Source organism: Struthio camelus, chromosome 9, assembly GCF_040807025.1.
Source record: "Struthio camelus isolate bStrCam1 chromosome 9, bStrCam1.hap1, whole genome shotgun sequence".
Classification (NCBI taxonomy): Eukaryota; Metazoa; Chordata; class Aves; order Struthioniformes; family Struthionidae; genus Struthio; species Struthio camelus.
The window spans coordinates 1,093,778-1,158,427 of NC_090950.1; positions in this window are offsets into that span (position 1 = coordinate 1,093,778).

Below are 64,650 nucleotides of genomic sequence, written 5' to 3' on the forward strand. Positions count from 1 at the left end.
GTGCCTTTCGAGGTGGCTGGGGAGTCTCCGAGTGCCTTTGTGGGCGGTCGTGGAGGCTCCGAGTGCCTTTCGGGGAGGCTGAGCAGGCTCCAAGTTCCTTTTGGGGTGGCCAGGGAGGCTCCGAGTGCCTTTCGGGGTGGCCGGGGAGGCTCCGAGTGCCTTTCGGGATGGCCAGACTACCTCTGAGTGCCTTTCGGGGCGGCCGGGGAGGCTCCGAGTGCCTTTGGGTGCGGCCGGGGAGGCTCCGAGTGCCTTTGTGGGTGGCCGGGGAGACTCCGAGTGCCTTTCGGGGCGGACGGGGAGGCTCCGAGTGCCTTTCGGGGAGGCTGGGGAGGCTCCGAGTGCCTTTCGGGGCAGCCGGGCAGCGTCCGAGTGCCATTTGGGGTGGCCGGGCCCACCCCGAGTGCCTTTGTGGGCGGCCGGGGGGACTCGGAGTGCTTTTCAGGGCGGCCGGGCCCACTCCGAGTACCTTTTGGGGAGACCGGGCCGCCTCCGAGTGCCTTTCGGGGCAGCCGGTGAGGCTCCGAGTGCCTTTGTGGGCGGCCGGGGAGGCTCTGAGTGCCTTTCAGGGAGGCCCCGCAAGCTCCAAGTGCCTTTTGGTGCGACCCGGCCACCTCCGAGTGCCTTTCGGGGCGGCCAGGGAGGCTCCGATGCCTTTGTGAGAGAACGGGAAGGCTCCGAGTGCCTTTCGTGGCGGCCGGGGATGCTCCGAGTGCCTTTCGGGGTGGCCGGGGAGGCTCCGAGTGCCTTTTGGGGAGGCCGGGGAGGCTCCGAGTGCCTTTTGGGGTAGCCGGGCTGCCTCCGACTGCCTCTGGGGGCGGCCGGGCCGCCTCCGAGTGCCTTTGTCGGCGGCCGGGCAGGCTCCGAGTGCCTTTGGCGTCGACTGGGCAAGCTCTGAGTGCCTTTGGGGGCGGTCGGGGAGGCTCCGAGTGCCTTTGGGGGCGGCCGGGTCGCCTCCGAGTGCCTTTCGGGGTGGCCGGGGAGGCTCCGAGAGCCTTTCAGGGAGGCTGGGGAGGCTTCGAGTGCCTTTCGTGGAGGCCGGGCCGCTTCCGAGTGCCTTTCGGGGCGGCCGGGCAGGCTCCGAGTGCGTTTGGGGGCAGTCGGGGAGGCTCTGAGTGCCTTTCGGGGAGGCTGGGTGGCCTCCGAGTGCCTTTGTGGGCGGCCGGGCCCGCTCCGAGTGCCTTTCGAGGTGGCTGGGGAGTCTCCGAGTGCCTTTCGGGGTGGTCGGGGAGGCTCCGAGTGCCTTTCGGTGCGACTGGGAAGTCTCCAAGTGCCTTTTGGGATGGCCGGGCCGTCTCCGAGTACCTTTCGGGGAGGCCGAGCAGGCTTCGAGTTCCTTTTGGGGTGGCCGGGGAGGCTCCGAGTGCCTTTCGGGGCAGCCGGTGAGGCTCCGAGTGCCTTTCGGGGTGGCCGAGCCGGCTCCGAGTGCCTTTGTGGGTGGCCGGGGAGGCTCCGAGTGCCTTTCGGGGCGGCCGGGCCTCCTCCGAGTGCCTTTTGGGGCGGCCGGGGAGGCTCCGAGTGCCTTTCGGGGTGGCCGGGGAGGCTCCGAGTGCCTTTCGGGGTGGCCGGGGAGGCTCCGAGTGCCTTTCCGGGGCGGCCGGGCCGGCTCGAAGTGCCTTTCGGGGCGGCCGGCGAGGCTCTGAGTGCCTTTCGGGGAGGCCGGGGAGGCTCCGAGTGCCTTTCGGGGTGGCCAGGCAGGCTTCGAGTGCCTTTTGGGGAGGCCGGGCCGCCTCCGAGTGCCTTTGTGGGTGGCTGGGGAGGCTCTGAGTGCCTTTGTGGGCGGTCGCGGAGGCTCCGAGTGCCTTTCGGGGAGGCTGAGCAGGCTCCAAGTTCCTTTTGGGGTGGCCGGGCAGGCTCCGAGTGCCTTTCGGGGTGGCCGGGGAGGCTCCGAGTGCCTTTCGGGATGGCCAGACTACCTCTGAGTGCCTTTCGGGGCGGCCGGGGAGGCTCCGAGTGCCTTTAGGTGCGGCCGGGCCGCCTCCGAGTGCCTTTGTGGGAGGCCGGGGAGGCTCTGAGTGCCTTTCGGGGTGCCCGGGGAGGCTCCGAGTGCCTTTCGGGGCTACCGGGGAGGCTCCGAGTGCCTTTCGGTGCGGCCGGGCAGGCTCCGAGTGGCTTTCGGGGCGGCTGGGGAGGCTCCGAGTGCGTTTCGGGGAGGCCGCGGAGGCTCCGAGTGCCTTTCGGGGAGGCCGGGGAGGCTCCGAGTGCCTTTTGGGGCAGCCGGCGAGGCTCTGAGTGCCTTTCGGGGAGGCCGGGGAGGCTCCAAGTGCCTTTCGGGGTGGCCAGGCAGGCTCCGAGTGCCTTTGTGGGTGGCCGGGGATGCTCCGAGTGCCTTTCGGGGCGGCCGGGGAGGCTCCGAGTGCCTTTCGGGGCAGCCGGGGAGGCTCTGAGTGCCTTTTGGGGCGGCTGGGGAGGCTCCGAGTGCCTTTCGGGGCGGCCGGGCCACCTCTGAGTGCCTTTCGGGGAGGCCGGGGAGGCTCCAAGTGGCTTTCGGGGCGTCTGCGGAGGCTCCGAGTGCCTTTCGGGGAGTCCGGGCCACCTCCAAGTGCCTTTCGGGGCGGCCGGGCCGGATCCGAGTGCCTTTCGGGGTGGCCGGGCCAGCTCCGAATGCCTTTTGGGGTGGCCGGGGAGGCTCCGAGTGCCTTTCGGGGGGGCCGGGCTCGCTCCGAGTGCCTTTGTGGGTGGCTGGGGAGGCTCCGAGTGCCTTTGTGGGCGGTCGTGGAGGCTCCTAGTGCCTTTCGGGGAGGCTGAGCAGGCTCCAAGTTCCTTTTGGGGTGGCCAGGGAGGCTCCGAGTGCTTTTCGGGGTGGCCGGGGAGGCTCCGAGTGCCTTTCGGGATGGCCAGACTACCTCCGAGTGCCTTTCGGGGCGGCCGGGGAGGCTCCGAGTGCCTTTGGGTGCGGCCGGGGAGGCTCCGAGTGCCTTTGTGGGTGGCCGGGGAGACTCCGAGTGTCTTTTGGGGCAGCCGGGCAGGCTCCGAGTGCCTTTCGGGGAGGCTGGGCGGCCTCCGAGTGCCTTTGTGGGCGGTCGCGGAGGCTCCGAGTGCCTTTCGGGGAGACTGGGCGGCCTCCGAGTGCCTTTGTGGGCGGCCGGGCCGGCTTCGAATGCCTTTCGAGGTGGTTGAGGAGTCTCCGAGTGCCTTTCGGGGCGGCCGGGCCACCTCTGAGTGCCTTTGTGGGCGACCGGGGAGGCTCCGAGTGCCTTTCGGGGCGGCCGGGCCGCCTCCGAGTGGCTTTCGGGGCGGCCGGGGAGGCTCCGAGTGCGTTTCGGGGTGGCCGGGGAGGCTCCGAGTGCCTTTTGGGGCAGCCGGGGAGGCTCCGAGTGCCTTTCGGGGCGGCCGGGCCGGCTCCGAGTGCCTTTCGGGGCAGCCGGCGAAGCTCTGAGTGCCTTTCGGGGAGGCCGGGGAGGCTCCAAGTGCCTTTCGGGGTAGCCAGGCAGGCTCCGAGTGCCTTTGTGGGTGGCCGGGGATGCTCCGAGTGCCTTTCGGGGCGGCCGGGGAGGCTCCGAGTGCCTTTCGGGGCAGCCGGGGAGGCTCTGAGTGCCTTTTGGGGCGACTGGGGCACTCCGAGTGCCTTTCGGGGTGGCCGGGCCACCTCTGAGTGCCTTTGGGGGCGACCGGGGAGGCTCCGAGTGCCTTTCGGGGTGGCCGGGGAGGCTCCGAGTGCCTTTCGGGGAGTCCGGGCCACCTCCAAGTGCCTTTCGGGGCGGCCGGGCCGGATCCGAGTGCCTTTCGGGGTGGCCGGGGAGGCTCCGAGTGCCTTTGTGTGTGGCCGGGCCGCCTCCGAGTGCCTTTGGGTGCGGCCGGGCCGCCTCCGAGTGACTTTTGGAGCGGCCCGGCCCACTCCGAGTGCGTTTCGGGGCGGCCGTGGAGGCTCCGAGTGCCTTTCGGGGCGGCCGTGGAGGCTCCGAGTGCCTTTCGGGGCGGCCCAGTCGCCTCCGAGTGCCTTTCGGGGCGGCCAGGGAGGCTCCGAGTGCCTTTGTGGGCGGTCGCGGAGGCTCCGAGTGCCTTTCGTGGCGGCCAGGGAGGCTCCGAGTGCCTTTCGGGGTGGCCGGGCCGCCTCCGAGTGCCTTTGTGGGTGGCTGGGGAGGCTCCGAGTGCGTTTGTGGGCGACCGGGGAGGCTCCGAGTGCCTTTCGGGGAGGCTGAGCAGGCTCCAAGTTCCTTTTGGGGTGGCCAGGGAGGCTCCGAGTGCCTTTCGGGGTGGCCGGGGAGCCTCCGCGTGCCTTTCGGGATGTCCAGACTACCTCTGAGTGCCTTTCGGGGCAGCCGGGGAGGCTCCGAGTGCCTTTGGGTGCGGCCGGGCCGCCTCCGAGTGCCTTTGTGGGAGGCCGGGGAGGCTCTGAGTGCCTTTTGGGGTGGCCGGGGAGGCTCCAAGTGCCTTTCGGGGCTACCGGGGAGGCTCCGAGTGCCTTTCGGTGCGGCCGGGCAGGCTCCGAGTGCCTTTCGGGGAGTCCGGGCCACCTCCAAGTGCCTTTCGGGGCGGCCGGGCCAGATCCGAGTGCCTTTCGGGGTGGCCGGGCCAGCTCCGAATGCCTTTTGGGGTGGCCGGGGAGGCTCCGAGTGCCTTTGTGTGCGGCCGGGGAGGCTCCGAGTGCCTTTCGGGGCGGCCGGGCAGGCTCTGAGTGCCTTTGGGTGCGGCCGGGGAGGCTCCGAGTGCCTTTCGGGGCGGACGGGGAGGCTCTGAGTGCCTTTCGGGGAGGCTGGGCGGCCTCCGAGTGCCTTTGTGGGTGGTCGCAGAGGCTCCGAGTGCCTTTCGGGGCAGACGGGGAGGCTCTGAGTGCCTTTCGGGGAGGCTGGGCGGCCTCCGAGTGCCTTTGTGGGCGGTTGCGGAGGCTCCGAGTGCCTTTCGGGGCGGACAGGGAGGCTCTGAGTGCCTTTCGGGGAGGCTGGGTGGCCTCCGAGTGCCTTTGTGGGCGGCCGGGGAGGCTCCGAGTGCCTTTCGAGGTGGCTGGGGAGTCTCCGAGTGCCTTTGTGGGCGGTCGTGGAGGCTCCGAGTGCCTTTCGGGGAGGCTGAGCAGGCTCCAAGTTCCTTTTGGGGTGGCCAGGGAGGCTCCGAGTGCCTTTCGGGGTGGCCGGGGAGGCTCCGAGTGCCTTTCGGGATGGCCAGACTACCTCTGAGTGCCTTTCGGGGCGGCCGGGGAGGCTCCGAGTGCCTTTGGGTGCGGCCGGGGAGGCTCCGAGTGCCTTTGTGGGTGGCCGGGGAGACTCCGAGTGCCTTTCGGGGCGGACGGGGAGGCTCCGAGTGCCTTTTGGGGAGGCTGGGGAGGCTCCGAGTGCCTTTCGGGGCAGCCGGGCAGCCTCCGAGTGCCATTTGGGGTGGCCGGGCCCACCCCGAGTGCCTTTGTGGGCGGCCGGGGGGACTCGGAGTGCTTTTCAGGGCGGCCGGGCCCACTCCGAGTACCTTTTGGGGAGACCGGGCCGCCTCCGAGTGCCTTTCGGGGCAGCCGGTGAGGCTCCGAGTGCCTTTGTGGGCGGCCGGGGAGGCTCTGAGTGCCTTTCAGGGAGGCCCCGCAAGCTCCAAGTGCCTTTTGGTGCGACCCGGCCACCTCCGAGTGCCTTTCGGGGCGGCCAGGGAGGCTCCGATGCCTTTGTGAGAGAACGGGAAGGCTCCGAGTGCCTTTCGTGGCGGCCGGGGATGCTCCGAGTGCCTTTCGGCGTGGCCGGGGAGGCTCCGAGTGCCTTTTGGGGAGGCCGGGGAGGCTCCGAGTGCCTTTTGGGGTAGCCGGGCTGCCTCCGACTGCCTCTGGGGGCGGCCGGGCCGCCTCCGAGTGCCTTTGTCGGCGGCCGGGCAGGCTCCGAGTGCCTTTGGCGTCGACTGGGCAAGCTCTGAGTGCCTTTGGGGGCGGTCGGGGAGGCTCCGAGTGCCTTTGGGGGCGGCCGGGTCGCCTCCGAGTGCCTTTCGGGGCGGCCGGCGAGGCACCGAGTGCCTTTCGGGGCGTCCGGGCAGGCTCCGAGTGCCTTTGTGGGCAGCCGGGCCGCCTCCGAGTGCCTTTCGGGGTGGCCGGGGAGGCTCCGAGAGCCTTTCAGGGAGGCTGGGGAGGCTTCGAGTGCCTTTCGTGGAGGCCGGGCCGCTTCCGAGTGCCTTTCGGGGCGGCCGGGCAGGCTCCGAGTGCGTTTGGGGGCAGTCGGGGAGGCTCCGAGTGCCTTTGGGGCGGCCGGGGAGGCTCCGAGTGCCTTTCGGGGCGTCCGGGGAGGCTCCGAGTGCCTTTGTGGGCGGCCGGGGAGGCTCTGATTGCCTTTCGGGGTGCCCGGGGAGGCTCCGAGTGCCTTTCAGGGAGGCTGGGCCGGCTCCGAGTGCCTGTCGGGGCAGTCGGGGAGGTTCCGAGTGCCTTTCGGGGTGGCCGGGAGGCTCTGAGTGCCTTTTGGGGTGCCCGGGGAGGCTCCGAGTGCCTTTCGGGGAGGCCGGGGAGGCTCCGAGTGCCTTTTTTGGGCGGCCGGAGAGGCTCCGAGTGCCTTTTGGGGTGGCCGGGGAGGCTCCGAGTGCCTTTGTGGGCGGCCGGGGGGACTCTGAGTGCCTTTCGGGGGGGCCGGGTCGCCTATGAGTGCCTTTCGGGGCGTCTGCGGAGGCTCCGAGTGCCTTTCGGGGAGCCGGGGAGGCTCCAAGTGCCTTTGGGGGCAGCCTGGGAGGCTCCGAGTGCCTTTGTGGGCAGCCGGGGAGGCTCCGAGTGCCTTTTGGGGCAGCCAGGCTAGCTCCGAATGCCTTTCAGGGAGGCCGGGCCGGCTCCGAGTGCCTTTCAGGGTGGCCGGGTCACCTCCGAGTGCCTTTCGGGGCAGCCGGGGAGGCTCCGAGTTCCTTTGTCGGTGGCCGGGGAGGCTCCGAGTGCCTTTTGGGGCGGCCAGGGACGCTCCGAGTGGCTTTCGGGGAGGCCAAGCCGCCCCCGAGTGCCTTTCGGGGTGGCCGGGCAGGCTCCGAGTGCCATTCGGGGTGGCCGGGGAGGTTCCGAGTGCCTTTGTGGGCGGTTGGGACGCCTCCGAGTGCCTTTTGGAGCGGCCGCGGAGCGTCCGAGTGCCTTTTGGGGCGGTCGGTGAGGCTCCGAGTGCCTTTGTGGGCGGCCGGGCCGCGTCCGAGTGCCTTTGTGGGCGGTCAGGGAGGCTCTGAGTGCCTTTTGGGGTGCCCGGGGAGGCTCCCAGTGCCTTTCGGGGTGGCCGGGGAGGCTCCGAGTGCCTTTGGGGGTGGCCAGGGAGGCTCTGAGTGCCTTTCGGGGGGGCCGGGTCGCCTATGAGTGCCTTTCAGGGCGGCCGGGGAGGCTCCGAGTGCCTTTCGGGACGGCCGGGGAGGCTCCGAGTGCCTTTGTGGGCGGCCAGGGAGGCTCCGAGTGCCTTTGGGGGCGGCCGGTGAGGCTCCGAGTGCCTTTCGGGGCGGCCGGGGAGGCTCCGAGTGCCTTTTGGGGTGGCCGGGGAGGCTCCGAATGTCTTTCGGGGTGGCCGGGGAGTTTCCGAGTGTCTTTCGGGGCGGCCAGGGAGGTTCCGAATGCCTTTCGGGGCGGCCGGGCCCGCTCCGAGTGCCTTTTGGGGTGGCCGGGCCGCCTCCGAGTGCCTTTCGGGGCGGCCAGGGAGGCTCCGAGTGCCTTTCGGGGCGGCTGGGGAGGCTCCGAGTGCCTTTCGGGGTGGCCGGGGATGCTCCGAGTGCCTTTCAGGGCGGCCGGGCCGCCTCCGAGTGCCTTTCGTGGCGGGGACGCTCGGCCGCCTCCGAGTGCCTTTGGGGGCGGCCGGGGAGGCTCCGAGTGCCTTTCGGGGCGGCCGGGCAGGCTCTGAGTGCCTTTCGGGGCGGCCGGGCAGGCTGCGACTGCCTTTCGGGGCGGCCGGGGAGGCTCCGAGTTCCTTTCGGGGTGCCCGGGCAGTCTCCGAGTGCCTTTGGGGGCGGCCGGGCCGGCTCTGAGTGCCTTTAGGGGCGGCCGGTGAGGCTCCGAGTGCCTTTCGGGGTTGCCGGGGAGGCTCCGAGTGCCTTTCGGGGCGGCCGGGGAGGCTCCGAGTGCCTTTCGGGGTGGCCGGGCAGGCTCCGAGTGCCTTTAGGGGCATCTGGGGAGGCTCCGAGTGCCTTTGTGGGCGGCCGTGGAGCCTCCGAGTGCCTTTGTGGGCGGCCGGGAAGGCTCCGAGTGCCTTTGGGGGCGTCCGGACCGCCTCTGAGTGCCTTTGTGGGCGGCCGGGCAGGCTCCGAGTGCCTTTGGGGGTGGCCGGGGAGGCTCCGAGTGCCTTTCGGGGCGGCCGTGGAGGCTCCGAGTGCCTTTCGGGACGGCCGGGGAGGCTCCGAGTGCCTTTGTGGGCGGCCGGGGAGGCTTCGAGTGCCTTTGTGGGCGGCCGGGGAGGCTCCGAGTGCCTTTCGGGGTGGCCGGGGAGGCTCCGAGTGCCTTTTGGGGCAGCCGGGCAGGCTCCGAGTGCCTTTGTGGGCGGTCGCGGAGGCTCCGAGTGCCTTTCGGGGCAGACGGGGAGGCTCTGAGTGCCTTTCGGGGAGGCTGGGCGGCCTCCGAGTGCCTTTGTGGGCGGTCGCGGAGGCTCTGAGTGCCTTTCGGGGCGGACAGGGAGGCTCTGAGTGCCTTTTGGGGAGGCTGGGCGGCCTCCGAGTGCCTTTGTGGGCAGCCGGGCCGGCTCCGAGTGCCTTTCGAGGTGGCTGGGGAGTCTCCGAGTGCCTTTCGGGGTGGTCGGGGAGGCTCTGAGTGCCTTTCGGTGCGACTGGGAAGTCTCCAAGTGCCTTTTGGGATGGCTGGGCCGTCTCCGAGTACCTTTCGGGGAGGCCGAGCAGGCTTTGAGTTCCTTTTGGGGTGGCCGGGGAGGCTCCGAGTGCCTTTTGGGGCAGCCGGTGAGGCTCCGAGTGCCTTTCGGGGTGGCCGAGCCGGCTCCGAGTGCCTTTGTGGGTGGCCGGGGAGGCTCCGAGTGCCTTTCGGGGCGGCCGGGCCTCCTCCGAGTGCCTTTTGGGGCGGCCGGGGAGGCTCCGAGTGCCTTTCGGGGTGGCCGGGGAGGCTCCGAGTGCCTTTCGGGGTGGCCGGGGAGGCTCCGAGTGCCTTTCCGGGGCGGCCGGGCCGGCTCGAAGTGCCTTTCGGGGCGGCCGGCGAGGCTCTGAGTGCCTTTCGGGGAGGCCGGGGAGGCTCCGAGTGCCTTTCGGGGCGGCCAGGGAGGCTCCGAGTGCCTTTGTGGGCGGCCGGCGAGGCTCCGAGTGCCTTTCGTGGCGGCCAGGGAGGCTCCGAGTGCCTTTCGGGGTGGCCGGGCCGCCTCCGAGTGCCTTTGTGGGTGGCTGGGGAGGCTCCGAGTGCGTTTGTGGGCGACCGGGGAGGCTCCGAGTGCCTTTCGGGGAGGCTGAGCAGGCTCCAAGTTCCTTTTGGGGTGGCCAGGGAGGCTCCGAGTGCCTTTCGGGGTGGCCGGGGAGGCTCCGAGTGCCTTTCGGGATGGCCATCCTACCTCTGAGTGCCTTTCGGGGCAGCCGGGGAGGCTCCGAGTGCCTTTGGGTGCGGCCGGGCCGCCTCCGAGTGCCTTTGTGGGAGGCCGGGGAGGCTCTGAGTGCCTTTTGGGGTGGCCGGGGAGGCTCCAAGTGCCTTTCGGGGCTACCGGGGAGGCTCCGAGTGCCTTTCGGTGCGGCCGGGCAGGCTCCGAGTGCCTTTCGGGGAGTCCGGGCCACCTCCAAGTGCCTTTCGGGGCGGCCGGGCCAGATCCGAGTGCCTTTCGGGGTGGCCGGGCCAGCTCCGAATGCCTTTTGGGGTGGCCGGGGAGGCTCCGAGTGCCTTTGTGTGCGGCCGGGGAGGCTCCGAGTGCCTTTCGGGGCGGCCGGGCCGCCTCCGAGTGCCTTTGGGTGCGGCCGGGGAGGCTCCGAGTGCCTTTCGGGGCGGACGGGGAGGCTCTGAGTGCCTTTCGGGGAGGCTGGGCGGCCTCCGAGTGCCTTTGTGGGTGGTCGCAGAGGCTCCGAGTGCCTTTCGGGGCAGACGGGGAGGCTCTGAGTGCCTTTCGGGGAGGCTGGGCGGCCTCCGAGTGCCTTTGTGGGCGGTTGCGGAGGCTCCGAGTGCCTTTCGGGGCGGAGAGGGAGGCTCTGAGTGCCTTTCGGGGAGGCTGGGCGGCCTCCGAGTGCCTTTGTGGGCGGCCGGGCCGGCTCCGAGTGCCTTTCGAGGTGGCTGGGGAGTCTCCGAGTGCCTTTGTGGGCGGTCGTGGAGGCTCCGAGTGCCTTTCGGGGAGGCTGAGAAGGCTCCAAGTTCCTTTTGGGGTGGCCAGGGAGGCTCCGAGTGCCTTTCGGGGTGGCCGGGGAGGCTCCGAGTGCCTTTCGGGATGGCCAGACTACCTCTGAGTGCCTTTTGGGGCGGCCGGGGAGACTCCGAGTGCCTTTGGGTGCGGCCGGGGAGGCTCCGAGTGCCTTTGTGGGTGGCCGGGGAGACTCCGAGTGCCTTTCGGGGCGGACGGGGAGGCTCTGAGTGCCTTTCGGGGAGGCTGGGCGGCCTCCGAGTGCCTTTGTGGGCGGTCGCGGAGGCTCCGAGTGCCTTTCGGGGCGGCCGGGGAGGCTCCGAGTGCCTTTCGGGGCAGCCGGGCAGGCTCTGAGTGCCTTTTGGGGCCGCCGGGGCACTCCTAGTGCCTTTCGGGGCGGCCGGGCCACCTCTGAGTGCCTTTGTGGGCGACCGGGGAGGCTCCGAGTGCCTTTCGGGGCGTCTGCGGAGGCTCCGAGTGCCTTTCGGGGAGTCCGGGCCACCTCCAAGTGCCTTTCGGGGCGGCCGGGCCGGATCCGAGTGCCTTTCGGGGTGTCCGGGGAGGCTCCGAGTGCCTTTGTGTGCGGCCGGGCCGCCTCCGAGTGCCTTTGGGTGCGGCCGGGCCACCTCCGAGTGCCTTTGTGTGCGGCCGGGGAGGCTCCGAGTGCCTTTCGGTGCGGCCGGGCCACCTCCGAGTGCCTTTCGGGGAGGCCGGGCAGGTTCCGAGTGCCTTTCGGGGTGGCCGGGGAGGCTCCAAGTGCCTTTCAGGGTGGCCGGGGAGGCTCTGAGTGCCTTTGTGTGCGGCCGGGGAGGCTCCGAGTGCCTTTCGGGGCGGACGGGGAGGCTCTGAGTGCCTTTCGGGGAGGCTGGGTGGCCTCCGAGTGCCTTTGTGGGCGGCCGGGCCCGCTCGGAGTGCCTTTCGAGGTGGCTGGGGAGTCTCCGAGTGCCTTTCGGGGTGGTCGGGGAGGCTCTGAGTGCCTTTCGGTGCGACTGGGAAGTCTCCAAGTGCCTTTTGGGATGGCTGGGCCGTCTCCGAGTACCTTTCGGGGAGGCCGAGCAGGCTTCGAGTTCCTTTTGGGGTGGCCGGGGAGGCTCCGAGTGCCTTTCGGGGTGGCCGAGCCGGCTCCGAGTGCCTTTCGGGGCGGCCGGGGAGGCTCCGAGTGCCTTTCGGGGCGGCCGGGGAGGCTCCGAGAGCCTTTCGGGGAGGCCGGGCAGGCTCCGAGTGCCTTTGTGGGAGGGCGGGCAGGCTCCGAGTGCCTTTCGGGGCAGCCGGGGAGGCTCCGAGTGCCCTTCGGGGTGGCCGGGGAGGCTCCGAGTGCCTTTCGGGGAGGCTGGGGAGGCTTCGAGTGCCTTTCGGGGAGGCCGGGGAGGCTCCGAGTGCCTTTGGGGGCGGCCGCGCAAGCTCCGAGTGCCTTTCGGGGCGGCCAGCCCGCTGCGAGTGCCTTTCGGGGTGTCTGGGGAGGCTCCGAGTGCCTTTCGGGGCGGCCGGGCAGGCTCCGAGTGCCTTTGTGGGCGGCCGGGGAGGCTCCGAGTGCCTTTCGGGGCAGCCGGGGAGGCTCCGAGTGCCCTTCGGGGTGGCCGGGGAGGCTCCGAGAGCCTTTCGGGGAGGCTGGGGAGGCTTCGAGTGCCTTCGTGGAGGCCGGGGAGGCTCTGAGTGCCTTTCAGGGCGGCCGGGGAGGCTCCGAGTGCCTTTCGGGGAGGCCGGTCACGCTCCGAGTGCCTTTCGGGGAGGCCAGTCACGCTCCGAGTGCCCTTTGGGGCAGCCGGGCCGCCTCCGAGTGCCTTTCGGGGCGGCCGGGGAGGCTCCGAGTGCCTTTCGGGGAGGCTGGGGAGGCTCCGAGTGCCTTTCGGGGCAGCCGGGCAGCCTCCGAGTGCCATTTGGGGCGGCCGGGCCCACCCCGAGTGCCTTTGTGGGCGGCCGGGGGGACTCGGAGTGCTTTTCAGGGCGGCCGGGCCCACTCCGAGTACCTTTTGGGGAGACCGGGCCGCCTCCGAGTGCCTTTCGGGGCGGCCGGTGAGGCTCCGAGTGCCTTTGTGGGCGGCCGGGGAGGCTCTGAGTGCCTTTCAGGGAGGCCCCGCAAGCTCCAAGTGCCTTTTGGTGCGACCCGGCCACCTCCGAGTGCCTTTCGGGGCGGCCAGGGAGGCTCCGATGCCTTTGTGAGAGAACGGGAAGGCTCCGAGTGCCTTTCGTGGCGGCCGGGGATGCTCCGAGTGCCTTTGTGGGTGGCCGGGGAGGCTCCGAGTGCCTTTGTGGGTGGCCGGGGAGGCTCCGAGTGCCTTTTGGGGAGGCCGGGGAGGCTCCGAGTGCCTTTTGGGGTAGCCGGGCCGCCTCCGACTGCCTCTGGGGGCGGCCGGGCCGCCTCCGAGTGCCTTTGGCGTCGACTGGGCAAGCTCTGAGTGCCTTTGGGGGCGGTCGGGGAGGCTCCGAGTGCCTTTGGGGGCGGCCGGGTCGCCTCCGAGTGCCTTTCGGGGCGGCCGGCGAGGCACCGAGTGCCTTTTGGGGCGGCCGGGCAGGCTCCGAGTGCCTTTGTGGGCAGCCGGGCCGCCTCCGAGTGCCTTTCGGGGTGGCCGGGGAGGCTCCGAGAGCCTTTCAGGGAGGCTGGGGAGGCTTCGAGTGCCTTTCGTGGAGGCCGGGCCGCTTCCGAGTGCCTTTCGGGGCGGCCGGGCAGGCTCCGAGTGCGTTTGGGGGCGGTCGGGGAGGCTCCGAGTGCCTTTGGGGGCGGCCGGGGAGGCTCCGAGTGCCTTTCGGGGCGTCCGGGGAGGCTCCGAGTGCCTTTGTGGGCGGCCGGGGAGGCTCCGAGTGCCTTTCGGGGCGGCTGGGGAGGCTCCGAGTGCCTTTCGGGGTGGCCGGGGATGCTCCGAGTGCCTTTCAGGGCGGCCGGGCCGCCTCCGAGTGCCTTTCGTGGCGGGGACGCTCGGCCGCCTCCGAGTGCCTTTGGGGGCGGCCGGGGAGGCTCCGAGTGCCTTTCGGGGCGGCCGGGCAGGCTCTGAGTGCCTTTCGGGGCGGCCGGGCAGGCTGCGACTGCCTTTCGGGGCGGCCGGGGAGGCTCCGAGTTCCTTTCGGGGTGCCCGGGCAGTCTCCGAGTGCCTTTGGGGGCGGCCGGGCCGGCTCTGAGTGCCTTTAGGGGCGGCCGGTGAGGCTCCGAGTGCCTTTCGGGGTTGCCGGGGAGGCTCCGAGTGCCTTTCGGGGCGGCCGGGGAGGCTCCGAGTGCCTTTCGGGGTGGCCGGGCAGGCTCCGAGTGCCTTTAGGGGCATCTGGGGAGGCTCCGAGTGCCTTTGTGGGCGGCCGTGGAGCCTCCGAGTGCCTTTGTGGGCGGCCGGGAAGGCTCCGAGTGCCTTTGGGGGCGTCCGGACCGCCTCTGAGTGCCTTTGTGGGCGGCCGGGCAGGCTCCGAGTGCCTTTGGGGGTGGCCGGGGAGGCTCCGAGTGCCTTTCGGGGCGGCCGTGGAGGCTCCGAGTGCCTTTCGGGACGGCCGGGGAGGCTCCGAGTGCCTTTGTGGGCGGCCGGGGAGGCTTCGAGTGCCTTTGTGGGCGGCCGGGGAGGCTCCGAGTGCCTTTCGGGGTGGCCGGGGAGGCTCCGAGTGCCTTTTGGGGCAGCCGGGCAGGCTCCGAGTGCCTTTGTGGGCGGTCGCGGAGGCTCCGAGTGCCTTTCGGGGCAGACGGGGAGGCTCTGAGTGCCTTTCGGGGAGGCTGGGCGGCCTCCGAGTGCCTTTGTGGGCGGTCGCGGAGGCTCTGAGTGCCTTTCGGGGCGGACAGGGAGGCTCTGAGTGCCTTTTGGGGAGGCTGGGCGGCCTCCGAGTGCCTTTGTGGGCAGCCGGGCCGGCTCCGAGTGCCTTTCGAGGTGGCTGGGGAGTCTCCGAGTGCCTTTCGGGGTGGTCGGGGAGGCTCTGAGTGCCTTTCGGTGCGACTGGGAAGTCTCCAAGTGCCTTTTGGGATGGCTGGGCCGTCTCCGAGTACCTTTCGGGGAGGCCGAGCAGGCTTTGAGTTCCTTTTGGGGTGGCCGGGGAGGCTCCGAGTGCCTTTTGGGGCAGCCGGTGAGGCTCCGAGTGCCTTTCGGGGTGGCCGAGCCGGCTCCGAGTGCCTTTGTGGGTGGCCGGGGAGGCTCCGAGTGCCTTTCGGGGCGGCCGGGCCTCCTCCGAGTGCCTTTTGGGGCGGCCGGGGAGGCTCCGAGTGCCTTTCGGGGTGGCCGGGGAGGCTCCGAGTGCCTTTCGGGGTGGCCGGGGAGGCTCCGAGTGCCTTTCCGGGGCGGCCGGGCCGGCTCGAAGTGCCTTTCGGGGCGGCCGGCGAGGCTCTGAGTGCCTTTCGGGGAGGCCGGGGAGGCTCCGAGTGCCTTTCGGGGCGGCCAGGGAGGCTCCGAGTGCCTTTGTGGGCGGCCGGCGAGGCTCCGAGTGCCTTTCGTGGCGGCCAGGGAGGCTCCGAGTGCCTTTCGGGGTGGCCGGGCCGCCTCCGAGTGCCTTTGTGGGTGGCTGGGGAGGCTCCGAGTGCGTTTGTGGGCGACCGGGGAGGCTCCGAGTGCCTTTCGGGGAGGCTGAGCAGGCTCCAAGTTCCTTTTGGGGTGGCCAGGGAGGCTCCGAGTGCCTTTCGGGGTGGCCGGGGAGGCTCCGAGTGCCTTTCGGGATGGCCATCCTACCTCTGAGTGCCTTTCGGGGCAGCCGGGGAGGCTCCGAGTGCCTTTGGGTGCGGCCGGGCCGCCTCCGAGTGCCTTTGTGGGAGGCCGGGGAGGCTCTGAGTGCCTTTTGGGGTGGCCGGGGAGGCTCCAAGTGCCTTTCGGGGCTACCGGGGAGGCTCCGAGTGCCTTTCGGTGCGGCCGGGCAGGCTCCGAGTGCCTTTCGGGGAGTCCGGGCCACCTCCAAGTGCCTTTCGGGGCGGCCGGGCCAGATCCGAGTGCCTTTCGGGGTGGCCGGGCCAGCTCCGAATGCCTTTTGGGGTGGCCGGGGAGGCTCCGAGTGCCTTTGTGTGCGGCCGGGGAGGCTCCGAGTGCCTTTCGGGGCGGCCGGGCCGCCTCCGAGTGCCTTTGGGTGCGGCCGGGGAGGCTCCGAGTGCCTTTCGGGGCGGACGGGGAGGCTCTGAGTGCCTTTCGGGGAGGCTGGGCGGCCTCCGAGTGCCTTTGTGGGTGGTCGCAGAGGCTCCGAGTGCCTTTCGGGGCAGACGGGGAGGCTCTGAGTGCCTTTCGGGGAGGCTGGGCGGCCTCCGAGTGCCTTTGTGGGCGGTTGCGGAGGCTCCGAGTGCCTTTCGGGGCGGAGAGGGAGGCTCTGAGTGCCTTTCGGGGAGGCTGGGCGGCCTCCGAGTGCCTTTGTGGGCGGCCGGGCCGGCTCCGAGTGCCTTTCGAGGTGGCTGGGGAGTCTCCGAGTGCCTTTGTGGGCGGTCGTGGAGGCTCCGAGTGCCTTTCGGGGAGGCTGAGAAGGCTCCAAGTTCCTTTTGGGGTGGCCAGGGAGGCTCCGAGTGCCTTTCGGGGTGGCCGGGGAGGCTCCGAGTGCCTTTCGGGATGGCCAGACTACCTCTGAGTGCCTTTTGGGGCGGCCGGGGAGACTCCGAGTGCCTTTGGGTGCGGCCGGGGAGGCTCCGAGTGCCTTTGTGGGTGGCCGGGGAGACTCCGAGTGCCTTTCGGGGCGGACGGGGAGGCTCTGAGTGCCTTTCGGGGAGGCTGGGCGGCCTCCGAGTGCCTTTGTGGGCGGTCGCGGAGGCTCCGAGTGCCTTTCGGGGCGGCCGGGGAGGCTCCGAGTGCCTTTCGGGGCAGCCGGGCAGGCTCTGAGTGCCTTTTGGGGCCGCCGGGGCACTCCTAGTGCCTTTCGGGGCGGCCGGGCCACCTCTGAGTGCCTTTGTGGGCGACCGGGGAGGCTCCGAGTGCCTTTCGGGGCGTCTGCGGAGGCTCCGAGTGCCTTTCGGGGAGTCCGGGCCACCTCCAAGTGCCTTTCGGGGCGGCCGGGCCGGATCCGAGTGCCTTTCGGGGTGTCCGGGGAGGCTCCGAGTGCCTTTGTGTGCGGCCGGGCCGCCTCCGAGTGCCTTTGGGTGCGGCCGGGCCACCTCCGAGTGCCTTTGTGTGCGGCCGGGGAGGCTCCGAGTGCCTTTCGGTGCGGCCGGGCCACCTCCGAGTGCCTTTCGGGGAGGCCGGGCAGGTTCCGAGTGCCTTTCGGGGTGGCCGGGGAGGCTCCAAGTGCCTTTCAGGGTGGCCGGGGAGGCTCTGAGTGCCTTTGTGTGCGGCCGGGGAGGCTCCGAGTGCCTTTCGGGGCGGACGGGGAGGCTCTGAGTGCCTTTCGGGGAGGCTGGGTGGCCTCCGAGTGCCTTTGTGGGCGGCCGGGCCCGCTCGGAGTGCCTTTCGAGGTGGCTGGGGAGTCTCCGAGTGCCTTTCGGGGTGGTCGGGGAGGCTCTGAGTGCCTTTCGGTGCGACTGGGAAGTCTCCAAGTGCCTTTTGGGATGGCTGGGCCGTCTCCGAGTACCTTTCGGGGAGGCCGAGCAGGCTTCGAGTTCCTTTTGGGGTGGCCGGGGAGGCTCCGAGTGCCTTTCGGGGTGGCCGAGCCGGCTCCGAGTGCCTTTCGGGGCGGCCGGGGAGGCTCCGAGTGCCTTTCGGGGCGGCCGGGGAGGCTCCGAGAGCCTTTCGGGGAGGCCGGGCAGGCTCCGAGTGCCTTTGTGGGAGGGCGGGCAGGCTCCGAGTGCCTTTCGGGGCAGCCGGGGAGGCTCCGAGTGCCCTTCGGGGTGGCCGGGGAGGCTCCGAGTGCCTTTCGGGGAGGCTGGGGAGGCTTCGAGTGCCTTTCGGGGAGGCCGGGGAGGCTCCGAGTGCCTTTGGGGGCGGCCGCGCAAGCTCCGAGTGCCTTTCGGGGCGGCCAGCCCGCTGCGAGTGCCTTTCGGGGTGTCTGGGGAGGCTCCGAGTGCCTTTCGGGGCGGCCGGGCAGGCTCCGAGTGCCTTTGTGGGCGGCCGGGGAGGCTCCGAGTGCCTTTCGGGGCAGCCGGGGAGGCTCCGAGTGCCCTTCGGGGTGGCCGGGGAGGCTCCGAGAGCCTTTCGGGGAGGCTGGGGAGGCTTCGAGTGCCTTCGTGGAGGCCGGGGAGGCTCTGAGTGCCTTTCAGGGCGGCCGGGGAGGCTCCGAGTGCCTTTCGGGGAGGCCGGTCACGCTCCGAGTGCCTTTCGGGGAGGCCAGTCACGCTCCGAGTGCCCTTTGGGGCAGCCGGGCCGCCTCCGAGTGCCTTTCGGGGCGGCCGGGGAGGCTCCGAGTGCCTTTCGGGGAGGCTGGGGAGGCTCCGAGTGCCTTTCGGGGCAGCCGGGCAGCCTCCGAGTGCCATTTGGGGCGGCCGGGCCCACCCCGAGTGCCTTTGTGGGCGGCCGGGGGGACTCGGAGTGCTTTTCAGGGCGGCCGGGCCCACTCCGAGTACCTTTTGGGGAGACCGGGCCGCCTCCGAGTGCCTTTCGGGGCGGCCGGTGAGGCTCCGAGTGCCTTTGTGGGCGGCCGGGGAGGCTCTGAGTGCCTTTCAGGGAGGCCCCGCAAGCTCCAAGTGCCTTTTGGTGCGACCCGGCCACCTCCGAGTGCCTTTCGGGGCGGCCAGGGAGGCTCCGATGCCTTTGTGAGAGAACGGGAAGGCTCCGAGTGCCTTTCGTGGCGGCCGGGGATGCTCCGAGTGCCTTTGTGGGTGGCCGGGGAGGCTCCGAGTGCCTTTGTGGGTGGCCGGGGAGGCTCCGAGTGCCTTTTGGGGAGGCCGGGGAGGCTCCGAGTGCCTTTTGGGGTAGCCGGGCCGCCTCCGACTGCCTCTGGGGGCGGCCGGGCCGCCTCCGAGTGCCTTTGGCGTCGACTGGGCAAGCTCTGAGTGCCTTTGGGGGCGGTCGGGGAGGCTCCGAGTGCCTTTGGGGGCGGCCGGGTCGCCTCCGAGTGCCTTTCGGGGCGGCCGGCGAGGCACCGAGTGCCTTTTGGGGCGGCCGGGCAGGCTCCGAGTGCCTTTGTGGGCAGCCGGGCCGCCTCCGAGTGCCTTTCGGGGTGGCCGGGGAGGCTCCGAGAGCCTTTCAGGGAGGCTGGGGAGGCTTCGAGTGCCTTTCGTGGAGGCCGGGCCGCTTCCGAGTGCCTTTCGGGGCGGCCGGGCAGGCTCCGAGTGCGTTTGGGGGCGGTCGGGGAGGCTCCGAGTGCCTTTGGGGGCGGCCGGGGAGGCTCCGAGTGCCTTTCGGGGCGTCCGGGGAGGCTCCGAGTGCCTTTGTGGGCGGCCGGGGAGGCTCTGATTGCCTTTCGGGGTGCCCGGGGAGGCTCCGAGTGCCTTTCAGGGAGGCTGGGCCGGCTCCGAGTGCCTGTCGGGGCAGTCGGGGAGGTTCCGAGTGCCTTTCGGGGTGGCCGGGAGGCTCTGAATGCCTTTTGGGGTGCCCGGGGAGGCTCCGAGTGCCTTTGGGTGCGGCCGGGCCGCCTCCGAGTGCCTTTGTGGGAGGCCGGGGAGGCTCTGAGTGCCTTTCGGGGTGCCCGGGGAGGCTCCAAGTGCCTTTCGGGGCTACCGGGGAGGCTCCGAGTGCCTTTCGGGGGGGCCGGGCCGCCTCCGAGTGGCTTTCAGGGTGGCCGGGCCGCCTCTGAGTGCCTTTCGGGGTGACTGGCCCACTCCGAGTGCCTTTCGGGGCGGCCGGGGAGGCTCCGAGTGCCTTTCGGGGCAGCCGGGGAGGCTCCGAGTGCCTTTCGGGGTGGCCGAGCCGGCTCCGAGTGCCTTTCGGGGCGGCCGGGGAGGCTCCGAGTGCCTTTCGGGGCGGCCGGGGAGGCTCCGAGTGCCTTTCGGGGTGGCCGGGCAGGCTCCGAGTGCCTTTCGGGGCATCTGGGGAGGCTCCGAGTGCCTTTGTGGGCCGCCGTGGAGCCTCCGAGTGCCTTTGTGGGCGGCCGGGAAGGCTCCGAGTGCCTTTGGGGGCGTCCGGACCGCCTCTGAGTGCCTTTGTGGGCGGCCGGGCAGGCTCCGAGTGCCTTTGGGGGTGGCCGGGGAGGCTCCAAGTGCCTTTCGGGGCGGCCGTGGAGGCTCCGAGTGCCTTTCGGGGCGTCCGGGGAGGCTCCGAGTGCCTTTGTGGGCGGCCGGGGAGGCTTCGAGTGCCTTTCGGGGCGGCCGGGGAGGCTCCGAGTGCCTTTCGTGGCGGCTGGGGAGGCTCCGAGTGCCTTTTGGGGCAGCCGGGCAGGCTCCGAGTGCCTTTGTGGGCGGTCGCGGAGGCTCCGAGTGCCTTTCGGGGCAGACGGGGAGGCTCTGAGTGCCTTTCGGGGAGGCTGGGTGGCCTCCGAGTGCCTTTGTGGGCGGCCGGGCCCGCTCCGAGTGCCTTTCGAGGTGGCTGGGGAGTCTCCGAGTGCCTTTCGGGGTGGTCGGGGAGGCTCTGAGTGCCTTTCGGTGCGACTGGGAAGTCTCCAAGTGCCTTTTGGGATGGCCGGGCCGTCTCCGAGTACCTTTCGGGGAGGCCGAGCAGGCTTCGAGTTCCTTTTGGGGTGGCCGGGGAGGCTCCGAGTGCCTTTCGGGGCAGCCGGTGAGGCTCCGAGTGCCTTTCGGGGTGGCCGAGCTGGCTCCGAGTGCCTTTGTGGGTGGCCGGGGAGGCTCCGAGTGCCTTTCGGGGCGGCCGGGCCTCCTCCGAGTGCCTTTCGGGGTGGCCGGCGAGGCTCCGAGTGCCTTTCGGGGTGGCCGGGGAGGCTCCGAGTGCCTTTCGGGGAGGCCGGGGAGGCTCCGAGTGCCTTTCCGGGGCGGCCGGGCCGGCTCGAAGTGCCTTTCGGGGCGGCCGGCGAGGCTCTGAGTGCCTTTCGGGGAGGCCGGGGAGGCTCCGAGTGCCTTTGTGGGCGGCCAGGGAGGCTTCGAGTGCCTTTTGGGGAGGCCGGGCCGCCTCCGAGTGCCTTTGTGGGTGGCTGGGGAGGCTCCGAGTGCCTTTGTGGGCGGTCGCGGAGTCTCCGAGTGCCTTTTGGGGAGGCTGAGCAGGCTCCAAGTTCCTTTTGGGGTGGCCAGGGAGGCTCCGAGTGCCTTTCGGGGTGGCCGGGGAGGCTCCGAGTGCCTTTCGGGATGGCCAGACTACCTCTGAGTGCCTTTCGGGGCGGCCGGGGAGGCTCCGAGTGCCTTTGGGTGCGGCCGGGCCGCCTCCGAGTGCCTTTGTGGGAGGCCGGGGAGGCTCTGAGTGCCTTTTGGGGCGGCCGGGGAGGCTCCGAGTGCCTTTCGGTGCGGTCAGGCAGGCTCCGAGTGGCTTTCGGGGCGGCCGGGGAGGCTCCGAGTGCGTTTCGGGGAGGCCGGGGAGGCTCCGAGTGCCTTTCGGGGAGGCCGGGGAGGCTCCGAGTGCCTTTTGGGGCAGCCGGCGAGGCTCCGAGTGCCTTTCGGGGAGGCCGGGGAGGCTCCAAGTGCCTTTCGGGGTGGCCAGGCAGGCTCCGAGTGCCTTTGTGGGTGGCCGGGGATGCTCCGAGTGCCTTTCGGGGCGGCCGGGGAGGCTCCGAGTGCCTTTCGGGGCAGCCGGGGTGGCTCTGAGTGCCTTTTGGGGAGGCTGGGGAGGCTCCGAGTGCCTTTCGGGGCGGCCGGGCCACCTCTGAGTGCCTTTCGGGGCGGTCGGGGAGGCTCCGAGTGCCTTTCGGGGCTTCTGCGGAGGCTCCGAGTGCCTTTCGGGGAGTCCGGGCCACCTCCAAGTGCCTTTCGGGGCGGCCGGGCCGGATCCGAGTGCCTTTCGGGGTGGCCGGGCCAGCTCCGAATGCCTTTTGGGGTGGCCGGGGAGGCTCCGAGTGCCTTTCGGGGGGGCCGGGCTCGCTCCGAGTGCCTTTGTGGGTGGCTGGGGAGGCTCCGAGTGCCTTTGTGGGCGGTCGTGGAGGCTCCTAGTGCCTTTCGGGGAGGCTGAGCAGGCTCCAAGTTCCTTTTGGGGTGGCCAGGGAGGCTCCGAGTGCCTTTCGGGGTGGCCGGGGAGGCTCCGAGTGCCTTTCGGGATGGCCAGACTACCTCTGAGTGCCTTTCGGGGCGGCCGGGGAGGCTCCGAGTGCCTTTGTGTGCGGCCGGGGAGGCTCCGAGTGCCTTTGTGGGTGGCCGGGGAGACTCCGAGTGCCTTTCGGGGCTACCGGGGAGGCTCTGAGTGCCTTTCGGGGAGGCTGGGCGGCCTCCGAGTGCCTTTGTGGGCGGCCGGGCCGGCTTCGAATGCCTTTCGAGGTGGTTGGGGAGTCTCCGAGTGCCTTTCGGGGCTACTGGGGAGGCTCCGAGTGCCTTTCGGGGCGGCCGGGCCGCCTCCGAGTGCCTTTCGGGGCGGCCGGGGAGGCTCCGAGTGCGTTTCGGGGTGGCCGGGGAGGCTCCGAGTGCCTTTTGGGGCAGCCGGGGAGGCTCCGAGTGCCTTTGGGGGCGGCCGGGCCGGCTCCAAGTGCCTTTTGGGGCAGCCGGCGAGGCTCTGAGTGCCTTTCGGGGAGGCCGGGGAGGCTCCAAGTGCCTTTCGGGGTAGCCAGGCAGGCTCCCAGTGCCTTTGTGGGTGGCCGGGGATGCTCCGAGTGCCTTTCGGGGCGGCCGGGGAGGCTCCGAGTGCCTTTTGGGGCAGCCGGGGAGGCTCTGAGTGCCTTTTGGGGAGACCGGGGCACTGCGAGTGTCTTTCGTGGCGGACGGGCCACCTCTGAGTGCCTTTCGGGGCGACCGGGGAGGCTCCGAGTGCCTTTGTGGGTGGCCGGGGAGGCTCCGAGTGCCTTTCGGGGAGTCCGGGCCACCTCCAAGTGCCTTTCGGGGCGGCCGGGCCGGATCCGAGTGCCTTTCGGGGTGGCCGGGGAGGCTCCGAGTGCCTTTGTGTGCGGCCGGGCCGCCTCCGAGTGCCTTTGGGTGCGGCCGGGCCGCCTCCGAGTGCCTTTTGGAGCGGCCCGGCCCACTCCGAGTGCCTTTCGGGGCGGCCGTGGAGGCTCCGAGTGCCTTTCGGGGCGGCCGTGGAGGCTCCGAGTGCCTTTCGGGGCGGCCCAGTCGCCTCCGAGTGCCTTTCGGGGCGGCCAGGGAGGCTCCGAGTGCCTTTGTGGGCGGCCGGGCCGGCTTCGAATGCCTTTCGAGGTGGTTGGGGAGTCTCCGAGTGCCTTTCGGGGTGGTTGGGGAGGCTCCGAGTGCCTTTCGGGGCTACTGGGGAGGCTCCGAGTGCCTTTCGGGGCGGCCGGGCCGCCTCCGAGTGCCTTTCGGGGCGGCCGGGGAGGCTCCGAGTGCGTTTCGGGGTGGCCGGGGAGGCTCCGAGTGCCTTTTGGGGCAGCCGGGGAGGCTCCGAGTGCCTTTGGGGGCGGCCGGGCCGGCTCCAAGTGCCTTTTGGGGCAGCCGGCGAGGCTCTGAGTGCCTTTCGGGGAGGCCGGGGAGGCTCCAAGTGCCTTTCGGGGTAGCCAGGCAGGCTCCCAGTGCCTTTGTGGGTGGCCGGGGATGCTCCGAGTGCCTTTCGGGGCGGCCGGGGAGGCTCCGAGTGCCTTTTGGGGCAGCCGGGGAGGCTCTGAGTGCCTTTTGGGGAGACCGGGGCACTGCGAGTGTCTTTCGTGGCGGACGGGCCACCTCTGAGTGCCTTTCGGGGCGACCGGGGAGGCTCCGAGTGCCTTTGTGGGTGGCCGGGGAGGCTCCGAGTGCCTTTCGGGGAGTCCGGGCCACCTCCAAGTGCCTTTCGGGGCGGCCGGGCCGGATCCGAGTGCCTTTCGGGGTGGCCGGGGAGGCTCCGAGTGCCTTTGTGTGCGGCCGGGCCGCCTCCGAGTGCCTTTGGGTGCGGCCGGGCCGCCTCCGAGTGCCTTTTGGAGCGGCCCGGCCCACTCCGAGTGCCTTTCGGGGCGGCCGTGGAGGCTCCGAGTGCCTTTCGGGGCGGCCGTGGAGGCTCCGAGTGCCTTTCGGGGCGGCCCAGTCGCCTCCGAGTGCCTTTCGGGGCGGCCAGGGAGGCTCCGAGTGCCTTTGTGGGCGGCCGGCGAGGCTCCGAGTGCCTTTCGTGGCGGCCAGGGAGGCTCCGAGTGCCTTTCGGGGTGGCCGGGCCGCCTCCGAGTGCCTTTGTGGGTGGCTGGGGAGGCTCCGAGTGCGTTTGTGGGCGACCGGGGAGGCTCCGAGTGCCTTTCGGGGAGGCTGAGCAGGCTCCAAGTTCCTTTTGGGGTGGCCAGGGAGGCTCCGAGTGCCTTTCGGGGTGGCCGGGGAGGCTCCGAGTGCCTTTCGGGATGGCCATCCTACCTCTGAGTGCCTTTCGGGGCAGCCGGGGAGGCTCCGAGTGCCTTTGGGTGCGGCCGGGCCGCCTCCGAGTGCCTTTGTGGGAGGCCGGCGAGGCTCTGAGTGCCTTTCGGGGCGGCCGGGGAGGCTCCAAGTGCCTTTCGGGGCTACCGGGGAGGCTCCGAGTGCCTTTCGGTGCGGCCGGGCAGGCTCCGAGTGCCTTTCGGGGAGTCCGGGCCACCTCCAAGTGCCTTTCGGGGCGGCCGGGCCAGATCCGAGTGCCTTTCGGGGTGGCCGGGCCAGCTCCGAATGCCTTTTGGGGTGGCCGGGGAGGCTCCGAGTGCCTTTGTGTGCGGCCGGGGAGGCTCCGAGTGCCTTTCGGGGCGGCCGGGCCGCCTCCGAGTGCCTTTGGGTGCGGCCGGGGAGGCTCCGAGTGCCTTTCGGGGCGGACGGGGAGGCTCTGAGTGCCTTTCGGGGAGGCTGGGCGGCCTCCGAGTGCCTTTGTGGGTGGTCGCAGAGGCTCCGAGTGCCTTTCGGGGCAGACGGGGAGGCTCTGAGTGCCTTTCGGGGAGGCTGGGCGGCCTCCGAGTGCCTTTGTGGGCGGTCGCGGAGGCTCCGAGTGCCTTTCGGGGCGGACAGGGAGGCTCTGAGTGCCTTTCGGGGAGGCTGGGTGGACTCCGAGTGCCTTTGTGGGTGGCCGGGCCCGCTCCGAGTGCCTTTCGAGGTGGCTGGGGAGTCTCCGAGTGCCTTTGTGGGCGGTCGTGGAGGCTCCGAGTGCCTTTCGGGGAGGCTGAGCAGGCTCCAAGTTCCTTTTGGGGTGGCCAGGGAGGCTCCGAGTGCCTTTCGGGGTGGCCGGGGAGGCTCCGAGTGCCTTTCGGGATGGCCAGACTACCTCTGAGTGCCTTTCGGGGCGGCCGGGGAGGCTCCGAGTGCCTTTGGGTGCGGCCGGGGAGGCTCCGAGTGCCTTTGTGGGTGGCCGGGGAGACTCCGAGTGCCTTTCGGGGCTACTGGGGAGGCTCTGAGTGCCTTTCGGGGAGGCTGGGCGGCCTCCGAGTGCCTTTGTGGGCGGTCGCGGAGGCTCCGAGTGCCTTTCGGGGCGGCCGGGGAGGCTCCGAGTGCCTTTCGGGGCAGCCGGGCAGGCTCTGAGTGCCTTTTGGGGCGACCGGGGCACTCCGAGTGCCTTTCGGGGCGGCCGGGCCACCTCTGAGTGCCTTTCGGGGCGACCGGGGAGGCTCCGAGTGCCTTTCGGGGTGGCCGGGGAGGCTCCGAGTGCCTTTCGGGGAGTCCGGGCCACCTCCAAGTGCCTTTCGGGGCGGCCGGGCCGGATCCGAGTGCCTTTCGGGGTGTCCGGGGAGGCTCCGAGTGCCTTTGTGTGCGGCCGGGCCGCCTCCGAGTGCCTTTGGGTGCGTCCGGGCCACCTCCGAGTGCCTTTGGGTGCGGCCGGGGAGGCTCCGAGTGCCTTTCGGTGCGGCCGGGCCACCTCCGAGTGCCTTTCGGGGAGGCCGGGCAGGTTCCGAGTGCGTTTCGGGGTGGCCGGGGAGGCTCCGAGTGCCTTTCGGGGTGGCCGGGGAGGCTCTGAGTGCCTTTGTGTGCGGCCGGGGAGGCTCCGAGTGCCTTTGTGGGTGTCCGGGGAGATTCCGAGTGCCTTTCGGGGCGGACGGGGAGGCTCTGAGTGCCTTTCGGGGAGGCTGGGTGGCCTCCGAGTGCCTTTGTGGGCGGCCGGGCCCGCTCCGAGTGCCTTTCGAGGTGGCTGGGGAGTCTCCGAGTGCCTTTCGGGGTGGTCGGGGAGGCTCTGAGTGCCTTTCGGTGCGACTGGGAAGTCTCCAAGTGCCTTTTGGGATGGCCGGGCCGTCTCCGAGTACCTTTCGGGGAGGCCGAGCAGGCTTCGAGTTCCTTTTGGGGTGGCCGGGGAGGCTCAGAGTGCCTTTCGGGGCAGCCGGTGAGGCTCCGAGTGCCTTTCGGGGTGGCCGAGCCGGCTCCGAGTGCCTTTCGGGGCGGCCGGGGAGGCTCCGAGTGCCTTTCGGGGCGGCCGGGCCTCCTCCGAGTGCCTTTCGGGGCGGCCGGGGAGGCTCCGAGTGCCTTTCGGGGCGGCCGGGGAGGCTCCGAGTGCCTTTCGGGGAGGCCGGGGAGGCTCCGAGTGCCTTTGGGGGAGGCCGGGCCGGCTCGAAGTGCCTTTGTGGGCGGCCGGCGAGGCTCTGAGTGCCTTTCGGGGAGGCCGGGGAGGCTCCGAGTGCCTTTCGGGGCGGCCAGGCAGGCTTCGAGTGCCTTTTGGGGAGGCCGGGCCGCGTCCGAGTGCCTTTGTGGGTGGCCGGGGAGGCTCCGAGTGCCTTTGTGGGCGGTCGCGGAGTCTCCGAGTGCCTTTTGGGGAGGCTGAGCAGGCTCCAAGTTCCTTTTGGGGTGGCCAGGGAGGCTCCGAGTGCCTTTCGGGGTGGCCGGGGAGGCTCCGAGTGCCTTTCGGGATGGCCAGACTACCTCTGAGTGCTTTTCGGGGCGGCCGGGGAGGCTCCGAGTGCCTTTCAGGGCGGCCGGGCAGGCTCCGAGTGCCTTTCGTGGCGGGGACGCTCGGCCGCCTCCGAGTGCCTTTGTGTGCGGCCGGGGAGGCTCCGAGTGCCTTTGTGGGCGGCCGGGGAGGCTCCGAGTGCCTTTCGGGGCGGCCGGGCAGGCTCTGAGTGCCTGTTGGGGCGGCCGGGCAGGCTGCGACTGCCTTTCGGGGCGGCCGGGGAGGCTCCGAGTTCCTTTCGGGGTGCCCGGGCAGTCTCCGAGTGCCTTTGGGGGCGGCCGGGCCGGCTCTGAGTGCCTTTAGGGGCGGCCGGTGAGGCTCCGAGTGCCTTTGTGGGTGGCCGGGGAGGCTCCGAGTGCCTTTCGGGGTGGCCGGGCCGCCTCCGAGTGCCTTTGTGGGCGGCCGGGCCCGCTCCTTGGGGTGGCCGGGGAGGCTCCGAGTGCCTTTCGGGGCAGCCGGTGAGGCTCCGAGTGCCTTTCGGGGTGGCCGAGCCGGCTCCGAGTGCCTTTGTGGGTGGCCGGAGAGGCTCCGAGTGCCTTTCACGGTGGCCGGGCAGGCTCCGAGTGTCTTTCGGGGCGGCCGGGCTGCCTCCAAGTGCCTTTCGAGGCGGCCTGGCCGGATCCGATTGCCTTTCGGGGTGGCCGGGCCTGCTCCGAATGCCTTTTGGGGTGGCCGGGGAGGCTCCGAGTGCCTTTGTGTGCGGCCGGGCCGCCTCCGAGTGCCTTTCGGGGCGGCCGGGCCGGATCCGAGTGCCTTTGGGTGCGGCCGGGGAGTCTCCGAGTGCCTTTCGGGGCGGTCGCGGAGGCTCTGAGTGCCTTTCGGGGAGGCTGGGCGGCCTCCGAGTGCCTTTGTGGGTGGTCGCGGAGGCTCCGAGTGCCTTTCGGGGCAGACGGGGAGGCTCTGAGTGCCTTTCGGGGAGGCTGGGCGGCCTCCGAGTGCCTTTGTGGGCGGTCGCGGAGGCTCCGAGTGCCTTTCGGGGCGGAGAGGGAGGCTCTGAGTGCCTTTCGGGGAGGCTGGGTGGCCTCCAAGTGCCTTTGTGGGCGGCCGGGCCGGCTCCGAGTGCCTTTCGAGGTGGCTGGGGAGTCTCCGAGTGCCTTTGTGGGCGGTCGTGGAGGCTCCGAGTGCCTTTCGGGGAGGCTGAGCAGGCTCCAAGTTCCTTTTGGGGTGGCCAGGGAGGCTCCGAGTGCCTTTCGGGGTGGCCGGGGAGGCTCCGAGTGCCTTTCGGGATGGCCAGACTACCTCTGAGTGCCTTTCGGGGCGGCCGGGGAGACTCCGAGTACCTTTGGGTGCGGCCGGGGAGGCTCCGAGTGCCTTTGTGGGTGGCCGGGGAGACTCCGAGTGCCTTTCGGGGCGGACGGGGAGGCTCTGAGTGCCTTTCGGGGAGGCTGGGCGGCCTCCGAGTGCCTTTGTGGGCGGTCGCGGAGGCTCCGAGTGCCTTTCGGGGCGGCCGGGGAGGCTCCGAGTGCCTTTCGGGGCAGCCGGGCAGGCTCTGAGTGCCTTTTGGGGCGACCGGGGCACTCCGAGTGCCTTTCGGGGCGGCCGGGCCACCTCTGAGTGCCTTTCGGGGCGACCGGGGAGGCTCCGAGTGCCTTTCGGGGCGTCTGCGGAGGCTCCGAGTGCCTTTCGGGGAGTCCGGGCCACCTCCAAGTGCCTTTCGGGGCGGCCGGGCCGGATCCGAGTGCCTTTCGGGGTGTCCGGGGAGGCTCCGAGTGCCTTTGTGTGCGGCCGGGCCGCCTCCGAGTGCCTTTGGGTGCGGCCGGGCCACCTCCGAGTGCCTTTGGGTGCGGCCGGGGAGGCTCCGAGTGCCTTTCGGTGCGGCCGGGCCACCTCCGAGTGCCTTTCGGGGAGGCCGGGCAGGTTCCGAGTGCGTTTCGGGGTGGCCGGGGAGGCTCCGAGTGCCTTTCGGGGAGGCTGAGCAGGCTCCAAGTTCCTTTTGGGGTGGCCAGGGAGGCTCTGAGTGCCTTTCGGGGTGGCCGGGGAGGCTCCGAGTGCCTTTCGGGATGGCCATCCTACCTCTGAGTGCCTTTCGGGGCAGCCGGGGAGGCTCCGAGTGCCTTTGGGTGCGGCCGGGCCGCCTCCGAGTGCCTTTGTGGGAGGCCGGGGAGGCTCTGAGTGCCTTTCGGGGTGGCCGGGGAGGCTCCAAGTGCCTTTCGGGGCTACCGGGGAGGCTCCGAGTGCCTTTCGGTGCGGCCGGGCAGGCTCCGAGTGCCTTTCGGGGAGTCCGGGCCACCTCCAAGTGCCTTTCGGGGCGGCCGGGCCAGATCCGAGTGCCTTTCGGGGTGGCCGGGCCAGCTCCGAATGCCTTTTGGGGTGGCCGGGGAGGCTCCGAGTGCCTTTGTGTGCGGCCGGGGAGGCTCCGAGTGCCTTTCGGGGCGGCCGGGCCGCCTCCGAGTGCCTTTGGGTGCGGCCGGGGAGGCTCCGAGTGCCTTTCGGGGCGGACGGGGAGGCTCTGAGTGCCTTTCGGGGAGGCTGGGCGGCCTCCGAGTGCCTTTGTGGGTGGTCGCAGAGGCTCCGAGTGCCTTTCGGGGCAGACGGGGAGGCTCTGAGTGCCTTTCGGGGAGGCTGGGCGGCCTCCGAGTGCCTTTGTGGGCGGTTGCGGAGGCTCCGAGTGCCTTTCGGGGCGGAGAGGGAGGCTCTGAGTGCCTTTCGGGGAGGCTGGGCGGCCTCCGAGTGCCTTTGTGGGCGGCCGGGCCGGCTCCGAGTGCCTTTCGAGGTGGCTGGGGAGTCTCCGAGTGCCTTTGTGGGCGGTCGTGGAGGCTCCGAGTGCCTTTCGGGGAGGCTGAGAAGGCTCCAAGTTCCTTTTGGGGTGGCCAGGGAGGCTCCGAGTGCCTTTCGGGGTGGCCGGGGAGGCTCCGAGTGCCTTTCGGGATGGCCAGACTACCTCTGAGTGCCTTTCGGGGCGGCCGGGGAGACTCCGAGTGCCTTTGGGTGCGGCCGGGGAGGCTCCGAGTGCCTTTGTGGGTGGCCGGGGAGACTCCGAGTGCCTTTCGGGGCGGACGGGGAGGCTCTGAGTGCCTTTCGGGGAGGCTGGGCGGCCTCCGAGTGCCTTTGTGGGCGGTCGCGGAGGCTCCGAGTGCCTTTCGGGGCGGCCGGGGAGGCTCCGAGTGCCTTTCGGGGCAGCCGGGCAGGCTCTGAGTGCCTTTTGGGGCCGCCGGGGCACTCCTAGTGCCTTTCGGGGCGGCCGGGCCACCTCTGAGTGCCTTTGTGGGCGACCGGGGAGGCTCCGAGTGCCTTTCGGGGCGTCTGCGGAGGCTCCGAGTGCCTTTCGGGGAGTCCGGGCCACCTCCAAGTGCCTTTGGGGGCGGCCAGGGAGGCTCCGAGTGCCTTTCGGGGTGTCCGGGGAGGCTCCGAGTGCCTTTGTGTGCGGCCGGGCCGCCTCCGAGTGCCTTTGGGTGCGGCCGGGCCACCTCCGAGTGCCTTTGTGTGCGGCCGGGGAGGCTCCGAGTGCCTTTCGGTGCGGCCGGGCCACCTCCGAGTGCCTTTCGGGGAGGCCGGGCAGGTTCCGAGTGCCTTTCGGGGTGGCCGGGGAGGCTCCAAGTGCCTTTCGGGGTGGCCGGGGAGGCTCTGAGTGCCTTTGTGTGCGGCCGGGGAGGCTCCGAGTGCCTTTCGGGGCGGACGGGGAGGCTCTGAGTGCCTTTCGGGGAGGCTGGGTGGCCTCCGAGTGCCTTTGTGGGCGGCCGGGCCCGCTCGGAGTGCCTTTCGAGGTGGCTGGGGAGTCTCCGAGTGCCTTTCGGGGTGGTCGGGGAGGCTCTGAGTGCCTTTCGGTGCGACTGGGAAGTCTCCAAGTGCCTTTTGGGATGGCTGGGCCGTCTCCGAGTACCTTTCGGGGAGGCCGAGCAGGCTTCGAGTTCCTTTTGGGGTGGCCGGGGAGGCTCAGAGTGCCTTTCGGGGCAGCCGGTGAGGCTCCGAGTGCCTTTCGGGGTGGCCGAGCCGGCTCCGAGTGCCTTTCGGGGCGGCCGGGGAGGCTCCGAGTGCCTTTCGGGGCGGCCGGGGAGGCTCCGAGAGCCTTTCGGGGAGGCCGGGCAGGCTCCGAGTGCCTTTGTGGGAGGGCGGGCAGGCTCCGAGTGCCTTTCGGGGCAGCCGGGGAGGCTCCGAGTGCCCTTCGGGGTGGCCGGGGAGGCTCCGAGTGCCTTTCGGGGAGGCTGGGGAGGCTTCGAGTGCCTTTGGGGGAGGCCGGGGAGGCTCCGAGTGCCTTTGGGGGCGGCCGCGCAAGCTCCGAGTGCCTTTCGGGGCGGCCAGCCCGCTGCGAGTGCCTTTCGGGGTGTCTGGGGAGGCTCCGAGTGCCTTTCGGGGCAGCCGGGCAGGCTCCGAGTGCCTTTGTGGGCGGCCGGGGAGGCTCCGAGTGCCTTTCGGGGCAGCCGGGGAGGCTCCGAGTGCCCTTCGGGGTGGCCGGGGAGGCTCCGAGAGCCTTTCGGGGAGGCTGGGGAGGCTTCGAGTGCCTTCGTGGAGGCCGGGGAGGCTCTGAGTGCCTTTCAGGGCGGCCGGGGAGGCTCCGAGTGCCTTTCGGGGAGGCCGGTCACGCTCCGAGTGCCTTTCGGGGAGGCCTGTCACGCTCCGAGTGCCCTTTGGGGCAGCCGGGCCGCCTCCGAGTGCCTTTCGGGGCGGCCGGGGAGGCTCCGAGTGCCTTTCGGGGAGGCTGGGGAGGCTCCGAGTGCCTTTCGGGGCAGCCGGGCAGCCTCCGAGTGCCATTTGGGGCGGCCGGGCCCACCCCGAGTGCCTTTGTGGGCGGCCGGGGGGACTCGGAGTGCTTTTCAGGGCGGCCGGGCCCACTCCGAGTACCTTTTGGGGAGACCGGGCCGCCTCCGAGTGCCTTTCGGGGCGGCCGGTGAGGCTCCGAGTGCCTTTGTGGGCGGCCGGGGAGGCTCTGAGTGCCTTTCAGGGAGGCCCCGCAAGCTCCAAGTGCCTTTTGGTGCGACCCGGCCACCTCCGAGTGCCTTTCGGGGCGGCCAGGGAGGCTCCGATGCCTTTGTGAGAGAACGGGAAGGCTCCGAGTGCCTTTCGTGGCGGCCGGGGATGCTCCGAGTGCCTTTGTGGGTGGCCGGGGAGGCTCCGAGTGCCTTTGTGGGTGGCCGGGGAGGCTCCGAGTGCCTTTTGGGGAGGCCGGGGAGGCTCCGAGTGCCTTTTGGGGTAGCCGGGCCGCCTCCGACTGCCTCTGGGGGCGGCCGGGCCGCCTCCGAGTGCCTTTGGCGTCGACTGGGCAAGCTCTGAGTGCCTTTGGGGGCGGTCAGGGAGGCTCCGAGTGCCTTTGGGGGCGGCCGGGTCGCCTCCGAGTGCCTTTCGGGGCGGCCGGCGAGGCACCGAGTGCCTTTTGGGGCGGCCGGGCAGGCTCCGAGTGCCTTTGTGGGCAGCCGGGCCGCCTCCGAGTGCCTTTGTGGGTGGCCGGGGAGGCTCCGAGAGCCTTTCAGGGAGGCTGGGGAGGCTTCGAGTGCCTTTCGTGGAGGCCGGGCCGCTTCCGAGTGCCTTTCGGGGCGGCCGGGCAGGCTCCGAGTGCGTTTGGGGGCGGTCGGGGAGGCTCCGAGTGCCTTTGGGGGCGGCCGGGGAGGCTCCAAGTGCCTTTCGGGGCGTCCGGGGAGGCTCCGAGTGCCTTTGTGGGCGGCCGGGGAGGCTCTGATTGCCTTTCGGGGTGCCCGGGGAGGCTCCGAGTGCCTTTCAGGGAGGCTGGGCCAGCTCCGAGTGCCTGTCGGGGCAGTCGGGGAGGTTCCGAGTGCCTTTCGGGGTGGCCGGGAGGCTCTGAATGCCTTTTGGGGTGCCCGGGGAGGCTCCGAGTGCCTTTGGGTGCGGCCGGGCCGCCTCCGAGTGCCTTTGTGGGAGGCCGGGGAGGCTCTGAGTGCCTTTCGGGGTGCCCGGGGAGGCTCCAAGTGCCTTTCGGGGCTACCGGGGAGGCTCCGAGTGCCTTTCAGGGGGGCCGGGCCGCCTCCGAGTGGCTTTCAGGGTGGCCGGGCCGCGTCTGAGTGCCTTTCGGGGTGACTGGCCCACTCCGAGTGCCTTTCGGGGCGGCCGGGGAGGCTCCGAGTGCCTTTCGGGGCAGCCGGTGAGGCTCCGAGTGCCTTTCGGGGTGGCCGAGCCGGCTCCGAGTGCCTTTCGGGGCGGCCGGGGAGGCTCCGAGTGCCTTTCGGGGCGGCCGGGGAGGCTCCGAGTGCCTTTCGGGGTGGCCGGGCAGGCTCCGAGTGCCTTTCGGGGCATCTGGGGAGGCTCCGAGTGCCTTTGTGGGCCGCCGTGGAGCCTCCGAGTGCCTTTGTGGGCGGCCGGGAAGGCTCCGAGTGCCTTTGGGGGCGTCCGGACCGCCTCTGAGTGCCTTTGTGGGCGGCCGGGCAGGCTCCGAGTGCCTTTGGGGGTGGCCGGGGAGGCTCCAAGTGCCTTTCGGGGCGGCCGTGGAGGCTCCGAGTGCCTTTCGGGGCGTCCGGGGAGGCTCCGAGTGCCTTTGTGGGCGGCCGGGGAGGCTTCGAGTGCCTTTCGGGGCGGCCGGGGAGGCTCCGAGTGCCTTTCGGGGTGGCCGGGGAGGCTCCGAGTGCCTTTTGGGGCAGCCGGGCAGGCTCCGAGTGCCTTTGTGGGCGGTCGCGGAGGCTCCGAGTGCCTTTCGGGGCAGACGGGGAGGCTCTGAGTGCCTTTCGGGGAGGCTGGGTGGCCTCCGAGTGCCTTTGTGGGCGGCCGGGCCCGCTCCGAGTGCCTTTCGAGGTGGCTGGGGAGTCTCCGAGTGCCTTTCGGGGTGGTCGGGGAGGCTCTGAGTGCCTTTCGGTGCGACTGGGAAGTCTCCAAGTGCCTTTTGGGATGGCCGGGCCGTCTCCGAGTACCTTTCGGGGAGGCCGAGCAGGCTTCGAGTTCCTTTTGGGGTGGCCGGGGAGGCTCCGAGTGCCTTTCGGGGCAGCCGGTGAGGCTCCGAGTGCCTTTCGGGGTGGCCGAGCCGGCTCCGAGTGCCTTTGTGGGTGGCCGGGGAGGCTCCGAGTGCCTTTCCGGGCGGCCGGGCCTCCTCCGAGTGCCTTTTGGGGCGGCCGGGGAGGCTCCGAGTGCCTTTCGGGGTGGCCGGGGAGGCTCCGAGTGCCTTTCGGGGAGGCCGGGGAGGCTCCGAGTGCCTTTCCGGGGCGGCCGGGCCGGCTCGAAGTGCCTTTCGGGGCGGCCGGCGAGGCTCTGAGTGCCTTTCGGGGAGGCCGGGGAGGCTCCGAGTGCCTTTGTGGGCGGCCAGGGAGGCTTCGAGTGCCTTTTGGGGAGGCCGGGCCGCCTCCGAGTGCCTTTGTGGGTGGCTGGGGAGGCTCCGAGTGCCTTTGTGGGCGGTCGCGGAGTCTCCGAGTGCCTTTTGGGGAGGCTGAGCAGGCTCCAAGTTCCTTTTGGGGTGGCCAGGGAGGCTCCGAGTGCCTTTCGGGGTGGCCGGGGAGGCTCCGAGTGCCTTTCGGGATGGCCAGACTACCTCTGAGTGCCTTTCGGGGCGGCCGGGGAGGCTCCGAGTGCCTTTGGGTGCGGCCGGGCCGCCTCCGAGTGCCTTTGTGGGAGGCCGGGGAGGCTCTGAGTGCCTTTTGGGGCGGCCGGGGAGGCTCCGAGTGCCTTTCGGTGCGGTCAGGCAGGCTCCGAGTGGCTTTCGGGGCGGCCGGGGAGGCTCCGAGTGCGTTTCGGGGAGGCCGGGGAGGCTCCGAGTGCCTTTCGGGGAGGCCGGGGAGGCTCCGAGTGCCTTTTGGGGCAGCCGGCGAGGCTCCGAGTGCCTTTCGGGGAGGCCGGGGAGGCTCCAAGTGCCTTTCGGGGTGGCCAGGCAGGCTCCGAGTGCCTTTGTGGGTGGCCGGGGATGCTCCGAGTGCCTTTCGGGGCGGCCGGGGAGGCTCCGAGTGCCTTTCGGGGCAGCCGGGGAGGCTCTGAGTGCCTTTTGGGGAGGCTGGGGAGGCTCCGAGTGCCTTTCGGGGCGGCCGGGCCACCTCTGAGTGCCTTTCGGGGCGGTCGGGGAGGCTCCGAGTGCCTTTCGGGGCTTCTGCGGAGGCTCCGAGTGCCTTTCGGGGAGTCCGGGCCACCTCCAAGTGCCTTTCGGGGCGGCCGGGCCGGATCCGAGTGCCTTTCGGGGTGGCCGGGCCAGCTCCGAATGCCTTTTGGGGTGGCCGGGGAGGCTCCGAGTGCCTTTCGGGGGGGCCGGGCTCGCTCCGAGTGCCTTTGTGGGTGGCTGGGGAGGCTCCGAGTGCCTTTGTGGGCGGTCGTGGAGGCTCCTAGTGCCTTTCGGGGAGGCTGAGCAGGCTCCAAGTTCCTTTTGGGGTGGCCAGGGAGGCTCCGAGTGCCTTTCGGGGTGGCCGGGGAGGCTCCGAGTGCCTTTCGGGATGGCCAGACTACCTCTGAGTGCCTTTCGGGGCGGCCGGGGAGGCTCCGAGTGCCTTTGGGTGCGGCCGGGGAGGCTCCGAGTGCCTTTGTGGGTGGCCGGGGAGACTCCGAGTGCCTTTCGGGGCTACCGGGGAGGCTCTGAGTGCCTTTCGGGGAGGCTGGGCGGCCTCCGAGTGCCTTTGTGGGCGGCCGGGCCGGCTTCGAATGCCTTTCGAGGTGGTTGGGGAGTCTCCGAGTGCCTTTCGGGGTGGTTGGGGAGGCTCCGAGTGCCTTTCGGGGCTACTGGGGAGGCTCCGAGTGCCTTTCGGGGCGGCCGGGCCGCCTCCGAGTGCCTTTGTGGGTGGCTGGGGAGGCTCCGAGTGCGTTTGTGGGCGACCGGGGAGGCTCCGAGTGCCTTTCGGGGAGGCTGAGCAGGCTCCAAGTTCCTTTTGGGGTGGCCAGGGAGGCTCCGAGTGCCTTTCGGGGTGGCCGGGGAGGCTCCGAGTGCCTTTCGGGATGGCCATCCTACCTCTGAGTGCCTTTCGGGGCAGCCGGGGAGGCTCCGAGTGCCTTTGGGTGCGGCCGGGCCGCCTCCGAGTGCCTTTGTGGGAGGCCGGCGAGGCTCTGAGTGCCTTTCGGGGCGGCCGGGGAGGCTCCAAGTGCCTTTCGGGGCTACCGGGGAGGCTCCGAGTGCCTTTCGGTGCGGCCGGGCAGGCTCCGAGTGCCTTTCGGGGAGTCCGGGCCACCTCCAAGTGCCTTTCGGGGCGGCCGGGCCAGATCCGAGTGCCTTTCGGGGTGGCCGGGCCAGCTCCGAATGCCTTTTGGGGTGGCCGGGGAGGCTCCGAGTGCCTTTGTGTGCGGCCGGGGAGGCTCCGAGTGCCTTTCGGGGCGGCCGGGCCGCCTCCGAGTGCCTTTGGGTGCGGCCGGGGAGGCTCCCAGTGCCTTTCGGGGCGGACGGGGAGGCTCTGAGTGCCTTTCGGGGAGGCTGGGCGGCCTCCGAGTGCCTTTGTGGGTGGTCGCAGAGGCTCCGAGTGCCTTTCGGGGCAGACGGGGAGGCTCTGAGTGCCTTTCGGGGAGGCTGGGCGGCCTCCGAGTGCCTTTGTGGGCGGTCGCGGAGGCTCCGAGTGCCTTTCGGGGCGGACAGGGAGGCTCTGAGTGCCTTTCGGGGAGGCTGGGTGGACTCCGAGTGCCTTTGTGGGTGGCCGGGCCCGCTCCGAGTGCCTTTCGAGGTGGCTGGGGAGTCTCCGAGTGCCTTTGTGGGCGGTCGTGGAGGCTCCGAGTGCCTTTCGGGGAGGCTGAGCAGGCTCCAAGTTCCTTTTGGGGTGGCCAGGGAGGCTCCGAGTGCCTTTCGGGGTGGCCGGGGAGGCTCCGAGTGCCTTTCGGGATGGCCAGACTACCTCTGAGTGCCTTTCGGGGCGGCCGGGGAGGCTCCGAGTGCCTTTGGGTGCGGCCGGGGAGGCTCCGAGTGCCTTTGTGGGTGGCCGGGGAGACTCCGAGTGCCTTTCGGGGCTACTGGGGAGGCTCTGAGTGCCTTTCGGGGAGGCTGGGCGGCCTCCGAGTGCCTTTGTGGGCGGTCGCGGAGGCTCCGAGTGCCTTTCGGGGCGGCCGGGGAGGCTCCGAGTGCCTTTCGGGGCAGCCGGGCAGGCTCTGAGTGCCTTTTGGGGCGACCGGGGCACTCCGAGTGCCTTTCGGGGCGGCCGGGCCACCTCTGAGTGCCTTTCGGGGCGACCGGGGAGGCTCCGAGTGCCTTTCGGGGTGGCCGGGGAGGCTCCGAGTGCCTTTCGGGGAGTCCGGGCCACCTCCAAGTGCCTTTCGGGGCGGCCGGGCCGGATCCGAGTGCCTTTCGGGGTGTCCGGGGAGGCTCCGAGTGCCTTTGTGTGCGGCCGGGCCGCCTCCGAGTGCCTTTGGGTGCGTCCGGGCCACCTCCGAGTGCCTTTGGGTGCGGCCGGGGAGGCTCCGAGTGCCTTTCGGTGCGGCCGGGCCACCTCCGAGTGCCTTTCGGGGAGGCCGGGCAGGTTCCGAGTGCGTTTCGGGGTGGCCGGGGAGGCTCCGAGTGCCTTTCGGGGTGGCCGGGGAGGCTCTGAGTGCCTTTGTGTGCGGCCGGGGAGGCTCCGAGTGCCTTTGTGGGTGTCCGGGGAGATTCCGAGTGCCTTTCGGGGCGGACGGGGAGGCTCTGAGTGCCTTTCGGGGAGGCTGGGTGGCCTCCGAGTGCCTTTGTGGGCGGCCGGGCCCGCTCCGAGTGCCTTTCGAGGTGGCTGGGGAGTCTCCGAGTGCCTTTCGGGGTGGTCGGGGAGGCTCTGAGTGCCTTTCGGTGCGACTGGGAAGTCTCCAAGTGCCTTTTGGGATGGCCGGGCCGTCTCCGAGTACCTTTCGGGGAGGCCGAGCAGGCTTCGAGTTCCTTTTGGGGTGGCCGGGGAGGCTCAGAGTGCCTTTCGGGGCAGCCGGTGAGGCTCCGAGTGCCTTTCGGGGTGGCCGAGCCGGCTCCGAGTGCCTTTCGGGGCGGCCGGGGAGGCTCCGAGTGCCTTTCGGGGCGGCCGGGCCTCCTCCGAGTGCCTTTCGGGGCGGCCGGGGAGGCTCCGAGTGCCTTTCGGGGCGGCCGGGGAGGCTCCGAGTGCCTTTCGGGGAGGCCGGGGAGCCTCCGAGTGCCTTTGGGGGAGGCCGGGCCGGCTCGAAGTGCCTTTCGGGGCGGCCGGCGAGGCTCTGAGTGCCTTTCGGGGAGGCCGGGGAGGCTCCGAGTGCCTTTCGGGGCGGCCAGGCAGGCTTCGAGTGCCTTTTGGGGAGGCCGGGCCGCGTCCGAGTGCCTTTGTGGGTGGCCGGGGAGGCTCCGAGTGCCTTTGTGGGCGGTCGCGGAGTCTCCGAGTGCCTTTTGGGGAGGCTGAGCAGGCTCCAAGTTCCTTTTGGGGTGGCCAGGGAGGCTCCGAGTGCCTTTCGGGGTGGCCGGGGAGGCTCCGAGTGCCTTTCGGGATGGCCAGACTACCTCTGAGTGCTTTTCGGGGCGGCCGGGGAGGCTCCGAGTGCCTTTCAGGGCGGCCGGGCAGGCTCCGAGTGCCTTTCGTGGCGGGGACGCTCGGCCGCCTCCGAGTGCCTTTGTGTGCGGCCGGGGAGGCTCCGAGTGCCTTTGTGGGCGGCCGGGGAGGCTCCGAGTGCCTTTCGGGGCGGCCGGGCAGGCTCTGAGTGCCTGTTGGGGCGGCCGGGCAGGCTGCGACTGCCTTTCGGGGCGGCCGGGGAGGCTCCGAGTTCCTTTCGGGGTGCCCGGGCAGTCTCCGAGTGCCTTTGGGGGCGGCCGGGCCGGCTCTGAGTGCCTTTAGGGGCGGCCGGTGAGGCTCCGAGTGCCTTTGTGGGTGGCCGGGGAGGCTCCGAGTGCCTTTCGGGGTGGCCGGGCCGCCTCCGAGTGCCTTTGTGGGCGGCCGGGCCCGCTCCTTGGGGTGGCCGGGGAGGCTCCGAGTGCCTTTCGGGGCAGCCGGTGAGGCTCCGAGTGCCTTTCGGGGTGGCCGAGCCGGCTCCGAGTGCCTTTGTGGGTGGCCGGAGAGGCTCCGAGTGCCTTTCACGGTGGCCGGGCAGGCTCCGAGTGTCTTTCGGGGCGGCCGGGCTGCCTCCAAGTGCCTTTCGAGGCGGCCTGGCCGGATCCGATTGCCTTTCGGGGTGGCCGGGCCTGCTCCGAATGCCTTTTGGGGTGGCCGGGGAGGCTCCGAGTGCCTTTGTGTGCGGCCGGGCCGCCTCCGAGTGCCTTTCGGGGTGGCCGGGCCGGATCCGAGTGCCTTTGGGTGCGGCCGGGGAGTCTCCGAGTGCCTTTCGGGGCGGTCGCGGAGGCTCTGAGTGCCTTTCGGGGAGGCTGGGCGGCCTCCGAGTGCCTTTGTGGGTGGTCGCGGAGGCTCCGAGTGCCTTTCGGGGCAGACGGGGAGGCTCTGAGTGCCTTTCGGGGAGGCTGGGCGGCCTCCGAGTGCCTTTGTGGGCGGTCGCGGAGGCTCCGAGTGCCTTTCGGGGCGGAGAGGGAGGCTCTGAGTGCCTTTCGGGGAGGCTGGGTGGCCTCCAAGTGCCTTTGTGGGCGGCCGGGCCGGCTCCGAGTGCCTTTCGAGGTGGCTGGGGAGTCTCCGAGTGCCTTTGTGGGCGGTCGTGGAGGCTCCGAGTGCCTTTCGGGGAGGCTGAGCAGGCTCCAAGTTCCTTTTGGGGTGGCCAGGGAGGCTCCGAGTGCCTTTCGGGGTGGCCGGGGAGGCTCCGAGTGCCTTTCGGGATGGCCAGACTACCTCTGAGTGCCTTTCGGGGCGGCCGGGGAGACTCCGAGTACCTTTGGGTGCGGCCGGGGAGGCTCCGAGTGCCTTTGTGGGTGGCCGGGGAGACTCCGAGTGCCTTTCGGGGCGGACGGGGAGGCTCTGAGTGCCTTTCGGGGAGGCTGGGCGGCCTCCGAGTGCCTTTGTGGGCGGTCGCGGAGGCTCCGAGTGCCTTTCGGGGCGGCCGGGGAGGCTCCGAGTGCCTTTCGGGGCAGCCGGGCAGGCTCTGAGTGCCTTTTGGGGAGTCCGGGCCACCTCCAAGTGCCTTTCGGGGCGGCCGGGCCGGATCCGAGTGCCTTTCGGGGTGTCCGGGGAGGCTCCGAGTGCCTTTGTGTGCGGCCGGGCCGCCTCCGAGTGCCTTTGGGTGCGGCCGGGCCACCTCCGAGTGCCTTTGGGTGCGGCCGGGGAGGCTCCGAGTGCCTTTCGGTGCGGCCGGGCCACCTCCGAGTGCCTTTCGGGGAGGCCGGGCAGGTTCCGAGTGCGTTTCGGGGTGGCCGGGGAGGCTCCGAGTGCCTTTCGGGGAGGCTGAGCAGGCTCCAAGTTCCTTTTGGGGTGGCCAGGGAGGCTCTGAGTGCCTTTCGGGGTGGCCGGGGAGGCTCCGAGTGCCTTTCGGGATGGCCATCCTACCTCTGAGTGCCTTTCGGGGCAGCCGGGGAGGCTCCGAGTGCCTTTGGGTGCGGCCGGGCCGCCTCCGAGTGCCTTTGTGGGAGGCCGGGGAGGCTCTGAGTGCCTTTCGGGGTGGCCGGGGAGGCTCCAAGTGCCTTTCGGGGCTACCGGGGAGGCTCCGAGTGCCTTTCGGTGCGGCCGGGCAGGCTCCGAGTGCCTTTCGGGGAGTCCGGGCCACCTCCAAGTGCCTTTCGGGGCGGCCGGGCCAGATCCGAGTGCCTTTCGGGGTGGCCGGGCCAGCTCCGAATGCCTTTTGGGGTGGCCGGGGAGGCTCCGAGTGCCTTTGTGTGCGGCCGGGGAGGCTCCGAGTGCCTTTCGGGGCGGCCGGGCCGCCTCCGAGTGCCTTTGGGTGCGGCCGGGGAGGCTCCGAGTGCCTTTCGGGGCGGACGGGGAGGCTCTGAGTGCCTTTCGGGGAGGCTGGGCGGCCTCCGAGTGCCTTTGTGGGTGGTCGCAGAGGCTCCGAGTGCCTTTCGGGGCAGACGGGGAGGCTCTGAGTGCCTTTCGGGGAGGCTGGGCGGCCTCCGAGTGCCTTTGTGGGCGGTTGCGGAGGCTCCGAGTGCCTTTCGGGGCGGAGAGGGAGGCTCTGAGTGCCTTTCGGGGAGGCTGGGCGGCCTCCGAGTGCCTTTGTGGGCGGCCGGGCCGGCTCCGAGTGCCTTTCGAGGTGGCTGGGGAGTCTCCGAGTGCCTTTGTGGGCGGTCGTGGAGGCTCCGAGTGCCTTTCGGGGAGGCTGAGAAGGCTCCAAGTTCCTTTTGGGGTGGCCAGGGAGGCTCCGAGTGCCTTTCGGGGTGGCCGGGGAGGCTCCGAGTGCCTTTCGGGATGGCCAGACTACCTCTGAGTGCCTTTCGGGGCGGCCGGGGAGACTCCGAGTGCCTTTGGGTGCGGCCGGGGAGGCTCCGAGTGCCTTTGTGGGTGGCCGGGGAGACTCCGAGTGCCTTTCGGGGCGGACGGGGAGGCTCTGAGTGCCTTTCGGGGAGGCTGGGCGGCCTCCGAGTGCCTTTGTGGGCGGTCGCGGAGGCTCCGAGTGCCTTTCGGGGCGGCCGGGGAGGCTCCGAGTGCCTTTCGGGGCAGCCGGGCAGGCTCTGAGTGCCTTTTGGGGCCGCCGGGGCACTCCTAGTGCCTTTCGGGGCGGCCGGGCCACCTCTGAGTGCCTTTGTGGGCGACCGGGGAGGCTCCGAGTGCCTTTCGGGGCGTCTGCGGAGGCTCCGAGTGCCTTTCGGGGAGTCCGGGCCACCTCCAAGTGCCTTTGGGGGCGGCCAGGGAGGCTCCGAGTGCCTTTCGGGGTGTCCGGGGAGGCTCCGAGTGCCTTTGTGTGCGGCCGGGCCGCCTCCGAGTGCCTTTGGGTGCGGCCGGGCCACCTCCGAGTGCCTTTGTGTGCGGCCGGGGAGGCTCCGAGTGCCTTTCGGTGCGGCCGGGCCACCTCCGAGTGCCTTTCGGGGAGGCCGGGCAGGTTCCGAGTGCCTTTCGGGGTGGCCGGGGAGGCTCCAAGTGCCTTTCGGGGTGGCCGGGGAGGCTCTGAGTGCCTTTGTGTGCGGCCGGGGAGGCTCCGAGTGCCTTTCGGGGCGGACGGGGAGGCTCTGAGTGCCTTTCGGGGAGGCTGGGTGGCCTCCGAGTGCCTTTGTGGGCGGCCGGGCCCGCTCGGAGTGCCTTTCGAGGTGGCTGGGGAGTCTCCGAGTGCCTTTCGGGGTGGTCGGGGAGGCTCTGAGTGCCTTTCGGTGCGACTGGGAAGTCTCCAAGTGCCTTTTGGGATGGCTGGGCCGTCTCCGAGTACCTTTCGGGGAGGCCGAGCAGGCTTCGAGTTCCTTTTGGGGTGGCCGGGGAGGCTCAGAGTGCCTTTCGGGGCAGCCGGTGAGGCTCCGAGTGCCTTTCGGGGTGGCCGAGCCGGCTCCGAGTGCCTTTCGGGGCGGCCGGGGAGGCTCCGAGTGCCTTTCGGGGCGGCCGGGGAGGCTCCGAGAGCCTTTCGGGGAGGCCGGGCAGGCTCCGAGTGCCTTTGTGGGAGGGCGGGCAGGCTCCGAGTGCCTTTCGGGGCAGCCGGGGAGGCTCCGAGTGCCCTTCGGGGTGGCCGGGGAGGCTCCGAGTGCCTTTCGGGGAGGCTGGGGAGGCTTCGAGTGCCTTTGGGGGAGGCCGGGGAGGCTCCGAGTGCCTTTGGGGGCGGCCGCGCAAGCTCCGAGTGCCTTTCGGGGCGGCCAGCCCGCTGCGAGTGCCTTTCGGGGTGTCTGGGGAGGCTCCGAGTGCCTTTCGGGGCAGCCGGGCAGGCTCCGAGTGCCTTTGTGGGCGGCCGGGGAGGCTCCGAGTGCCTTTCGGGGCAGCCGGGGAGGCTCCGAGTGCCCTTCGGGGTGGCCGGGGAGGCTCCGAGAGCCTTTCGGGGAGGCTGGGGAGGCTTCGAGTGCCTTCGTGGAGGCCGGGGAGGCTCTGAGTGCCTTTCAGGGCGGCCGGGGAGGCTCCGAGTGCCTTTCGGGGAGGCCGGTCACGCTCCGAGTGCCTTTCGGGGAGGCCTGTCACGCTCCGAGTGCCCTTTGGGGCAGCCGGGCCGCCTCCGAGTGCCTTTCGGGGCGGCCGGGGAGGCTCCGAGTGCCTTTCGGGGAGGCTGGGGAGGCTCCGAGTGCCTTTCGGGGCAGCCGGGCAGCCTCCGAGTGCCATTTGGGGCGGCCGGGCCCACCCCGAGTGCCTTTGTGGGCGGCCGGGGGGACTCGGAGTGCTTTTCAGGGCGGCCGGGCCCACTCCGAGTACCTTTTGGGGAGACCGGGCCGCCTCCGAGTGCCTTTCGGGGCGGCCGGTGAGGCTCCGAGTGCCTTTGTGGGCGGCCGGGGAGGCTCTGAGTGCCTTTCAGGGAGGCCCCGCAAGCTCCAAGTGCCTTTTGGTGCGACCCGGCCACCTCCGAGTGCCTTTCGGGGCGGCCAGGGAGGCTCCGATGCCTTTGTGAGAGAACGGGAAGGCTCCGAGTGCCTTTCGTGGCGGCCGGGGATGCTCCGAGTGCCTTTGTGGGTGGCCGGGGAGGCTCCGAGTGCCTTTGTGGGTGGCCGGGGAGGCTCCGAGTGCCTTTTGGGGAGGCCGGGGAGGCTCCGAGTGCCTTTTGGGGTAGCCGGGCCGCCTCCGACTGCCTCTGGGGGCGGCCGGGCCGCCTCCGAGTGCCTTTGGCGTCGACTGGGCAAGCTCTGAGTGCCTTTGGGGGCGGTCAGGGAGGCTCCGAGTGCCTTTGGGGGCGGCCGGGTCGCCTCCGAGTGCCTTTCGGGGCGGCCGGCGAGGCACCGAGTGCCTTTTGGGGCGGCCGGGCAGGCTCCGAGTGCCTTTGTGGGCAGCCGGGCCGCCTCCGAGTGCCTTTCGGGGTGGCCGGGGAGGCTCCGAGAGCCTTTCAGGGAGGCTGGGGAGGCTTCGAGTGCCTTTCGTGGAGGCCGGGCCGCTTCCGAGTGCCTTTCGGGGCGGCCGGGCAGGCTCCGAGTGCGTTTGGGGGCGGTCGGGGAGGCTCCGAGTGCCTTTGGGGGCGGCCGGGGAGGCTCCAAGTGCCTTTCGGGGCGTCCGGGGAGGCTCCGAGTGCCTTTGTGGGCGGCCGGGGAGGCTCTGATTGCCTTTCGGGGTGCCCGGGGAGGCTCCGAGTGCCTTTCAGGGAGGCTGGGCCAGCTCCGAGTGCCTGTCGGGGCAGTCGGGGAGGTTCCGAGTGCCTTTCGGGGTGGCCGGGAGGCTCTGAATGCCTTTTGGGGTGCCCGGGGAGGCTCCGAGTGCCTTTGGGTGCGGCCGGGCCGCCTCCGAGTGCCTTTGTGGGAGGCCGGGGAGGCTCTGAGTGCCTTTCGGGGTGGCCGGGGAGGCTCCAAGTGCCTTTCGGGGCTACCGGGGAGGCTCCGAGTGCCTTTCAGGGGGGCCGGGCCGCCTCCGAGTGGCTTTCAGGGTGGCCGGGCCGCGTCTGAGTGCCTTTCGGGGTGACTGGCCCACTCCGAGTGCCTTTCGGGGCGGCCGGGGAGGCTCCGAGTGCCTTTCGGGGCAGCCGGTGAGGCTCCGAGTGCCTTTCGGGGTGGCCGAGCCGGCTCCGAGTGCCTTTCGGGGCGGCCGGGGAGGCTCCGAGTGCCTTTCGGGGCGGCCGGGGAGGCTCCGAGTGCCTTTCGGGGTGGCCGGGCAGGCTCCGAGTGCCTTTCGGGGCATCTGGGGAGGCTCCGAGTGCCTTTGTGGGCCGCCGTGGAGCCTCCGAATGCCTTTGTGGGCGGCCGGGAAGGCTCCGAGTGCCTTTGGGGGCGTCCGGACCGCCTCTGAGTGCCTTTGTGGGCGGCCGGGCAGGCTCCGAGTGCCTTTGGGGGTGGCCGGGGAGGCTCCAAGTGCCTTTCGGGGCGGCCGTGGAGGCTCCGAGTGCCTTTCGGGGCGTCCGGGGAGGCTCCGAGTGCCTTTGTGGGCGGCCGGGGAGGCTTCGAGTGCCTTTCGGGGCGGCCGGGGAGGCTCCGAGTGCCTTTCGGGGTGGCCGGGGAGGCTCCGAGTGCCTTTTGGGGCAGCCGGGCAGGCTCCGAGTGCCTTTGTGGGCGGTCGCGGAGGCTCCGAGTGCCTTTCGGGGCAGACGGGGAGGCTCTGAGTGCCTTTCGGGGAGGCTGGGTGGCCTCCGAGTGCCTTTGTGGGCGGCCGGGCCCGCTCCGAGTGCCTTTCGAGGTGGCTGGGGAGTCTCCGAGTGCCTTTCGGGGTGGTCGGGGAGGCTCTGAGTGCCTTTCGGTGCGACTGGGAAGTCTCCAAGTGCCTTTTGGGATGGCCGGGCCGTCTCCGAGTACCTTTCGGGGAGGCCGAGCAGGCTTCGAGTTCCTTTTGGGGTGGCCGGGGAGGCTCCGAGTGCCTTTCGGGGCAGCCGGTGAGGCTCCGAGTGCCTTTCGGGGTGGCCGAGCCGGCTCCGAGTGCCTTTGTGGGTGGCCGGGGAGGCTCCGAGTGCCTTTCGGGGCGGCCGGGCCCGCTCCGAGTGCCTTTTGGGGCGGCCGGGGAGGCTCCGAGTGCCTTTCGGGGTGGCCGGGGAGGCTCCGAGTGCCTTTCGGGGAGGCCGGGGAGGCTCCGAGTGCCTTTCCGGGGCGGCCGGGCCGGCTCGAAGTGCCTTTCGGGGCGGCCGGCGAGGCTCTGAGTGCCTTTCGGGGAGGCCGGGGAGGCTCCGAGTGCCTTTGTGGGCGGCCAGGGAGGCTTCGAGTGCCTTTTGGGGAGGCCGGGCCGCCTCCGAGTGCCTTTGTGGGTGGCTGGGGAGGCTCCGAGTGCCTTTGTGGGCGGTCGCGGAGTCTCCGAGTGCCTTTTGGGGAGGCTGAGCAGGCTCCAAGTTCCTTTTGGGGTGGCCAGGGAGGCTCCGAGTGCCTTTCGGGGTGGCCGGGGAGGCTCCGAGTGCCTTTCGGGATGGCCAGACTACCTCTGAGTGCCTTTCGGGGCGGCCGGGGAGGCTCCGAGTGCCTTTGGGTGCGGCCGGGCCGCCTCCGAGTGCCTTTGTGGGAGGCCGGGGAGGCTCTGAGTGCCTTTTGGGGCGGCCGGGGAGGCTCCGAGTGCCTTTCGGTGCGGTCAGGCAGGCTCCGAGTGGCTTTCGGGGCGGCCGGGGAGGCTCCGAGTGCGTTTCGGGGAGGCCGGGGAGGCTCCGAGTGCCTTTCGGGGAGGCCGGGGAGGCTCCGAGTGCCTTTTGGGGCAGCCGGCGAGGCTCCGAGTGCCTTTCGGGGAGGCCGGGGAGGCTCCAAGTGCCTTTCGGGGTGGCCAGGCAGGCTCCGAGTGCCTTTGTGGGTGGCCGGGGATGCTCCGAGTGCCTTTCGGGGCGGCCGGGGAGGCTCCGAGTGCCTTTCGGGGCAGCCGGGGAGGCTCTGAGTGCCTTTTGGGGAGGCTGGGGAGGCTCCGAGTGCCTTTCGGGGCGGCCGGGCCACCTCTGAGTGCCTTTCGGGGCGGTCGGGGAGGCTCCGAGTGCCTTTCGGGGCTTCTGCGGAGGCTCCGAGTGCCTTTCGGGGAGTCCGGGCCACCTCCAAGTGCCTTTCGGGGCGGCCGGGCCGGATCCGAGTGCCTTTCGGGGTGGCCGGGCCAGCTCCGAATGCCTTTTGGGGTGGCCGGGGAGGCTCCGAGTGCCTTTCGGGGGGGCCGGGCTCGCTCCGAGTGCCTTTGTGGGTGGCTGGGGAGGCTCCGAGTGCCTTTGTGGGCGGTCGTGGAGGCTCCTAGTGCCTTTCGGGGAGGCTGAGCAGGCTCCAAGTTCCTTTTGGGGTGGCCAGGGAGGCTCCGAGTGCCTTTCGGGGTGGCCGGGGAGGCTCCGAGTGCCTTTCGGGATGGCCAGACTACCTCTGAGTGCCTTTCGGGGCGGCCGGGGAGGCTCCGAGTGCCTTTGGGTGCGGCCGGGGAGGCTCCGAGTGCCTTTGTGGGTGGCCGGGGAGACTCCGAGTGCCTTTCGGGGCTACCGGGGAGGCTCTGAGTGCCTTTCGGGGAGGCTGGGCGGCCTCCGAGTGCCTTTGTGGGCGGCCGGGCCGGCTTCGAATGCCTTTCGAGGTGGTTGGGGAGTCTCCGAGTGCCTTTCGGGGTGGTTGGGGAGGCTCCGAGTGCCTTTCGGGGCTACTGGGGAGGCTCCGAGTGCCTTTCGGGGCGGCCGGGCCGCCTCCGAGTGCCTTTCGGGGCGGCCGGGGAGGCTCCGAGTGCGTTTCGGGGTGGCCGGGGAGGCTCCGAGTGCCTTTTGGGGCAGCCGGGGAGGCTCCGAGTGCCTTTGGGGGCGGCCGGGCCGGCTCCAAGTGCCTTTCGGGGCAGCCGGCGAGGCTCTGAGTGCCTTTCGGGGAGGCCGGGGAGGCTCCAAGTGCCTTTCGGGGTAGCCAGGCAGGCTCCCAGTGCCTTTGTGGGTGGCCGGGGATGCTCCGAGTGCCTTTCGGGGCGGCCGGGGAGGCTCCGAGTGCCTTTTGGGGCAGCCGGGGAGGCTCTGAGTGCCTTTTGGGGAGACCGGGGCACTGCGAGTGTCTTTCGTGGCGGACGGGCCACCTCTGAGTGCCTTTCGGGGCGACCGGGGAGGCTCCGAGTGCCTTTGTGGGTGGCCGGGGAGGCTCCGAGTGCCTTTCGGGGAGTCCGGGCCACCTCCAAGTGCCTTTCGGGGCGGCCGGGCCGGATCCGAGTGCCTTTCGGGGTGGCCGGGGAGGCTCCGAGTGCCTTTGTGTGCGGCCGGGCCGCCTCCGAGTGCCTTTGGGTGCGGCCGGGCCGCCTCCGAGTGCCTTTTGGAGCGGCCCGGCCCACTCCGAGTGCCTTTCGGGGCGGCCGTGGAGGCTCCGAGTGCCTTTCGGGGCGGCCGTGGAGGCTCCGAGTGCCTTTCGGGGCGGCCCAGTCGCCTCCGAGTGCCTTTCGGGGCGGCCAGGGAGGCTCCGAGTGCCTTTGTGGGCGGCCGGGCCGGCTTCGAATGCCTTTCGAGGTGGTTGGGGAGTCTCCGAGTGCCTTTCGGGGTGGTTGGGGAGGCTCCGAGTGCCTTTCGGGGCTACTGGGGAGGCTCCGAGTGCCTTTCGGGGCGGCCGGGCCGCCTCCGAGTGCCTTTCGGGGCGGCCGGGGAGGCTCCGAGTGCGTTTCGGGGTGGCCGGGGAGGCTCCGAGTGCCTTTTGGGGCAGCCGGGGAGGCTCCGAGTGCCTTTGGGGGCGGCCGGGCCGGCTCCAAGTGCCTTTTGGGGCAGCCGGCGAGGCTCTGAGTGCCTTTCGGGGAGGCCGGGGAGGCTCCAAGTGCCTTTCGGGGTAGCCAGGCAGGCTCCCAGTGCCTTTGTGGGTGGCCGGGGATGCTCCGAGTGCCTTTCGGGGCGGCCGGGGAGGCTCCGAGTGCCTTTTGGGGCAGCCGGGGAGGCTCTGAGTGCCTTTTGGGGAGACCGGGGCACTGCGAGTGTCTTTCGTGGCGGACGGGCCACCTCTGAGTGCCTTTCGGGGCGACCGGGGAGGCTCCGAGTGCCTTTTGGGGTGGCCGGGGAGGCTCCGAGTGCCTTTCGGGGAGTCCGGGCCACCTCCAAGTGCCTTTCTGGGCGGCCGGGCCGGATCCGAGTGCCTTTCGGGGTGTCCGGGGAGGCTCCGAGTGCCTTTGTGTGCGGCCGGGCCGCCTCCGAGTGCCTTTGGGTGCGGCCGGGCCGCCTCCGAGTGCCTTTTGGAGCGGCCCGGCCCAATCCGAGTGCCTTTCGGGGCGGCCGTGGAGGCTCCGAGTGCCTTTCGGGGCGGCCGTGGAGGCTCCGAGTGCCTTTCGGGGCGGCCCAGTCGCCTCCGAGTGCCTTTCGGGGCGGCCAGGGAGGCTCCGAGTGCCTTTGTGGGCGGCCGGCGAGGCTCCGAGTGCCTTTCGTGGCGGCCAGGGAGGCTCCGAGTGCCTTTCGGGGTGGCCGGGCCGCCTCCGAGTGCCTTTGTGGGTGGCTGGGGAGGCTCCGAGTGCGTTTGTGGGCGACCGGGGAGGCTCCGAGTGCCTTTCGGGGAGGCTGAGCAGGCTCCAAGTTCCTTTTGGGGTGGCCAGGGAGGCTCCGAGTGCCTTTCGGGGTGGCCAGGGAGGCTCCGAGTGCCTTTCGGGATGGCCATCCTACCTCTGAGTGCCTTTCGGGGCAGCCGGGGAGGCTCCGAGTGCCTTTGGGTGCGGCCGGGCCGCCTCCGAGTGCCTTTGTGGGAGGCCGGGGAGGCTCTGAGTGCCTTTCGGGGCGGCCGGGGAGGCTCCAAGTGCCTTTCGGGGTGGCCGGGGAGGCTCCGAGTGCCTTTCGGTGCGGCCGGGCAGGCTCCGAGTGCCTTTCGGGGAGTCCGGGCCACCTCCAAGTGCCTTTCGGGGCGGCCGGGCCAGATCCGAGTGCCTTTCGGGGTGGCCGGGCCAGCTCCGAATGCCTTTTGGGGTGGCCGGGGAGGCTCCGAGTGCCTTTGTGTGCGGCCGGGGAGGCTCCGAGTGCCTTTCGGGGCGGCCGGGCCGCCTCCGAGTGCCTTTGGGTGCGGCCGGGGAGGCTCCGAGTGCCTTTCGGGGCGGACGGGGAGGCTCTGAGTGCCTTTCGGGGAGGCTGGGCGGCCTCCGAGTGCCTTTGTGGGTGGTCGCAGAGGCTCCGAGTGCCTTTCGGGGCAGACGGGGAGGCTCTGAGTGCCTTTCGGGGAGGCTGGGCGGCCTCCGAGTGCCTTTGTGGGCGGTCGCGGAGGCTCCGAGTGCCTTTCGGGGCGGACAGGGAGGCTCTGAGTGCCTTTCGGGGAGGCTGGGTGGCCTCCGAGTGCCTTTGTGGGCGGCCGGGCCGGCTCCGAGTGCCTTTCGAGGTGGCTGGGGAGTCTCCGAGTGCCTTTGTGGGCGGTCGTGGAGGCTCCGAGTGCCTTTCGGGGAGGCTGAGCAGGCTCCAAGTTCCTTTTGGGGTGGCCAGGGAGGCTCCGAGTGCCTTTCGGGGTGGCCGGGGAGGCTCCGAGTGCCTTTCGGGATGGCCAGACTACCTCTGAGTGCCTTTCGGGGCGGCCGGGGAGGCTCCGAGTGCCTTTCGGGGTGGCCGGGGAGGCTCTGAGTGCCTTTGTGTGCGGCCGGGGAGGCTCCGAGTGCCTTTGTGGGTGGCCGGGGAGATTCCGAGTGCCTTTCGGGGCGGACGGGGAGGCTCTGAGTGCCTTTCGGGGAGGCTGGGTGGCCTCCGAGTGCCTTTGTGGGCGGCCGGGCCCGCTCCGAGTGCCTTTCGAGGTGGCTGGGGAGTCTCCAAGTGCCTTTCGGGGTGGTCGGGGAGGCTCTGAGTGCCTTTCGGTGCGACTGGGAAGTCTCCAAGTGCCTTTTGGGATGGCCGGGCCGTCTCCGAGTACCTTTCGGGGAGGCCGAGCAGGCTTCGAGTTCCTTTTGGGGTGGCCGGGGAGGCTCCGAGTGCCTTTCGGGGCAGCCGGTGAGGCTCCGAGTGCCTTTCGGGGTGGCCGAGCCGGCTCCGAGTGCCTTTCGGGGCGGCCGGGGAGGATCCGAGTGCCTTTCGGGGCGGCCGGGCCTCCTCCGAGTGCCTTTCGGGGCGGCCGGGGAGGCTCCGAGTGCCTTTCGGGGCGGCCGGGGAGGCTCCGAGTGCCTTTCGGGGAGGCCGGGGAGCCTCCGAGTGCCTTTGGGGGAGGCCGGGCCGGCTCGAAGTGCCTTTCGGGGCGGCCGGCGAGGCTCTGAGTGCCTTTCGGGGAGGCCGGGGAGGCTCCGAGTGCCTTTCGGGGCGGCCAGGCAGGCTTCGAGTGCCTTTTGGGGAGGCCGGGCCGCGTCCGAGTGCCTTTGTGGGTGGCCGGGGAGGCTCCGAGTGCCTTTGTGGGCGGTCGCGGAGTCTCCGAGTGCCTTTTGGGGAGGCTGAGCAGGCTCCATGTTCCTTTTGGGGTGGCCAGGGAGGCTCCGAGTGCCTTTCGGGGTGGCCGGGGAGGCTCCGAGTGCCTTTCGGGATGGCCAGACTACCTCTGAGTGCCTTTCGGGGCGGCCGGGGAGGCTCCGAGTGCCTTTCAGGGCGGCCGGGCAGGCTCCGAGTGCCTTTCGTGGCGGGGACGCTCGGCCGCCTCCGAGTGCCTTTGTGTGCGGCCGGGGAGGCTCCGAGTGCCTTTGTGGGCGGCCGGGGAGGCTCCGAGTGCCTTTCGGGGCGGCCGGGCAGGCTCTGAGTGCCTGTTGGGGCGGCCGGGCAGGCTGCGACTGCCTTTCGGGGCGGCCGGGGAGGCTCCGAGTTCCTTTCGGGGTGCCCGGGCAGTCTCCGAGTGCCTTTGGGGGCGGCCGGGCCGGCTCTGAGTGCCTTTAGGGGCGGCCGGTGAGGCTCCGAGTGCCTTTGTGGGTGGCCGGGGAGGCTCCGAGTGCCTTTCGGGGTGGCCGGGCCGCCTCCGAGTGCCTTTGTGGGCGGCCGGGCCCGCTCCTTGGGGTGGCCGGGGAGGCTCCGAGTGCCTTTCGGGGCAGCCGGTGAGGCTCCGAGTGCCTTTCGGGGTGGCCGAGCCGGCTCCGAGTGCCTTTGTGGGTGGCCGGAGAGGCTCCGAGTGCCTTTCACGGTGGCCGGGCAGGCTCCGAGTGTCTTTCGGGGCGGCCGGGCTGCCTCCAAGTGCCTTTCGAGGCGGCCTGGCCGGATCCGATTGCCTTTCGGGGTGGCCGGGCCTGCTCCGAATGCCTTTTGGGGTGGCCGGGGAGGCTCCGAGTGCCTTTGTGTGCGGCCGGGCCGCCTCCGAGTGCCTTTCGGGGCGGCCGGGCCGGATCCGAGTGCCTTTGGGTGCGGCCGGGGAGTCTCCGAGTGCCTTTCGGGGCGGTCGCGGAGGCTCTGAGTGCCTTTCGGGGAGGCTGGGCGGCCTCCGAGTGCCTTTGTGGGTGGTCGCGGAGGCTCCGAGTGCCTTTCGGGGCAGACGGGGAGGCTCTGAGTGCCTTTCGGGGAGGCTGGGCGGCCTCCGAGTGCCTTTGTGGGCGGTCGCGGAGGCTCCGAGTGCCTTTCGGGGCGGACGGGGAGGCTCTGATTGCCTTTCGGGGAGGCTGGGTGGCCTCCAAGTGCCTTTGTGGGCGGCCGGGCCGGCTCCGAGTGCCTTTCGAGGTGGCTGGGGAGTCTCCGAGTGCCTTTGTGGGCGGTCGTGGAGGCTCCGAGTGCCTTTCGGGGAGGCTGAGCAGGCTCCAAGTTCCTTTTGGGGTGGCCAGGGAGGCTCCGAGTGCCTTTCGGGGTGGCCGGGGAGGCTCCGAGTGCCTTTCGGGATGGCCAGATTACCTCTGAGTGCCTTTCGGGGCGGCCGGGGAGACTTCGAGTACCTTTGGGTGCGGCCGGGGAGGCTCCGAGTGCCTTTGTGGGTGGCCGGGGAGACTCCGAGTGCCTTTCGGGGCGGACGGGGAGGCTCTGAGTGCCTTTCGGGGAGGCTGGGCGGCCTCCGAGTGCCTTTGTGGGCGGTCGCGGAGGCTCCGAGTGCCTTTCGGGGCGGCCGGGGAGGCTCCGAGTGCCTTTCGGGGCAGCCGGGCAGGCTCTGAGTGCCTTTTGGGGCGACCGGGGCACTCCGAGTGCCTTTCGGGGCGGCCGGGCCACCTCTGAGTGCCTTTCGGGGCGACCGGGGAGGCTCCGAGTGCCTTTCGGGGCGTCTGCGGAGGCTCCGAGTGCCTTTCGGGGAGTCCGGGCCACCTCCAAGTGCCTTTCGGGGCGGCCGGGCCGGATCCGAGTGCCTTTCGGGGTGTCCGGGGAGGCTCCGAGTGCCTTTGTGTGCGGCCGGGCCGCCTCCGAGTGCCTTTGGGTGCGGCCGGGCCACCTCCGAGTGCCTTTGGGTGCGGCCGGGGAGGCTCCGAGTGCCTTTCGGTGCGGCCGGGCCACCTCCGAGTGCCTTTCGGGGAGGCCGGGCAGGTTCCGAGTGCGTTTCGGGGTGGCCGGGGAGGCTCCGAGTGCCTTTGTGGGTGGCCGGGGAGGCTCTGAGTGCCTTTGTGTGCGGCCGGGGAGGCTCCGAGTGCCTTTGTGGGTGGCCGGGGAGATTCCGAGTGCCTTTCGGGGCGGACGGGGAGGCTCTGAGTGCCTTTCGGGGAGGCTGGGTGGCCTCCGAGTGCCTTTGTGGGCGGCCGGGCCCGCTCCGAGTGCCTTTCGAGGTGGCTGGGGAGTCTCCGAGTGCCTTTCGGGGTGGTTGGGGAGGCTCCGAGTGCCTTTCGGTGCGACTGGGAAGTCTCCAAGTGCCTTTTGGGATGGCCGGGCCGTCTCCGAGTACCTTTCGGGGAGGCCGAGCAGGCTTCGAGTTCCTTTTGGGGTGGCCGGGGAGGCTCAGAGTGCCTTTCGGGGCAGCTGGTGAGGCTCCGAGTGCCTTTCGGGGTGGCCGAGCCGGCTCCGAGTGCCTTTCGGGGCGGCCGGGGAGGCTCCGAGTGCCTTTCGGGGCGGCCGGGGAGGCTCTGAGTGCCTTTTGGGGCGGCCGGGGAGGCTCCGAGTGCCTTTCGGGGTGGCCGGGGAGGCTCCAAGTGCCTTTCGGGGAGGCCGGGGAGCCTCCGAGTGCCTTTGGGGGAGGCCGGGCCGGCTCGAAGTGCCTTTTGGGGCAGCCGGCGAGGCTCTGAGTGCCTTTCGGGGAGGCCGGGGAGCCTCCGAGTGCCTTTCGGGGTGGCCAGGCAGGCTCCGAGTGCCTTTCGGGGAGGCTGAGCAGGCTCCAAATTCCTTTTGGGGTGGCCAGGGAGGCTCCGAGTGCCTTTCGGGGTGGCCGGGGAGGCTCCGAGTGCCTTTCGGGATGGCCATCCTACCTCTGAGTGCCTTTCGGGGCGGCCGGGGAGGCTCCGAGTGCCTTTGGGTGCGGCCGGGCCGCCTCTGAGTGCCTTTGTGGGAGGCCGGGGAGGCTCTGAGTGCCTTTCGGGGTGCCCGGGGAGGCTCCAAGTGCCTTTCGGGGCTACCGGGGAGGCTCCGAGTGCCTTTCGGTGCGGCCGGGCCGCCTCCGAGTGGCTTTCGGGGCGGCCGGGGAGGCTCCGAGTGCGTTTCGGGGTGGCCGGGGAGGCTCCGAGTGCCTTTCGGGGCAGCCGGGGAGGCTCCGAGTGCCTTTCGGGGCGGCCGGGCCGGCTCCAAGTGCCTTTCGGGGCAGCCGGCGAAGCTCTGAGTGCCTTTCGGGGAGGCCGGGGAGGCTCCAAGTGCCTTTTGGGGTGGCCAGGGAGGATCCGAGTGCCTTTTGGGGCGGCCGGGCCCGCTCCGAGTGCCTTTTGGGGTGGCCGGGCCGCCTCCGAGTGCCTTTCGGGGCGGCCAGGGAGGCTCCGAGTGCCTTTCGGGGCGGCTGGGGAGGCTCCGAGTGCCTTTCGGGGTGGCCGGGGATGCTCCGAGTGCCTTTCAGGGCGGCCGGGCAGGCTCCGAGTGCCTTTCGTGGCGGGGACGCTCGGCCGCCTCCGAGTGCCTTTGGGGGCGGCCAGGGAGGCTCCGAGTGCCTTTCGGGGCGGCCGGGGAGGCTCCGAGTGCCTTTCGGGGCGGCCGGGCAGGCTCTGAGTGCCTGTTGGGGCGGCCGGGCAGGCTGCGACTGCCTTTCGGGGTGGCCGGGGAGGCTCCGAGTTCCTTTCGGGGTGCCCGGATAGTCTCCGAGTGCCTTTGGGGGCGGCCGGGCCGGCTCTGAGTGCCTTTCGGGGCGGCCGGTGAGGCTCCGAGTGCCTTTCGGGGCGGCCAGGGAGGCTCCGAGTGCCTTTCGGGGCGGCCGGGGAGGCTCCGAGTGCCTTTCGGGGTGGCCGGGCAGGCTCCGAGTGCCTTTCGGGGCATCTGGGGAGGCTCCGAGTGCCTTTGTGGGCGGCCGGGGAGGCTCCGAGTGCCTTTGTGGGAGTCCGGTCCACCTCCAAGTGCCTTTCGGGGTGGCCGTGGAGCCTCCGAGTGCCTTTGTGGGCGGCCGGGAAGGCTCCGAGTGCCTTTGGGGGCGTCCGGACCGCCTCTGAGTGCCTTTGTGGGCGGCCGGGCAGGCTCCGAGTGCCTTTGGGGGCGGTCGGGGAGGCTCCGAGTGCCTTTCGGGGCGGCCGGGGAGGCTCCGAGTGCCTTTCGGGGCGTCCGGGGAGGCTCCGAGTGCCTTTCGGTGCGGCCGGGCCGCCTCCGAGTGCCTTTCGGGGAGGCCGGGGAGGCTCCGAGTGCCTTTCGGGGTGGCCGGGGAGGCTCCGAGTGCCTTTTGGGGCAGCCGGGTAGGCTCCGAGTGCCTTTCGGGGCAGACGGGGAGGCTCTGAGTGCCTTTCGGGGAGGCTGGGCGGCCTCCGAGTGCCTTTGTGGGCGGTCGCGGAGGCTCCGAGTGCCTTTCGGGGCGGACAGGGAGGCTCTGAGTGCCTTTCGGGGAGGCTGGGCGGCCTCCGAGTGCCTTTGTGGGCGTCCGGGCCCGCTCCGAGTGCCTTTCGAGGTGGCTGGGGAGTCTCCGAGTGCCTTTCGGGGTGGTCGGGGAGGCTCTGAGTGCCTTTCGGTGCGACTGGGAAGTCTCCAAGTGCCTTTTGGGATGGCCGGGCCGTCTCCGAGTACCTTTTGGGGAGGCCGAGCAGGCTTCGAGTTCCTTTTGGGGTGGCCGGGGAGGCTCCGAGTGCCTTTCGGGGCAGCCGGGGAGGCTCCGAGTGCCTTTCGGGGTGGCCGAGCCGGCTCCGAGTGCCTTTGTGGGTGGCCGGGGAGGCTCCGAGTGCCTTTCGGGGGGGCCGGGCCTCCTCCGAGTGCCTTTTGGGGCGGCCGGGGAGGCTCCGAGTGCCTTTCGGGGTGGCCGGCGAGGCTCCGAGTGCCTTTCGGGGAGGCGGGGGATGCTCCGAGTGCCTTTCCGGGGCGGCCGGCGAGGCTCTGAGTGCCTTTGGGGGCGGCCGGGGAGGCTCCGAGTGCCTTTCGGGGTGGCCAGGCAGGCTTCGAGTGCCTTTCGGGGAGGCCGGGCCGCCTCCGAGTGCCTTTTTGGGTGGCTGGGGAGGCTCTGAGTGCCTTTGTGGGCGGTCGCGGAGGCTCCGAGTGCCTTTTGGGGAGGCTGAGCAGGCTCCAAGTTCCTTTTGGGGTGGCCGGGCAGGCTCCGAGTGCCTTTCGGGGTGGCCGGGGAGGCTCTGAGTGCCTTTTGGGATGGCCAGACTACCTCTGAGTGCCTTTCGGGGCAGCCGGGGAGGCTCCGAGTGCCTTTAGGTGCGTCCGGCCGCCTCCGAGTGCCTTTGTGGGAGGCCGGGGAGGCTCTGAGTGCCTTTCCGGGCGGCCGGGGAGGCTCCGAGTGCCTTTCGGGGCGGCCGGGGAGGCTCCGAGTGCCTTTCGGTGCTGCCGGGCAGGCTCCGAGTGGCTTTCGGGGCGGCTGGGGAGGCTCCGAGTGCGTTTCGGGGAGGCCGGGGAGGCTCCGAGTGCCTTTCGGGGAGGCCGGGGAGGCTCCGAGTGCCTTTTGGGGCAGCCGGCGAGGCTCTGAATGCCTTTCGGGGAGGCCGGGGAGGCTCCAAGTGCCTTTCGGGGTGGCCAGGCAGGCTCCGAGTGCCTTTGTGGGTGGCTGGGGATGCTCCGAGTGCCTTTCGGGGCGGCCGGGGAGGCTCCGAGTGCCTTTCGGGGCAGCCGGGGAGGCTCTGAGTGCCTTTTGGGGCGACCGGGGCACTCCGAGTGCCTTTCGGGGCGGCCGGGCCACCTCTGAGTGTCTTTCGGGGCGGCCGGGGAGGCTCCGAGTGCCTTTCGGGGCGTCTGCGGAGGCTCCGAGTGCCTTTCGGGAAGTCCGGGCCACCTCCAAGTGCCTTTCGGGGTGGCCGGGCCAGCTCCGAATGCCTTTTGGGGTGGCCGGGGAGGCTCCGAGTGCCTTTTGGGGGGGCCGGGCTCGCTCCGAGTGCCTTTGTGGGTGGCTGGGGAGGCTCCGAGTGCCTTTGTGGGCGGTCGTGGAGGCTCCGAGTGCCTTTCGGGGAGGCTGAGCAGGCTCCAAGTTCCTTTTGGGGTGGCCAGGGAGGCTCCGAGTGCCTTTCGGGGTGGCCAGGCAGGCTCCGAGTGCCTTTCGGGGAGGCTGAGCAGGCTCCAAATTCCTTTTGGGGTGGCCAGGGAGGCTCCGAGTGCCTTTCGGGGTGGCCGGGGAGGCTCCGAGTGCCTTTCGGGATGGCCATCCTACCTCTGAGTGCCTTTCGGGGCGGCCGGGGAGGCTCCGAGTGCCTTTGGGTGCGGCCGGGCCGCCTCTGAGTGCCTTTGTGGGAGGCCGGGGAGGCTCTGAGTGCCTTTCGGGGTGCCCGGGGAGGCTCCAAGTGCCTTTCGGGGCTACCGGGGAGGCTCCGAGTGCCTTTCGGTGCGGCCGGGCCGCCTCCGAGTGGCTTTCGGGGCGGCCGGGGAGGCTCCGAGTGCGTTTCGGGGTGGCCGGGGAGGCTCCGAGTGCCTTTCGGGGCAGCTGGGGAGGCTCCGAGTGCCTTTCGGGGCGGCCGGGCCGGCTCCAAGTGCCTTTCGGGGCAGCCGGCGAAGCTCTGAGTGCCTTTCGGGGAGGCCGGGGAGGCTCCAAGTGCCTTTTGGGGTGGCCAGGGAGGATCCGAGTGCCTTTTGGGGCGGCCGGGCCCGCTCCGAGTGCCTTTTGGGGTGGCCGGGCCGCCTCCGAGTGCCTTTCGGGGCGGCCAGGGAGGCTCCGAGTGCCTTTCGGGGCGGCTGGGGAGGCTCCGAGTGCCTTTCGGGGTGGCCGGGGATGCTCCGAGTGCCTTTCAGGGCGGCCGGGCAGGCTCCGAGTGCCTTTCGTGGCGGGGACGCTCGGCCGCCTCCGAGTGCCTTTGGGGGCGGCCAGGGAGGCTCCGAGTGCCTTTCGGGGCGGCCGGGGAGGCTCCGAGTGCCTTTCGGGGCGGCCGGGCAGGCTCTGAGTGCCTGTTGGGGCGGCCGGGCAGGCTGCGACTGCCTTTCGGGGTGGCCGGGGAGGCTCCGAGTTCCTTTCGGGGTGCCCGGGTAGTCTCCGAGTGCCTTTGGGGGCGGCCGAGCCGGCTCTGAGTGCCTTTCGGGGCGGCCGGTGAGGCTCCGAGTGCCTTTCGGGGCGGCCAGGGAGGCTCCGAGTGCCTTTCGGGGCGGCCGGGGAGGCTCCGAGTGCCTTTCGGGGTGGCCGGGCAGGCTCCGAGTGCCTTTCGGGGCATCTGGGGAGGCTCCGAGTGCCTTTGTGGGCGGCCGGGGAGGCTCCGAGTGCCTTTGTGGGAGTCCGGTCCACCTCCAAGTGCCTTTCGGGGTGGCCGTGGAGCCTCCGAGTGCCTTTGTGGGCGGCCGGGAAGGCTCCGAGTGCCTTTGGGGGCGTCCGGACCGCCTCTGAGTGCCTTTGTGGGCGGCCGGGCAGGCTCCGAGTGCCTTTGGGGGCGGTCGGGGAGGCTCCGAGTGCCTTTCGGGGCGGCCGGGGAGGCTCCGAGTGCCTTTCGGGGCGTCCGGGGAGGCTCCGAGTGCCTTTCGGTGCGGCCGGGCCGCCTCCGAGTGCCTTTCGGGGAGGCCGGGGAGGCTCCGAGTGCCTTTCGGGGTGGCCGGGGAGGCTCCGAGTGCCTTTTGGGGCAGCCGGGTAGGCTCCGAGTGCCTTTCGGGGCAGACGGGGAGGCTCTGAGTGCCTTTCGGGGAGGCTGGGCGGCCTCCGAGTGCCTTTGTGGGCGGTCGCGGAGGCTCCGAGTGCCTTTCGGGGCGGACAGGGAGGCTCTGAGTGCCTTTCGGGGAGGCTGGGCGGCCTCCGAGTGCCTTTGTGGGCGTCCGGGCCCGCTCCGAGTGCCTTTCGAGGTGGCTGGGGAGTCTCCGAGTGCCTTTCGGGGTGGTCGGGGAGGCTCTGAGTGCCTTTCGGTGCGACTGGGAAGTCTCCAAGTGCCTTTTGGGATGGCCGGGCCGTCTCCGAGTACCTTTTGGGGAGGCCGAGCAGGCTTCGAGTTCCTTTTGGGGTGGCCGGGGAGGCTCCGAGTGCCTTTCGGGGCAGCCGGGGAGGCTCCGAGTGCCTTTCGGGGTGGCCGAGCCGGCTCCGAGTGCCTTTGTGGGTGGCCGGGGAGGCTCCGAGTGCCTTTCGGGGGGGCCGGGCCTCCTCCGAGTGCCTTTTGGGGCGGCCGGGGAGGCTCCGAGTGCCTTTCGGGGTGGCCGGCGAGGCTCCGAGTGCCTTTCGGGGAGGCGGGGGATGCTCCGAGTGCCTTTCCGGGGCGGCCGGCGAGGCTCTGAGTGCCTTTGGGGGCGGCCGGGGAGGCTCCGAGTGCCTTTCGGGGTGGCCAGGCAGGCTTCGAGTGCCTTTCGGGGAGGCCGGGCCGCCTCCGAGTGCCTTTTTGGGTGGCTGGGGAGGCTCTGAGTGCCTTTGTGGGCGGTCGCGGAGGCTCCGAGTGCCTTTTGGGGAGGCTGAGCAGGCTCCAAGTTCCTTTTGGGGTGGCCGGGCAGGCTCCGAGTGCCTTTCGGGGTGGCCGGGGAGGCTCTGAGTGCCTTTTGGGATGGCCAGACTACCTCTGAGTGCCTTTCGGGGCAGCCGGGGAGGCTCCGAGTGCCTTTAGGTGCGTCCGGCCGCCTCCGAGTGCCTTTGTGGGAGGCCGGGGAGGCTCTGAGTGCCTTTCCGGGCGGCCGGGGAGGCTCCGAGTGCCTTTCGGGGCGGCCGGGGAGGCTCCGAGTGCCTTTCGGTGCTGCCGGGCAGGCTCCGAGTGGCTTTCGGGGCGGCTGGGGAGGCTCCGAGTGCGTTTCGGGGAGGCCGGGGAGGCTCCGAGTGCCTTTCGGGGAGGCCGGGGAGGCTCCGAGTGCCTTTTGGGGCAGCCGGCGAGGCTCTGAATGCCTTTCGGGGAGGCCGGGGAGGCTCCAAGTGCCTTTCGGGGTGGCCAGGCAGGCTCCGAGTGCCTTTGTGGGTGGCTGGGGATGCTCCGAGTGCCTTTCGGGGCGGCCGGGGAGGCTCCGAGTGCCTTTCGGGGCAGCCGGGGAGGCTCTGAGTGCCTTTTGGGGCGACCGGGGCACTCCGAGTGCCTTTCGGGGCGGCCGGGCCACCTCTGAGTGTCTTTCGGGGCGGCCGGGGAGGCTCCGAGTGCCTTTCGGGGCGTCTGCGGAGGCTCCGAGTGCCTTTCGGGAAGTCCGGGCCACCTCCAAGTGCCTTTCGGGGTGGCCGGGCCAGCTCCGAATGCCTTTTGGGGTGGCCGGGGAGGCTCCGAGTGCCTTTTGGGGGGGCCGGGGAGGCTCCGAGTGCCTTTGTGGGTGGCTGGGGAGGCTCCGAGTGCCTTTGTGGGCGGTCGTGGAGGCTCCGAGTGCCTTTCGGGGAGGCTGAGCAGGCTCCAAGTTCCTTTTGGGGTGGCCAGGGAGGCTCCGAGTGCCTTTCGGGGTGGCCGGGGAGGCTCCGAGTGCCTTTCGGGATGGCCAGACTACCTCTGAGTGCCTTTCGGGGCGGCCGGGGAGGCTCCGAGTGCCTTTGGGTGCGGCCGGGGAGGCTCCGAGTGCCTTTGTGGGTGGCCGGGGAGACTCCGAGTGCCTTTCGGGGCGGACGGGGAGGCTCTGAGTGCCTTTCGGGGAGGCTGGGCGGCCTCCGAGTGCCTTTGTGGGCGGTCGCGGAGGCTCCGAATGCCTTTCGGGGAGACTGGGCGGCCTCCGAGTGCCTTTGTGTGCGGCCGGGCCGGCTTCGAATGCCTTTCGAGGTGGTTGGGGAGTCTCCGAGTGCCTTTCGGGGTGGTCGGGGAGGCTCCGAGTGCCTTTCGGGGCTACCGGGGAGGCTCTGAGTGCCTTTCGGTGCGGCCGGGCCGCCTCCGAGTGCCTTTCGGGGCGGCCGGGGAGGCTCCGAGTGCGTTTCGGGGTGGCCGGGGAGGCTCCGAGTGCCTTTTGGGGCAGCCGGGGAGGCTCCGAGTGCCTTTGGGGGCGGCCGGGCCGGCTCCAAGTGCCTTTTGGGGCAGCCGACGAGGCTCTGAGTGCCTTTCGGGGAGGCCGGGGAGGCTCCAAGTGCCTTTCGGGGTAGCCAGGCAGGCTCCGAGTGCCTTTGTGGGTGGCCGGGGATGCTCCGAGTGCCTTTGTGGGCGGCCGGGGAGGCTCCGAGTGCCTTTCGGGGCGGCCGGGCAGGCTCTGAGTGCCTTTTGGGGCGACCGGGGCACTCCGAGTGCCTTTCGGGGCGGCCGGGCCACCTCTGAGTGCCTTTCGGGGCGACCGGGGAGGCTCCGAGTGCCTTTCGGGGTGGCCGGGGAGGCTCCGAGTGCCGTTCGCAGTGGCCGGGCCACCTCCAAGTGCCTTTCGGGGCGGCCGGGCCGGATCCGAGTGCCTTTCGGGGCATCTGGGGAGGCTCCGAGTGCCTTTGTGTGCGGCCGGGCCGCCTCCGAGTGCCTTTGGGTGCGGCCGGGGAGGCTCCGAGTGCCTTTCGGGGAGGCCGGGCCACCTCCGAATGCCTTTCGGGGAGGCCGGGCAGGTTCCGAGTGCCTTTCGGGGTGGCCGGGGAGGCTCCGAGTGCCTTTCGGGGCGGCCGGGGAGGCTCTGAGTGCCTTTGTGTGCGGCCGGGGAGGCTCCGAGTGCCTTTGTGTGCGGCCGGGGAGGCTCCGAGTGCCTTTGTGGGTGGCCGGGGAGACTCCGAGTGCCTTTCGGGGCGGACGGGGAGGCTCTGAGTGCCTTTTTGGGCAGCCGGGGAGACTCCGAGTGCCTTTCGGGGCGGCTGGGGAGGCTCTGAGTGCCTTTCGGGGAGGCTGGGCGGCCTCCGAGTGCCTTTGTGGGCGGTCTCGGAGGCTCTGAGTGCCTTTCGGGGCGGACGGGGAGGCTCCGAGTGCCTTTCGGGGAGGCTGGGTGGCCTCCGAGTGCCTTTGTGGGCGGCCGGGGAGGCTCCGAGTGCCTTTCGGGGAGTCCGGGCCACCTCCGAGTGCCTTTCGGGGAGGCCGTGCCGCCTCCGAGTGCCTTTCGGGGTGGCCGTGCCGCCTCCGAGTGCCTTTCGGGGCGGCCCGGCCCACTCTGAGTGCCTTTCGGGGCGGCCGTGGAGGCTCCGAGTGCCTTTCGGGGCGGCCGTGGAGGCTCCGAGTGCCTTTCGGTGCGGCCCAGTCGCCTCCGAGTGCCTTTCGGGGCGGCCAGGGAGGCTCCGAGTGCCTTTGTGGGCGGCCGGCGAGGCTCCGAGTGCCTTTCGTGGCGGCCAGGGAGGCTCCGAGTGCCTTTCGGGGTGGCCGGGCCGCCTCCGAGTGCCTTTGTGGGTGGCTGGGGAGGCTCCGAGTGCGTTTGTGGGCGACCGGGGAGGCTCCGAGTGCCTTTCGGGGAGGCTGAGCAGGCTCCAAGTTCCTTTTGGGTGGCCAGGGAGGCTCCGAGTGCCTTTCGGGGTGGCCGGGGAGGCTCCGCGTGCCTTTCGGGATGGCCAGACTACCTCTGAGTGCCTTTCGGGGCAGCCGGGGAGGCTCCGAGTGCCTTTGGGTGCGGCCGGGCCGCCTCCGAGTGCCTTTGTGGGAGGCCGGGGAGGCTCCGAGTGCCTTTGTGGGCGGCCGGGGAGGCTCCGAGTGCCTTTCGGGGCGGCCAGGGAGGCTCCGAGTGCCTTTCGGTGCATCCGGGCTGCCTCCGACTGCCTTTCGGGGAGTCCGGGCCACCTCTGAGTGCCTTTCGGGGAGGCCGGGCCGGATCCGAGTGCCTTTCGGGGTGGCCGGGCCGTCTCCGAATGCCTTTTGGGGTGGCCGGGGAGGCTCCGAGTGCCTTTGTGTGCGGCCGGGGAGGCTCCGAGTGCCTTTGTGGGTGGCCGGGGAGACTCCGAGTGCCTTTCGGGGCGGACGGGGAGGCTCTGAGTGCCTTTCGGGGAGGCTGGGCGGCCTCCGAGTGCCTTTGTGGGCGGTCGCGGAGGCTCCGAGTGCCTTTCGGGGCAGCCGGGGAGGCTCCGAGTGCCTTTCGGGGCAGCCGGCGAGGCTCTGAGTGCCTTTTGGGGCGACCGGGGCACTCCGAGTGCCTTTCGGGGCGGCCGGGCCACCTCTGAGTGCCTTTCGGGGCGACCGGGGAGGCTCCGAGTGCCTTTCGGGGCGTCTGCGGAGGCTCCGAGTGCCTTTCGGGGAGTCCGGGCCACCTCCAAGTGCCTTTCGGGGCGGCCGGGCCGGATCCGAGTGCCTTTCGGGGTGTCCGGGGAGGCTCCGAGTGCCTTTGTGTGCGGCCGGGCCGCCTCCGAGTGCCTTTGGGTGCGGCCGGGCCACCTCCGAGTGCCTTTGGGTGCGGCCGGGGAGGCTCCGAGTGCCTTTCGGGGTGGCCGGGCCACCTCCGAGTGCCTTTCGGGGTGGCCGGGCAGGTTCCGAGTGCGTTTCGGGGTGGCCGGGGAGGCTCCGAGTGCCTTTCGGGGAGGCTGGGTGGCCTCCGAGTGCCTTTGTGGGCGGCCGGGGAGGCTCCGAGTGCCTTTCGGGGAGTCCGGGCCACCTCCGAGTGCCTTTCGGGGAGGCCGTGCCGCCTCCGAGTGCCTTTCGGGGTGGCCGTGCCGCCTCCGAGTGCCTTTCGGGGCGGCCCGGCCCCTCAGTGCCTTTCGGGGCGGCCGTGGAGGCTCCGAGTGCCTTTCGGGGCGGCCGTGGAGGCTCCGAGTGCCTTTCGGTGCGGCCCAGTCGCCTCCGAGTGCCTTTCGGGGCGGCCAGGGAGGCTCCGAGTGCCTTTGTGGGCGGCCGGCGAGGCTCCGAGTGCCTTTCGTGGCGGCCAGGGAGGCTCCGAGTGCCTTTGTGGGTGGCTGGGGAGGCTCCGAGTGCGTTTGTGGGCGACCGGGGAGGCTCCGAGTGCCTTTCGGGGAGGCTGAGCAGGCTCCAAGTTCCTTTTTGGGTGGCCAGGGAGGCTCCGAGTGCCTTTCGGGGTGGCCGGGGAGGCTCCGCGTGCCTTTCGGGATGGCCAGACTACCTCTGAGTGCCTTTCGGGGCAGCCGGGGAGGCTCCGAGTGCCTTTGGGTGCGGCCGGGCCGCCTCCGAGTGCCTTTGTGGGAGGCCGGGGAGGCTCTGAGTGCCTTTCCGGGCGGCCGGGGAGGCTCCAAGTGCCTTTCGGGGCGACCAGGGAGGCTCCGAGTGCCTTTCGGTGCATCCGGGCTGCCTCCGACTGCCTTTCGGGGAGTCCGGGCGACCTCTGAGTGCCTTTCGGGGAGGCCGGGCCGGATCCGAGTGCCTTTCGGGGTGGCCGGGCCGTCTCCGAATGCCTTTTGGGGTGGCCGGGGAGGCTCCGAGTGCCTTTGTGTGCGGCCGGGGAGGCTCCGAGTGCCTTTGTGGGTGGCCGGGGAGACTCCGAGTGCCTTTCGGGGCGGACGGGGAGGCTCTGAGTGCCTTTCGGGGAGGCTGGGCGGCCTCCGAGTGCCTTTGTGGGCGGTCGCGGAGGCTCCGAGTGCCTTTCGGGGCAGCCGGGGAGGCTCCGAGTGCCTTTCGGGGCAGCCGGGGAGGCTCTGAGTGCCTTTTGGGGCGACCGGGGCACTCCGAGTGCCTTTCGGGGCGGCCGGGCCACCTCTGAGTGCCTTTCGGGGCGACCGGGGAGGCTCCGAGTGCCTTTCGGGGCGTCTGCGGAGGCTCCGAGTGCCTTTCGGGGAGTCCGGGCCACCTCCAAGTACCTTTCGGGGAGGCCGAGCAGGCTTCGAGTTCCTTTTGGGGTGGCCGGGGAGGCTCCGAGTGCCTTTCGGGGCAGCCGGTGAGGCTCCGAGTGCCTTTCGGGGTGGCCGAGCCGGCTCCGAGTGCCTTTCGGGGCGGCCGGGGAGGCTCCGAGTGCCTTTCGGGGAGGCCGGGGAGCCTCCGAGTGCCTTTGGGGGAGGCCGGGCCGGCTCGAAGTGCCTTTGTGGGCGGCCGGCGAGGCTCTGAGTGCCTTTCGGGGAGGCCGGGGAGGCTCCGAGTGCCTTTCGGGGTGGCCAGGCAGGCTTCGAGTGCCTTTTGGGGAGGCCGGGCCGCGTCCGAGTGCCTTTGTGGGTGGCTGGGGAGGCTCCGAGTGCCTTTGTGGGCGGTCGCGGAGTCTCCGAGTGCCTTTTGGGGAGGCTGAGCAGGCTCCAAGTTCCTTTTGGGGTGGCCAGGGAGGCTCCGAGTGCCTTTCGGGGTGGCCGGGGAGCCTCCGAGTGCCTTTCGGGATGGCCAGACTACCTCTGAGTGCCTTTCGGGGCGGCCGGGGAGGCTCCGAGTGCCTTTGGGTGCGGCCGGGCCGCCTCCGAGTGCCTTTGTGGGAGGCCGGGGAGGCTCTGAGTGCCTTTCGGGGTGCCCGGGGAGGCTCCGAGTGCCTTTCGGGGCTACCGGGGAGGCTCCGAGTGCCTTTCGGTGCGGCCGGGCCGCCTCCGAGTGCCTTTCGGGGCGGCCGGGGAGGCTCCGAGTGCGTTTCGGGGTGGCCGGGGAGGCTCCGAGTGCCTTTTGGGGCAGCCGGGGAGGCTCCGAGTGCCTTTCGGGGCGGCCGGGCCGGCTCCGAGTGCCTTTCGGGGCAGCCGGCGAAGCTCTGAGTGCCTTTCGGGGAGGCCGGGGAGGCTCCCAGTGCCTTTCGGGGTGGCCAGGCAGGCTCCGAGTGCCTTTGTGGGTGGCCGGGGATGCTCCGAGTGCCTTTCGGGGCGGCCGGGGAGGCTCCGAGTGCCTTTCGGGGCAGCCGGGGAGGCTCTGAGTGCCTTTTGGGGCGACCGGGGCACTCCGAGTGCCTTTCGGGGTGGCCGGGCCACCTCTGAGTGCCTTTGTGGGCGACCGGGGAGGCTCCGAGTGCCTTTCGGGGCATCTGCGGAGGCTCCGAGTGCCTTTCGGGGAGTCCGGGCCACCTCCAAGTGCCTTTCGGGGCGGCCGGGCCGGATCCGAGTGCCTTTCGGGGTGGCCGGGGAGGCTCCGAGTGCCTTTGTGGGCGGCCGGGCCGCCTCCGAGTGCCTTTGGGTGCGGCTGGGGAGACTCCGAGTGCCTTTCGGGGCGGACGGGGAGGCTCTGAGTGCCTTTCGGGGAGGCTGGACGGCCTCCGAGTGCCTTTGTGGGCGGTCGCGGAGGCTCCAAGTGCCTTTCGGGGCAGACGGGGAGGCTCTGAGTGCCTTTCGGGGAGGCTGGGCGGCCTCCAAGTGCCTTTGTGGGTGGCCGGGGAGACTCCGAGTGCCTTTTGGGGCGGACGGGGAGGCTCTGAGTGCCTTTCGGGGAGGCTGGGTGGCCTCCGAGTGCCTTTGTGGGCGGCCGGGCCGGCTCCGAGTGCCTTTCGGTGCGACTGGGAAGTCTCCAAGTGCCTTTTGGGATGGCCGGGCCGTCTCCGAGTACCTTTCGGGGAGGCCGAGCAGGCTTCGAGTTCCTTTTGGGGTGGCCGGGGAGGCTCCGAGTGCCTTTCGGGGAGGCCGGGCTGCCTCCGAGTGCCTTTGTGGGTGGCCGGGGAGGCTCCGAGTGCCTTTTGGGGTGGCCGGGCCGTCTCCGAGTGCCTTTGGGTGCGGCCGGGCCGCCTCCGAGTGCCTTTGTGTGCGGCCGGGGAGGCTCCGAGTGCCTTTCGGTGCGGCCGGGCCACCTCCGAGTGCCTTTCGGGGAGGCCGGGCAGGTTCCGAGTGCCTTTCGGGGTGGCCGGGGAGGATCCGAGTGCCTTTCGGGGTGGACGGGGAGGCTCTGAATGCCTTTGTGTGCGGCCGGCGAGGCTCCGAGTGCCTTTGTGGGTGGCCGGGCCGTCTCCGAGTGCCTTTGGGTGCG